The sequence below is a fragment of the Ixodes scapularis genome, unplaced genomic scaffold, assembly GCF_016920785.2.
Source record: "Ixodes scapularis isolate PalLabHiFi unplaced genomic scaffold, ASM1692078v2 PGA_scaffold4__175_contigs__length_147842914, whole genome shotgun sequence".
Classification (NCBI taxonomy): Eukaryota; Metazoa; Arthropoda; class Arachnida; order Ixodida; family Ixodidae; genus Ixodes; species Ixodes scapularis.
The window spans coordinates 67,773,527-67,845,615 of NW_024609879.1; the positions used below are offsets into that span (position 1 = coordinate 67,773,527).

At 42.6% G+C, this 72,089-nt stretch overlaps 1 protein-coding gene across 1 annotated transcript; it reads left to right on the forward strand.

Moving 5' to 3' along the window:
• Positions 1–34,473: 34,473 nt before the first annotated feature.
• LOC8040165 (cytochrome P450 3A9) lies at positions 34,474–59,181 on the forward strand. Its single transcript, XM_029972586.3, has 14 exons — positions 34,474–34,550; positions 35,724–35,820; positions 35,941–35,993; positions 37,484–37,580; positions 40,882–41,001; positions 42,454–42,542; positions 42,838–42,986; positions 44,632–44,747; positions 45,214–45,313; positions 53,107–53,264; positions 55,523–55,611; positions 56,002–56,139; positions 57,266–57,428; positions 58,696–59,181. The coding sequence occupies exons 1-14, from the start codon at positions 34,501–34,503 to the stop codon at positions 58,774–58,776; spliced, it is 1,500 nt and encodes a 499-aa protein (XP_029828446.2). The 5' UTR covers positions 34,474–34,500; the 3' UTR covers positions 58,777–59,181.
• Positions 59,182–72,089: the final 12,908 nt, after the last annotated feature.

A 72,089-nucleotide genomic window follows, 5' to 3' on the forward strand; every position in this document is an offset into this window, starting at 1 on the left:
GGCTATTGGGCCCGAGCCCGACCTTCGACGCGCTGATTGAACACGAGCCTAGGCCGAATACTGACGCAACTCTTGTTTCCAATCTCAGGCATCAATCGATCTGAATGGGATGATGGTGCGGAGGCCTTCTGGTTATCTATGCGGTGTCGGCTTCGCACGGTTGATGGCAAAGATGCATTTTCGTGCATTGATGAGGATTGTGAAAGATTTCAACTTTTTTGTTATGGTCTTGACTGGACCACCATTAGGTGGCGTTAATGAGGGATGTAAGGAGTCTTGTCGGACAAAGACATCCGTGCACGTTTCCAGTTCAGTGTGTATAAATACTTGCTTTGGAGCTTGACGTCGAGGCATTGTAGGCCGTAGAGCAGTGAAGACGTTTCGAAGGCCTTGAAGATACGTAGGGAGGTCTGGTGGTGGAGCCAGTAGGTGAGTGAGAAACTCGTCAGGAAGGCGAAGTGTCCCAAAGACGAAATCTGCAGCTGTGCATTTGATATCCTTCTTCAATGTGGATCGGATGCCTAGGATTACCAATGCCAGAGTTTTCACCCAGTTGCTCCTCTCATCTCTCGTGATGAGCGAGGCCTTTAATTGACAGTGTATCCTATCACCATGCTGTTGGCATATGGATGGCAGGCGATCGTGTATATGGTATGTTCGAATCATTTTCGCGAGTGATTTGAGTAATGTGCTTTCAAACTGCCTACCGTAGTCTGTAGTGACACTGGATAGGCAACCGTTGCGTCCAATTTAGGTGGTGAGGAACGCTTGCGTGACTGTTTCGGCGGTGATGTCCGGTACTGCGATGACTTCTGGCCGTTTGGTAAAACGATCCACGCATGTGAGTATACTATGACGATGGACAAATGATGAGGCGGCGAATAACTGAAGAATCTAAACGTTTAACTTGTGCCCAAAACAAAAGAAAGGAAGGCTAGCGTCCCAGGCGTCGATATCGGCGAAACAGCAGGATCGGACGCTGGGGCCAAACTGACTCCGGCTCGCCACGCTGAGCCCCTTTTGTACACACGTGGGTTTCTGGAACAATCGGCGTAGAAAAGTCGGCGCGTAGAACATTGTGACCTCGAACATGCAACAGAGTTCTCGAATTTACCAGAACACTAAAATGCAAGAATAAATGAAAGACGCGTCACCCCCAGGAATTGAACCCTGGCTATTCGCGTGGGAGGTAAGCACTATTACCGTTAGGCCACGGCCGCGCTGCCTACTTGACCAGCTGCGCGTGCGGCAATATATCGAAACACCTGAGATTGTGGGAAAGGTCCGACAATGTCAACATACACATAGTCGAAGCGGGCATCTGGTGGTCGGAAAGGATGCAGCGGGCTCTTGATATATCTTTGTACTCTGGATCGTTAACATGGAGCACTGATCTGCATCCAGAGGCGAATGTCCCTGTTCATTTGAGACCAGACATATCGTAAAAACATTAGTCGACGGGTCGCTGGTGTACTGGTTGGCTAATTTCATGAAGTGAGTGAAAGTTGGGACGTAGAAAAGAGGGAAGAGATGTACGGCCGTGGTGTTTTTCTCGTACACCACATCGCAGTTTGCAAGTGGCAGCGCAACATGTGAAAGTCGTATGGCGGTAGAAGTTTCTTGCAGTGTCTGCAACTTGGCGTAAACTTGCTGAGCCCTTGCAAGTCTGAAAAAGTCCAGACTAGGGAGCGCAATGAGTGCCTCGAAGCATCAGCCGCCTCGTTGTTCCCTCTATGCACGTGACGCAGATGGGGTGTGTACTCGGATATATATGCGAGATGACGAATCTCGCGGTCCGATTATAAGTTCTGATTAGCGTGTAAGGCGAAGGTTAGTGCTTTGTTGTCTGTTAATGCGTGAAAGACCCGTCTTTTCAAGATGCGCCAGTAGTCCCTCATTGCAGGGTAGACTCTTAGGAGCTCACTGATAAACGTGCGATAACGAGTTTCCGCTGGTTTTAACTTCTGTGAAAAAAAGCCAAACGGAAACCAGTTCGTTTGGTCGTACTCTTCTAGCACAGCTCCTACGGCAACGTCCAAGGCGTCAACTATGATCCTTGCGGGTGCATCCGGTCCTGGATATGCAAGGAGTGTTGTTTCAACGAGAGCTTGTTTTGCAAAAAAAAAATTGGGTTGTGTGTGTGTTTATACAGCCTAGAACTTGGTCTGCCTCACAGGGGCGACGAGTCTCCCAGCTGTAGATGAGAAATTTAGCCAGTGCGGTACAGCCGCTAGCCTGGGGTCTTTAACGTGCACCACGCAGTAGTGATACACGACCGCACGCCGGTACGATGCGCATCCAGATCGAAACGGGCAGGGGTGGGGCTCGAACCCAGGATCCCTGGGTTCTGCAGCGCGAGCTTTCGCTCCACGTGCTCCGAGCTGGTGTGCGATAGACCACTCGGCCACCGATCCCCCTGCTTGTTTTGCACTCGTGAATGCCTCCAGTGCACTTTGGTTCTAATTAACTTGTGCCCTGAGACTTTTGGAAGAGGGCAACAGGTCTTTGAGTGGTTTGAAAATTTGGGCGCAGTTGTTTATGAAACGCCGAAGGAAATTGACGAGGCTCAAAAATTCTTTTTGTTTGCGTAATGAAGTTTGCTGCGGTAATTTCCAGGTAATCTGGACATCAGAAAACAGCGGATGAAAATCTTAAGGGGTCACTTTATGTCCCAGGAAGTCTAGTTTGAATGTTTCGAAGATGCACTTCGCTGCGTTGACGACGAGGTCTTAGTTGCACAGCGGCTCGTAGAGTAACCAAAGATGTGTTCCGTGCTCTTCAGGTGAACTGCTGGCAATATTATCGTTGTCGTCAACACACGCAAACACTAAGGGGAGCCCGCGTGTAACTACGTGCATAAAACGTTGGAGTGTTTGGGCCAAGATTTGTGGCCCAAACACTCCTAAATAGACTTATTGCTAAATAAACAGGCCGAGTGGGCTGAAGCGCACACTCAGCACGACGCGCGTAGAGGGAAAGCTCGCGCTGCAGAACCCAGGCATCCTGGGTTCGAGCCCCACCCCTGCCCGTTTCGATCTGGATGAGCATCGTACCGGCGTGCGGTCGTGTATCACTACTGCTTGGTGCACGCTAAAGACCCCAGGCTAGCGGTTGTACTGCACTGGCTAAATTGCTCATCTACAGCGTGTGACTCGTCGCAACTTTAATGGCAGACCAACTACACGCTGTATAAATATCCCCACAACCCAATTTTTTTTTACTTGTCATTTTCTAACAATTTAGTTCAAATAGTAAACTCTCCTGCTAGAGTCAAATCTCTATTGAATCCTGTTTTTGTGAGTGATAGGTTAACTGCACGTGAGTATGGCCCTGAAATAAATGACCGTATATCTGACCATAAAATGGTGCTTGTGTCATTCTATTTGGAGAAAAATATAAATTGTCGACCCCTTGTTACATACTTAAACATAAGGAAGATACGTAAAAAAGGCGGACGGACAACGATGCTTATCTTGTATCTTCCTCATGTTTAGTTACTGTTACCAACACGCTCGTTTTGTTCTTAAGTTGTTACATGCGTTACCGATTTTAGCAATGCTGGTGGTGTTTCCGTTCTTGATTTCATATATTTGTCTTCCGACACATTTGAAAAATTCCCTCTTAATTGTGATATGGACATTGATGTTGTTTGGTATAGTTTTGAGAATATAGAAAACATGTGCGTATCAAACTTACTCCTCACAGGATAAACAAAAATGTTCGTAATCCATGAATAATTTGAGATATTTTGCACCTAAAGCATGGAACTGCCAGAGTGAAGAAAATTGATATTCAGTAGGACAGAATCATATCGTCAGCTTCTTTCAAAATGAAATAATCGTTTTAAAAACAAAAATTGGAAGCAAAGAAAAAAAAAACTTTATTACTACCACTTCGCTCTTTTATGATAAACACCCCCCTAAAGTTCGGGCATAATATTTCACCCAAATAAAAATTATCTGTAGCAAGTAACGTATCCAGAAATGTATTTAATTATTTTTTAGACCAGTTTTTACTGATGACGATGTTGTGATTCAAATATTTCGCCAGAGCAATGTGGATCGAATTGACAATTATTTTGTTACGCAGGTGGGCATTTTTAATTTACTGTTGAATAAATTAGCTGAAAAAACTGCGGAAAGAGATATGCTTTCTAACGCTTTCCTCAAGCGCTATGCAGAATGGGCCTCAAAGAATTTACAAGTCTTGCTTAAAGTATCTCTCGAATATGCACTTTGAAAATGTCTGGAAGACGTAAAAAATAATACCACTACACACGGACAGTGATTCAAATATTAGAGGAAGCTACAGACCCATTTTCTTATCAAGTACAGTATTTTAATTATGAAAGCCCACTATCCACAAGTGATCCCAACTTGATAGGCATAACCTGATTGCTAAAAATGAACAAGACTTCAGAATGTAATTATCCACCGCAACACAGCTCATTGAATTTATTCACGAATTAGCAGAAACCCTTAAAGGTGCAGGGATAACTGACGCAATATTGTCACAAATGACAAATGATTAGCGGCGAACAACTGTGGAAACTAAACGTTTAATGAGGTGAACTTGTACCCAGAGCAAAACAAAAGGAGGTGCGGCGCAGGCGTCGATGTCGGCGAAATAGCAGGGTGGAGCGCTGGGGCGAGACTCACTCCGGGTCGCGACTCGGACACCCCCATATGCAACCGTGGGCTTCTGGAACAATCGGCGTAGAAGGTTCTGCGCGCAGAACATTCTAACCTCAAATAAGAAACAGGATAATCGAATTTACCAGAACGCGACATTACAGAAACAACAGAAAGGTGCATCCACGCCCAGGAATCGAACCTCGGCTTTTCGCGTGGGAGGCAAGCACGATAACCCTTACGCCACGGCCGCGCTGCATGACCGGCAAGCTGCGTGCGGGTCAATATTTTTAGAATTCGCTAAGGAATTCGATGAAGTATCTCATCCGAAACTGTTAGCAAAACTTCATACCACGGAATAACACCACAATATTAAATTGAATAAATGTTTATTGAACAAATATACATCAGTATATTCATTATATGAGACTTAATTTGAACAAAGTTCCCGTCTCATCAAGACTAAGTGAAGGATCAGTGCTTGAACCTCTTTTTTGTGTACATAAACGACATAACGACAAACATTGATGTTTCTCACAGGCTGTATACAGACAACTGTGTCCTATGTTATAAAATAGGTGAAATCGAAGACAATTTAAATTACAGAAAGGACTGACTGCTATCCTTGGAACAAGCCGCCGCGCACATTCTTGGCCAGTGAAGTGACCTGACATCCTGCTTCCGGTTTTGACCTTCCGTCCGCCATTACTTTTCCAAGCTGTTGCTTCGCTACAGCTGACGGGCTGCTGAGCCTGTGGAAAAGTCGTTCGGAAGTTTTTCAGTTTTTCAGGGTACTCTCTGGAGAAGAAAATGAACCTCGAAGGAAGGTTTTGCCTCACCAAATCGGTCGAAAACATTTCAACCCGACGGGAGCCGTAAAGTCATGCGTGGTAGGTACTCTGTAAAAAGCTCACCAAAATGAAAAAAAAGCTGTTTAGAGCGAGTTTTACGCTCCATTCCCCCGTAATCGCGAGCAATGTAGTGGCGAGCACAACACTGCCGACGTTTTGGCATCGAGGAACACCCCTGCCGTGGAAGTGAACGTCGTTGAAAACGGCCTGCTCCTGCTCGTACTCTTAACATCGGCGTCGTTGCCACTTACGGGTGCCTGCGGAGTATGCTCGATCGTCAAGTGTGGCGTACGTTCTCGCCATACCATATTTATATTCACATAAATTTCATAGTGTGCAACGCTCAGATGGCTGCGGACGCGAGCATGTGGATGTATCTATACCCTGTTTCAACATAAGTGCTAGCAAAGCCAGTGCGACAAGCACGATTATGTTTTCTCTGACGACCCTCTTACTGCACGAGCGTGTGTGCTTAGCCCGCTCAGGGTGTGTTCGCTCTTGTAGCGTCAATAGGGTCTCATTCGCACGCAGTCTGCCTAAAACCAAGACGCAAGCAAATAAAACATTTAAGATCAACCCGAGGCTCGCACTAGCAGCGTTGAAAGCGCAGACTTCACGTGCGGGCCTTCATGGGGCTAACCCAGGATCTGCAAAAACGGACTTTTAAGGTGGTGTTACATATTTTTATCGATGCTAAATTTCGATATTTTCAATCTATTACAGGTTCACGACTGTGTCGACCAATTCAAATCAGTAATCATGCAAAAGAAAGGAGAGCAAGAAACTTAGGAAAGATGCTCTCCCAAACATTTATGTTTTCTTTACCTTCAACCAAGAGAGTAAACCACCACGGCAAGGGAACTGGAAATGTAAATTGTATGTGCGATATCTTACCTTACTATATTACTTTCTTCAGTAAGATAAGTTAAAACAGTTTAATAATATAAGTTTGATGCACAAACGGAGGATTCCTGATGCCCCCTTTACAGAATGCAGTTTCGTTCTTTTTGTTTTAGTTTGCTCTCCAAGGTTCATAAGACACCACACCCAAGCTTGAACAGTACAACACAGGGCAATACCCACAGTACTGAAATATTTCCAGAACACACTCCTGCAGCAATCGCAGCTCCTCGTTAGTTTGGCAGTCCAATACTGTTTCGTGGTCGACCGAAGCAAACCTACCACTAGTGCCATCTCTCTCTATCATTCTAGGATTACATGGTGTTCTCCTGAGGTCCGAGCGGAGCTTTTTCCTCGGTGTTGTCTGCCGCAGCGACCGCATATTTTGATGAGTTTGGTGATGAGAGGAGCAGTGGCGTACCAACTTGTTTTTGAGTGGGGGGGCAAACCAGGCACTCTGCTACCCCCCCCCCCCCCCCCGCCCCTCGGGGCCGGCGGACACGGAACTTTGTTTCTATTAGGGAGGTAGTTTCTATCTACCAACGTTTTTCTAAGCACTGAGGTGAAGACAAGCTTTTACACACTACATAGTAATGGTGCATCAGGCACGTAGCCAGGATTTTGTTTCGGGGGGGGGGGGGGGGGGGGGGGGGCGGCCATGGCAAAATGCTGTATGATGGGGAGGGAGAGAGGAGGCCCCATCAAAATGGAAAATTTCGGCGGGGGGGGGGGGGGGGGGGCGAAGGGCAGGCCCCATGCCCCCCCCCCCCCCTTCCCCCCGCCACCCCCTGGATACGTGCCTGGCGCCGATCATATCCAACGTTGCTATACCCCGTTTACCCGTACAGCGCAGCGGAGGCAAAAAGCGTGAACTGGGCGTACACGTCTCGAAGCTGCGATCTCGTGCTTAATAGTGAATGGAGTACAGGAGCGATCAAACATGTGTGTGCTCTGTTTGGTTCTTTCAATATGGCAAGAAATGTGTCCCTGAGTACGGGACCGACGAAAAAAAACAGCCTTCCCACTTTTCCTAGTTACTGTTACATTTTTCTCAGAAAGGACCTCCGCTATTTCAGGGGGGGGGGGGGGGGGGCAAAACACATACCTTGCCCCCCCACTCTGAGAAGTGGGGGGGCAAGCGCCCCCCTTGCCCCCCCGGTTGATACGCCCATGAGAGGAGGTTCAGGAATATGAACTTCCTGAAGGCCCCTCAGGAAGTTCTAAGTGGTGCTTTACAGAACCTAACTTCCCCAGCTTCGCCGAAGCAGTCTGCTTCGGCAACCCCAGCTGCTGGTGAGTTTGGCACAATGATGCTGTTTCCAGGTCAACCGAGGCATACCTAAAAGTAGTCTCGTCTCGTCTCTGTTAATTTGTTAATTTCAAGAGTGTGTGCCGTCCAACGGCTCCTAGACCAAGGTCTGAGCAGCGTCATACAGACCCTTGCTTCCTAAGCTTGACCTAGAGAGATTGCCTCAGCTACAGAAGCTCCTGATAAGTTTTCATTTTCGACTGCTGTCTATTCCTGGAGGAATGCAGAAAGGTACACACTATTACTTATATCCGAGCTGATTGCCTCACTGTTATTCACATAACAAAACTAAATGATATTTTTCGTTATTTTTCAGGCACACTGTTTACACTTGGAAACAGGCAGCATCCTCAGGACGTCAGTCTTTCTGGTCTACTGATGAATAACAAAGAGCTACTAAGGCAGCTAAATGCAATGCAGAAGAAACTGATATTGCCGCAACGACAGGAAAATGTGACATGGTAACGCTGGAGCCGGCAAAAAGAAGGGACGTAGGACAAACGCACAACTACAAACCCAGCTAAAATTTTTTTCACCGTCACGTTCTTAAATCGACCTTCTACCAAGTGACACAGACGCAAAAGGTCTGACAACAAAGAACCTACAAAGTCAAACATCTTGTGTCTGTGTCGCGAGGTCGTAGGTTTAATTAAGGACGTGACGGTGAAATAAAATTTTAGCTGTGTTAAAAGTTTTGTGTCTGCCCTACGTCCCTTCTTTTCCCCGGCTCCAGAGTTACCATGTGAGTATCGAACCAGTTCGCCTACACCCTTCCTTTAGGAGTATCTGAGGCAACATGAAGAGACCAATCTGAAATTTGTGCTTAAGCGCTTTCTCGAAGCAGATCCGCCTGTTTCTCAAAAAGTGTAGTGTGAAGGGGACTGCTTAGAGTAAAGGCGCCCTCGAGGACGTTTTTATGGTTCGTCTTTTTTTAGCTCCCACGGTTTCGATCTGCTACTAGGAAATCGGTGCAGCTGACGCCTGCAGAACGCCCACTTCAGCGGTATTTCCAGGACTTCAAGTAAGTGTCGACACATTGTATTCTTATGGATTCATCAGCATACGAAGCGAGTCCAACTTGCGGCATATAACACACTCGTGCATTCTTATCTTGAGCATGCATCTGAAACCGGGTCACTGCAGAACTGTCTCATCACACAACTCGATCTTGAGTTCCTCACGGTTTCCACAATTTATTCAGTCCTCAGCTGTACCGTATCAGTTACATCATTAAAAATCCTAAAAACTTTAGAAGTATTTAATAAAATAAAAAAAAACATTAATTGCACCTGTCAGTAAAGCTACTTGCACATTTATGAAGTCTTAGGAAAACATTTTGATGGTGTATTGTGTATGTTAATGCCCGTATCCTCCTTTTTTTATTCTGTGATCCACTCTGTTAGGTACTCAGCGTGTTTTCCACTCGTGCATATTCCTGCGGTGGATTGGCTGGCTGTTTCGAGAAATAAATAAAATGGTTACCTCCTTCTTGTTCTTTTCAATGTCCTCTGTGCTTGTGTATTTTCATGAAGAATTTTATCTCACATTCGCTTGTTTTGCATTCTCCTCCACGTGAGATTTGAATGTATTTTTTTGTGTTTTCCTCATTCACTTTTATGGAAATAACTGAATCTGCAATTGCTTGCCTCTTTTCATATTTTTGATGCAGACAATAGATGCCTTAACCACATCTACAAGAATTAATGTATTAATATTGACATGTTGAATAGAGAATATTCAGGTCTTTATTAAATTTATGTAAAAGTAAAAATTCGTAAGACTCGCTTAAGTGCTGAAACTGAGCTCTGATTCCCATGTCGGCACCAGGTTTTTAGCCGTACTGCACTGACCCAGGTGTCTAAAAACAACGTGAATCTTAGCTAAAGCTAAAATTTTCTTTCTTCTTTTTCAGTATAAACGAAATAAAAAGAACAAAAAACGAACAATTTGATGAAATTACGAAGTACGAAAACTAAAGAACAAAAGGAATATTAATTCCTAAAAACGGCTTCATCGCAAAAACGAATGAAAATATTATTTATTACAGTCTGAAAAGTGGCCACACCGAGTATCCCGTAACGAAAAGCCTGCTGTGTCGCAAGTTATTACAGCATGCACACAATACATACGCACAGAGATACGTAGCGATTTTTATCATTAATAGTGCTTCAGTCAGCTTAAAAATTCTAGCTTAGCGTCGACCACGTAAAGGCTTCCCCGATAAAAAAGAATATATCTTGCTTTTCATGCCTTCTAATGTTCTTAGGGCCTGCATGCCCAACACTCCTGAAAGCTCGCAAAGAACACACATAAAAAAATAATGAATGACCTGAAATCATAGAAAATATTATCGCAATTTGGCGGTTTGATATGATGATTCAAATCGACTAGCGATGCCCTCGAGCAGAAGGGCGGACGTATACCCATGAACCACTGAACGATAATGCAACTCGCTAGGGACGATTGGGAAGATTATGTAAAGCACCTTCGAGAGCCACGGTTGGACCAACAGATCTAGAGATGCTTCAGAACGATCGGATGAGAATGCGGGTTCTAAGTGGAATGATTATCAAACCGATATGACTCCGAAAGTCCGCACGACCTGCATCGGGTGGCTCAGCTGACCGAGACTTTGAGACGCTTGGCAACATCCAGAGGGCGCCTCCGTTGCAAACCGGATTTTCGAGGGAGGTAAGGAGGGTATTTCGGAGAAGGGAAGAGAAGGCGCCACTTTTCCCAGATACAGGGTCTCTACGGGAGGGGTGCTTGGGGAGGAAAGGGGGCTCACCATCTGCGCGTGTGTTCCACAACTGGATGAATCTAAGCTCGTTTACTGTGACTTTGAATCGGTCGCATGAGACCTGGGATCCGACCATACCGTTGTTTCGCTTTCTGAATTTCTGAACTAAACTACGTAAATAACTAAGAATAGCATGGCGCATACCAAGCCGTTACTATTTAGCAGAACTCGCGTCGTAGGGTGTACTATTGCGGCTGAGTCTATGTCAGTTTTGCGGAGAAGAATAATACGTAAGAGAAAATTCGCCGGAGAAGCTATAGGAAGACAAGTATAAGAGGAAGAGATACGACGGCTGGAGGTATGGGCGAGAGGCTCTTTTTAGGAGAAGACAGAAGACTTTGGCTCTGCTTCAAGGAAAGTAGGCTGGCTGTTGGTCACGTTGCCACGACCCAGTACCAAGCAAGCTTTCGTCATGTTCAAGGAGACCTCCGCGAACATCTTCCCCCGACTCGACTACGCCGGCGGATGTCTAAGAAGGATCCAGCGCCCGGCTAGCATCTGCACTGCCCCTGAAGATTATCCTGAACCAAGTCCTCTGGCTCAAGATTATTGACCGACAGCCAAGGGTCAAAGGGAATCAGCAGTCAATCACCGATTCCACCTCCGCAAAGACCTGAGTAACCGCTGAGTAACCGGGTGTCTGAAGCGGTGTTTAAAACTTAAAATAATTTTTTTTCTGAACCTTCTGCACATAAAGCAAGAAAACAATGGTGGAAAAACTTCTACGCAGAAATACAAGATATGTAAAATATAGATATATCAAAATCTAGTAAATCACAAAGTTATAACCAAGACCCTGAAAAAACAATGCCGCAAGACAGTCGAAAATGCGGAATTCAAGACACCCTCACTGGAGTACGCGATTCTTATCTCTGCGTGGTGACACCAAAATATCTAGCGTCCCAATGCTATTCTTCCCGTTTTTTTTTTTTTTGGTACGCGTGAAACCGCGTATTTTTTTAGCTTTGACCCATGTTTCGTCGGCGTTGGAATTTGTTTTGGGTATCTATTATGGGATTTCGCGGTCGGCATCAATGCAGGCACGCTTTCTGCATGAAGCGAGTCCTGACGTGTCCCGATTGCGACCCTCCGTGGGCAGCGCAGGTGGCCTATACAAAGCAGCAGAGGGAGATTAGTTGCTTTGTCCTCCCCCCTTTCACATCGTCTTCTGATAAGCTACCACACCTTCTTTTGTGTCTTCGTGTGGCTATGAACAAGTGCGAAGGCTGCTTCTAGCTAATCAGAGTGGTGGTGCGAAACGCGTGACCGCTCTCCATAGGGCAAAAACGCTTGGACGAAAATTTGTCACGTGATTCTCCCTGACGCGTTGATGGGGCTACTGGGGCCGTATTTTTTGCCATATGCCAAGTTATGGTGAGTTGTAGGGGCCACGTAGGTCCGGTTTGCGCCCGTCAGGCGTCAGTGTTCAACTCTTTTTCGTGCGTTGCCGTCGCATCGGTGATTTTTCGTCTTGAAGGGCCGGAATACGCCTCTACTATCTTTTTGGTAATGGTCGTTTATTTCGTCGGAGTCCATAGAATTATTGTGCTGTGTTTGTTGGACCTCCTTCGAAAAAGAGCTGCTCATCGGCGGGCGCGAGACTTCCGATGAATGTGATCGACCGCCTTCAACCTCTACAGTGTGTTTGCGTTGTTTTGTGCTGGCCGAATAGGATTGTGCATCTATCACGACCAAGAGCTGCTCATCGGCGACCGCGAAACTTCCGTTGGATGTGAGCGACCGTTTCATCACCGACGTTGCGTTTGTGAATTGTTCTGTGCTGCCCGAATCGGGATTATGCATCCATCATGGATTACATGAGATCGCTGTTTTATTTGTAAGTACTCTGCAAGCATGCTTCTGACAGTAGTCCTGCTTCCGTCTCAATAAACCATTTTACCGTTTACAAACATGAACTGCCGCTTACGTTCGAAGCAACTCTTGGTCGCACCGTCTTTGCCAGCCTGTTGAGTTTTGCTTAAGTCACCAGAGTTTGAAATCATTAAAGTAGCTTTAGGCGAAGAAAAGCCTTACTAAAAGTTTGAGTGCGTTTATTTTAAGTCTTTAAATGGCCCCTAAAAAGAAAAAAAAAGTTGTTTAAAAACAGTCTGGTTGGGACACGCGTGTCAAAAAATTAATTTTTCGCGAAAAAAAAAAAATTTTTTAGAGCAATATTGACCGCGCCAGACGCAATTTAGTCGGCAGTCACCTCCTTTCCACCTTTTTTCTCTCTTGGCATTTCGGGCGCGTGGAGGAGAGGTACACCCCGCCTCTTCGTAGTGGATCGGCTTGGCCACTTTCCCGGCTTGGCTGCGCCCCGCACGAGAGCCATTGCTACTTCCTGGCCGTGTTCCAAAATTTACTCGATCTTACCCCAGGGTAAGAGTTTTGTACCCTTGGCGTTCTAAAACCTACCCGCGTACAGCGTTTTTCAATCTGTGCTGTCACGTGATACGATCCGCCGGAATAACTCGGATCCATTTGGAGATTTGGAACACAGCCCCTGTGTCTGCCGGTCGCACGACGTACCGCGTCGTATCGTGCACGTACCGCGGTCGTAGACATAGTACATAGTCGTCGCGGTGGACCCCAACCTGAAGCGTTAGTTGCTTCAACGCTGCCAGCAGCTGGGCCTTCGCCCGTACGAGGACACGCCTCGCCAGCCGGAAGGCGTCCGCTCCGATCGCCGCGAGACAACCGCTCGCGAGGAGGCACCCACTTCGCCGCGGAAGGCGGCGAAGCGGGTGCCTCGACGAGTTCGTCCGAGCCGCACGACCCTTCAAGCCGCCGCGAGGACACGCAGTGGTGACTCATTTTTTTATTAAACGTTGAGTGCGGTGCCGCGTGCCTTCACTAAACCCTTCACGGGAACCGGCATCTAAAAAAAAAAAAAAATTGGCACTGACGCGCGCCCGGAAACATACAAAAGATGGGGTAAACGGGACACACGAATCACGCAAAGAGCAGGAAAACAAAAACCTGTCACACCGCGCCACTTCCTAAGTACTTACGATGACTAACTAACACAAGCGACAAGCCCTCTTCAGAAGGTTTTTACATATAAACGCGATAAAACTATAAAACCACCCGAGGTACGCGAGACGGGTTACAACGACGGCGACCATGACAGAAAACAAAATGGCGAAGCGTTTGCTTGTTGTTTTGTTGTAGTATCCGAACGGAAGTTACGATTTTGTAAAACGTTTGTAAGCAATTGCGACATTCATTCGATGGATTGTTTCTTAAAACTAAAAATATGTAATTCAAAAGGCGATCTCAAGAGATCACGAAGATTTTATAACCAACATCTAAGCTGTCACTCATTCTATTGGCCAATGAGAAGCCGATTTGAATGACCATGGTTACCAATGAGAAGCCGAGCTGAATGACCTGGAATTTGCGCGCAAAATTTCAAATAAATCTCTCGCCGTCAATATTGCTCTAAAAAAATTTTTTTCCGCGTAGAATTCATTTTTTGACACGCCTGTCCCAACCAGACTGTTTAAAAAAAAAACTTTTTTTTTCTTTTCAGGGGCCCTTTAAGAATTTTGTAGCTTTGTCACGAAAACTTAACATTAGGTCACAAATGCTCGCATTTGGGGTTTGATATTGGTTTGTCGCGAATCCGCAACAGAAAAGAATAAGATCCACGTACGTTTTTTTTTTCTTCAAATTCAAAAAAAAAAAAAAGAAGTGGTGCACATGTTTCAACTTGCTAGCAATCATTTCTCCGTAAATACCTTTTGATGAAGTGCTGCGGGGTCTGTGCCGTATTCCGTGGATGTGTGGTACACATTTTGTATTACCTCTTCAACTGAATGAAGTGAGAGTTACTGCGCAGGCGGGCTGGTGAAGGATCACACTGAAAAAAAACCCGAGACTAAATACAAAACATAGGGGCAACACAACACGTCTCAAAAATTTTTGGGACAGTGTTGTGTTGTCCCAAATTTTGTGACTAGTCTCGTTTTTTTTAATCATACTCTTCTGTACGGCTGCCAACACGCCCTAATAAAATGGTGCGGAGCAGAATCACACCTTTCTGTGAAGGGTGTAAGAAGTTACACCGTGTTTTGAGGGAGTGAAGGATAGCACCTTTTTTCTAGGGCGTTTTCGTACACCAATACGGGGGTGAGTTGTGACCCATGCCATTTAGACCAATAAGGGTGTGAAATTGTTCAGTGTGTAGCTTACGGGGATTATTTTTTTCTCCGGAGTGACACCCGAACAACTAGCATCCTGACGCTTTTTTCCCGGCTTTTCTTTAGAATGCGTGAAACCGCGTCTCTTTTCTCGTGTTCTTAGCGTCTTAGCTTTGACCCGTGCTTTGACAGCGTTCCAATATGTTTTTCGAAGTTATTTTGTGGACTCGCGTCCGCACCAGAGCAGGCACACTTCTACATGAGTGGCAGTTTTAGTCGCTCAAGTTTGTACTACGTAAAGCAAGTCCTCGCGAGGCCCTTTTTGGCGGGGCTCCCTGGGGAGCGCAGGTGGCCATAAAAAGCAGCAGAAGAAGATTAACCGCATCATCCACCCCCTTGGACCTCGTCTTCTGATAAGCCTCCCAAAGTTCTTTTGTGCCTTCTTGTTGCTGTGAGCGACTGCGAAAGCCGCCTCATCAAAGGGGTGGCACGAAACACGTTACCTCTCTCCGTAGGACAAAAACGCTTGGACGAAAACTTGTCACGTGACTTGCTTTGAGGCGCTGATTGGCTCACTGGGATCAGAGTCTTCGACGTTTGCCAAATTATGGTGATGTGAAGGGGGGCACGTGGGTCCGGTTTCCGAAGAAGTGCTCTTCAGTGTTCCCCTTCTCTTCGTGCGTTTTTCGTCTTGACCGGCCGGAATACATCCATGCCCACTTTTTGGTGATGACCATTCTCTTCGTCGGAGTCTATGGGAATATTGTGCTATGTTTGTTTGACGCGTTTCGACAAAATATTGATCATTGGCGACCGCGGGATTTCCGTTGAGTGTGAGCAGCCGCCTTCATTTTCGACATTGTGTTTGCGTTGTTCTGCGCCGGCTGAATGGCATTACACATCTATCCCAAATTACATTATATCGCCGTTTTATGTGTAAGTACTTTGCACGCATGATCTAATAGTACTCCAGCTTCGGTCTCAATGGACCATTTACCGTTTACAAATATAAACTGCAGCTTGCGTCCGAAAATACTTCCGGGCGTTCCGTCTTTGCAAGCCTGTCGAGTTTGTTTACATCACCAGAGCTAGTAAGAATAAATGCTGCACGGAAATCAGAGTTAGATGTTTAACTAGGGTCTTCAGTTTTACAACCTAAAGTGGTCGTAAAAAGATATCCGGTGAGAATGTTCATGACGTTACTGACGCGTACTGGTCCTAGTGTGGCTCAGGTATACTCGTACGACAACCACTGATTCAGAAGCAGCGTCTCGGTCGTAGTAAAATTGTGAGAATAAAAAGGAACTATATTTTTTTTTCAGTCTTACCTTCGCAAAGCTTGGCGACGTGCGCGTGAACGTATCTGCCCTTTGGCAAGCTTGTGGTTGCAAGCACTTCCCCGCACGACCAGAAACATGGCGGCGGCCAGATGACCTGTTTGCAATCGTCCATAAAGAATTTAGAAGAACCTGGTAGAACCTTGATCGAAAAATAAAAAGTGAACCAGGAATGTTTGGACTCATCTGTGCTCATTTTTTTCTTTTACTTTTTTTGGGGTATTACTTCCTATTTATGGGTGTTATTCATTGCGCCTTTTGTACAACCCTCTCTGGCGGTGGTACACCCAATTTAGAGGGAGTACTGCTGTCATGAAAGCCTAATAAAAAGGTGTACTCTATAATCACGCATTAATTTAAAGGTGCTCGCAAGAACGCCGTTTTGTTAGGGCGTTTTGCTACACCCATAAGTGGGTTATTTATAGGACAAGCCATTTACACCCATAAGGGTGTAATGATTTTGAGAGTGTAGGATATTTTCCATCTGCGCGCTTGTTCCCCAAGCGTTCTCGTGATTCATATGAGCCAGGATTAAAAGCTCGAGGAGCTGCATAGTCGGTCGATTCGTAAGACTCATTGTGCCTTTCTACTTGTCTGTGTTTTCACTCTAAGTGACTGTAGGTTCAAGGGCAGTGCTTCTTGGTGGAAGAGGCCAGTACCGAAGTTCAGCAAGGATGTCAGCTTAAATTTTCCATGCAGCTCCATGCCATCTCGTTCGAATCCCTAAAACTACGCCCCCGGAAATGTGGGTGGAAGCGTGGGTGGCTCTGATGGACTGACCGTGCTTTAGCCGCTTTAGCAAAGTCCCACAGTCCCTGGAAGGCCTATGCGAACTCTATAAGCTACTTTTGCTAGTGTTGTGTACGTGCGCAGAGCCCGTGCTGCATCCCGATTTTGGGATCCGGTGGCGGAAAATATGCTTGGGCGAAGGCTTTCGAATGGCTGAATACAGACACAATTGTGTCACATTAGACTGAGAGATGTTCCGGATTCTGACTTTAAGAAGATGTGTATACATAATTCAGAGTTATAATCGAACGCGAGCTGTCTTCGGGGGCTACCACGACCGGCTTGCTGCAATCGGCGTCCCAAGAAAGCACCGCCAAAGCTTGCGCACGAGCCGTGTGGCACGTGAAGTTGGGTCGCAATCACTTGGCAGGCTTTCTTCACACAGAAATGCTGACTGTAGCAAGCAGGCCGAGAAGCCAAGATAGCGCGCGGTGTGTGCAGAGAGTACGACCGGGTTGTTCAGTTGAATCATAAATTTGGAAAAATGTCCTTCATCTTGACGCGCGCAGCTTTCGTGAAGTGGAAATAGTTCATACCAGATATTCCTCCCAGGCTCTCTCATAGCTTTGTCCAGACGTCGTCCTCGTACTTGATGTATTTGCGTCGCGTTGCGATTGGCTACCGCATCGCGGTTGGTGAACGAGATTGGGAGAAATCGGTCCAGAAGTGGTTGGGAAAAACACACCCCAACCGCGCGATTCCAGCCACTTCGCGATTGAGAACGAGTGGATCCTACAAGCGGTTGCAGATGCGCTTCCAGTGTGAACGCGCCATCAAAAGGCTTCAGGTTCGACCGGCAAGTTTCATGCGTTTTTTTTTTTTTTTTTTTGGGGGGGGGGGGGGGGGGGGGGGGGGCTCTTCGGGAGAAGCCGCATCGAAGTTCTGGATGTCCGGCACTCAGCTCACAGATTCGCTCCGAATCTGGGGCACCGGTGCTTTTCTTGTCGACGCGCATGGTTTTTGTCTCGTTCGCAAACGACGGCCCACAAACTGACCTCTCGACCCTGGCAAGGTTTGCCTCTACTGAGGTATCGTCTGCCTAGGGCACTCCAGGCAGCGAACCGCGGTCGCCGTCGTGCTGGCGGACGTTGTCACCTCCCGAATTCGAAGGCACGCGGGGGCGGGTCTCTGTCACAAGCTAGCGGCCACCGCATTCCGGCGGATTCTCTGGACTCAGCCACCTCCATGAGGTGATCGAACACGCCCTTACTCCCCACGGGTCCTGCGACACTCGCGTAAGTTCGGACGCAGTTTCTCTCGTCGTGACCTAAGCGGGGGCGTAGCCATGTGGCAGTTGCCTCATGGCTACGTGCATGACGTCTCTGCATACAGGCTCAGTGCCACATCACAGGCTTCATTTTTACGTAAAATGTTCCTGTACTTCTCATCGCCTTCGTGAATCACAGTACTGGACCCTCGGAGATATTCTGCGAGGAAGTAGATGACAGGACATTTTGATAGTCAGCAGAAAACGCGCAACCTAGAAAACGGGCTACCTAGAAAACGGGCCAGCTAAAAAGCGGGCTCGCAAGATCCAACTTGTCACGGCAAATTTTGGGGCCGCTTAAAAAGGGATGGCAAATGGGCCGGCAATGTTAAGTGGCCCTAAAATTTGCCGTGACAAGTTGAATTAATTTGTCACGGCTATAGGTGGCTCCCTAGGTGGCCCAAGATTAAGAGTGCAGTAGCAGCCTCCGCATGACTGTTTAAATTACATAGATCAGTTAGCGTTTGCGTTTCTGATGTTATTCGAGTTTGCGATAGAATTGTATTATCACATTCGGATCTGAAGAATATCAAGTAATTCAGAAGAACTGCTGACAGGTGAGGTCAGGTCGATGTTGAAGTGACCTATGAAGACTAGGGAGAGGTTAAATAAAGTAGCATACTCCATTATTTCTTCGACAAATAAAAAAAAAATCTTCTTTAATGACCCGGCAGAGGGTCTGTAAGCGGCCACTACAATCAAAGAACGACATTTAGCCACTAGTGCTTCATAGTTAACAGTGACGTTTAATAGTTTAGAGGATACTTCATAATACAGGTAATCAAGAAAATAGATAGCGACCCCTCCGCCCCTCTTATCCCTTCGATGTACCCCATTACTGTTATAGCCTGGGAAACATACAACCTCATCTCTGCTCGCAAAACACGTTTCGGTGAATGTTAAAATATGAAAAGTGAAATTTAAATAGTTCAAAATATATCAATGACATCGTGTTTATTACCAAAGCTTCTAGCATTTAAGTGAAAAAAATGATTTTGAATTTTTGTTACAGACAAGTCATTCTCACCGAGACGACATAAAGACGCTGGATGGTGATAATAGTCCGCCATGAAACACGGGGATAAAACTAATATCTTCTGCAGCCAATGGAATATTCACACTATCTTACCAAAGTCGGCCTCGCATTCGATCTTCAAACACGGTCACCTGACTTCTTTTCCGCGAACAAGTTACCATTTTTCTGCCACATGCCTACTGATCTTGTTTTTCTACAGCTTTTTCCTTCAGCTACGTTAGAGGCTTCTGTTTCTTGGAAGACCGGTTGTCAAGAAACGAGATATTCTATCGGGTTTCTTTTAGATAGTGCCTTTGTTTTTCAAGCCATAAAAGCCTCGAGTTACTCGTGATACGAAGCGAACCAACACAGCTGGAACTTTTCCCGTTTTTGCTGGAAGTCTGTGGAGGTCCTTCACATCCTTCTGGGTTAGACCTGGAAGCTCTAGCTTTTCAGCGATTTCATTTAATTTACTAAGGCGGTTCTTTTTGCGCTTAGCGATATTACATAGATTTCCAGGTTTTGTGTTTCAAGACTGTTCTAGACTATTGACTAGTTTTTTTCAGCATGCGAATTCTCTCACTTCCTCTGTGTTTCTCAATTGTTTTCTATCCATTTCTTCAGGTTAGTGATTACTTGTGCCTGCTCTTTCATTTACTCTGGAACTTCGTCATACTGATTTGACAGCAGTTGTACCAATTTTTTGATCTGATCAACTGTCTTCGATCGACATTATAGATTCAGCATTAGCATGAGTCGTCATGATAGCAGCGAGCTTGTTATTGATAGCCTCTAGCTCCCGCATAAGATGGGACCCTTGTTCAGGCTTCTGTTTGTCAGAGTTTTGAACAACTCGGCTTTTCGTGGTGAGGCAGGTTTGGCATTTTTATGTATTATATTTTTTTTTGAATTCTTATGTTTGCTTTTTGAAATATTCTCGCCTGAACAAGTTCCAACATGGTAACCATAGCCGCAGTTCGAGGACGTAAAGTACTTCGTAACATAAGCTAATGGTTCACCGTAAACCAAGCAGAGCTCCGGAGACACTTCATCCGCGTTTGCCATTCAAACTACGATCCAATAGGGATAAGCACTTCCAGCAGCACTAGCGTCAAGAATGAAGGTAAAAGCCCAAACGTGGTTGTACTGATACGCCTCCAAAGCGAGCTGCTCGCGGACACGTTCCAGACGTGCAAGGGCGACCGAAAATACTCAAGGCGGTAGAGCCGAGCTTTCATGTCGGCATGCAAAAACACCGTGTGTAGAACATATTGTCTCAATGGAAGCGGCAAAAACAGTTTCGTAATAGTGTGGTGCAGCTTCAGTACTCCTGTGGCCGCGGCCAGGGTGGGTGGCCGGGCCGCCGAACCCCTCCAACGGAGCTCATGTTAAGAGCGTTCGAAGCGCTGGGCAGCCGGAAGTCGAAAAGCCAGAAGTCGAATCCCTGCGCTACTCTATCCGCTTGTGTCCGAGAATACAGTATTACTGTCCCTTGAAAAAGCGAATCGTCGCTATGCCACTTTTCAAAAGTACAAACGAAACAAAATAACACCTCGCGGCGTTTGAAGGTCGACCTACACGGCTGTCTTCTGCCCGGCAGAAAGCCAATTCCCAGTTTCGTTCTCTCCCTTCCCTGCCACATTCTTCTCTTTCCCTCTTCCCGCAGGGAGCAGTCTCTGAGCTGCTTTCGGCCGAAAGGAGGAGGTTCTTAATTTTTCTCGAATTAAAACGAAGACTTGAGGGAAATTTTCTTCCTTTCCGGCTGCTAGTCGGCCTTTAAGGGGGATTCTCCAGCTTTGTCACTCAATTGGCAAATTTGGCTACACAAACCTGAGTTTCAGGAATGCACGTGAGTATTCATTCTTGTGAAGACTAGTTATGAAGACGTAATGAAAGTTGTGCGGTCCTTAGATGTTTCCTTGAGAGCGCTGGAGATTTTTATTAAAATTCAGAAATATGTCAGTTTTGACCGTTTCGAGCAAGTTTTGAGTTACTTCTGAAAATAAAACTATTTAAAAGACAAACGTGACAAAACCTTTGTCTATACGTACTAAAGGTACCTCTAATTTTAATTCTAAGACCATGACGGGAAAGCCAAATATTTTAGTGTTGGCGTATTTTTGTAAATAAACTAGCCCTGTTAATTCAGTTTCAGCGTGTTAAACGAGATGGTGACACTAGTATAAATGCCTCAAACCTGAAATTTTCCTGTTCTTTTGGAGTGCAGTTCTTAGGCGCCCGTTTCTGGGTTGAGCGGCGTCCGCGTCGGCGTAACCGCGCTTTGCATTATGGGCCGTTTCCTATAATGGCGTCACACGTGACGTCACGCTTGACATTATGAGGGTAAGAGTTTTGCCGTAAACATGACGGGAAAATGTTTAGCTAGATTTGGTGGGAACTTTTTCCGCTAAATTTAACAAGACGTTTTTCATAATGGCGTCAAGCGTGACGTCACGTGCGATGTCACGTGGCGTCCCACGTGCATTTTCACGTCACATGTCACGTGACGTCACACGTGACGTCATGTGTCACGTCATAAGGGTTGGGCAGAAATGCTCAAAAATGTATTTAGGAATACAAATAATAAATCAATCACTCGATCAATCAACCAAGTTTATTGTAATGAGTTGCAGCATACAAATTATTGAGAACCACCTGGGCCTATAGCCTTTTGGCTAGTTTGGGCCCAATTTTATAATACCATATTAGGAAGGCAGCACTCTTAAGATATATTACTGGAAATACAATAAAAGGAAAAGAAAAGAAGAAAAAGAAAGAAAGACAATAGAAAATAAATGTAGAAAGTGACTTTTTTAACTACAGCAGGTAATGTATATATTCTATAATAACGACACGCATAAGAAGCACGAGTGTATTCAAAGTGAAATAAATTATCATGAATTCAATAAGAAAATATGCGATTGAGTTTCAGGATGGCTCTGTTAAGGATGGCTCTGTTAACATGCTCTGTTAAGAAAAATAAAGTATTTTAAAGCGCTGTTAAAGTTGCTTAAATTGGTGACTGGAGATGGTAAAGTGTTCCAGATTTTACTTCCGCACGATTGCATCAGTCGCTCGCCGTATACGTTACGAGACCGTGGTACGTTAAAGTGACGAGATGTGTTCGCCCTTGTTAATGGAGTACCCTTAATTAAGATGTTCGCTGGCAGTGGATTGTTTGATTTTAATATATGATTTATTAAGCAAGCAATCGTATATTGTTTAATTTCCAGAAATGTGAAAATGTGAAGTCGATGAAATATTATACGGGACGGTTCGGAATAGTGGGAGTATGTCAAGATTCTGGGGCTCTCTTCTGTAATTTGATCAATGGGAAAAGGTAAGTGTCATAAGTTACGCCCCAGGCCTCAATAAAATATGTTAAGTGACTATGAAATATAGCAAAATATATGTTTCATCGTGAGAGTGTCAAAGCATTGTCTCGCTTTCGGTAAGGCATAAGGAGCGTACGTTAACTTTTTACATATGTTTATAATGTGCTGTTACCAATGAACATGAGAATCTAATGTTACTCCCAGATATTTAAATGAACAAACTTCTTCCAGGATTGAATTACCGATGCAAATTTGGAAACTGTCAGTATTAACATCTTTTTTTATTTGAACGAAAAACTATATACTTAGCTTTATTTATATTTAAAGTCATATGTTAGAATTAAACCACTCCTGAAGAACTGTTAGTTCTTGATTGGGAGTGTTTTGTAAGTTACGCAATGAATGGTCCGTGTAAATTAAGACGGTATCATCAGCGTACATTATTATGTCAGAGTTTAAGGGCAAGTTAGGTAAGTCGTTAACGTACAATGAAAAAAGTATCGGTCCCAGTACAGAGCCCTGGGGAATTCCGGTGTTTATTCGTCTTATCGAGGATTTATAATCTAACAAAGAAAAAATTGCGAACAAAAATAACAAATAACTTGTAAGGAAATTTGAAGAGTGTCCTTTGAAACCATATCGTTGTAATTTATTAAGAATTTTATGGTCTACGGCATCAAATGCCTTTTTAATATCTAAGAATACACCGATGCTAATGTTATTGTCATTTAAGGACTCGTTAATTTTCTGAAAGAGAGAGATAACAGCACTAGTAGTTGACTTGTATGGACGGAATCCATGTTGATGCAGGGTGATAATATTGTATTTTTCTAAAAATGAGTTAATTCGTCGTACAATCAATCTTTCAAATAGTGTATTAATTGTGCTTAAAACTGATATAGACCTATAATTTACAGCAGGGCCGTACCCAGAAAAAAATTTCGGGGGGGGGGGGGGGGGGTTTCGGGGACAACGGCGGCCATTTTGAAACTGTCTATTGTCTTATTTTCGCCTATAAATCATGTGCATCGGTGGCATATATTGGAGAGTTATAGCAAACCGGAGAACCGGTCCCGGTTTGGTACCCGGTAGCCGACCGGTGCCACTGTCCGTGCGCAGAGGTGGAGATTAAAATCGGCTGGCTGCAAGTGCACAGACCAGGGCCGTACCCAGAAAAAAATTTCGGGGGGGGGGGGGGGGGGGTCAGAACCCCCTATCCCCCCCCCTGGTTACGGCCCTGATTTACAGGTTCATTAACGTTCCCACATTTATGGATTGGGCAGACTTTAGCGATTTTTAGTGAATCTGGATATACACCTTCTGTTATAGAATGATTAAAGATATGTTGTAATGGAGAGCTAAGTACATTAATGTTCCTTTTGAACACCTTAACTCAGATTCTATTAGAACCTGCAGGCTTTCTATTAGGCATTGGATTAACTAGATTTATAATTTCTATAGTCGAAATTTCCTCAAAAATAAAAGTGTTTGGAAGAAAGTGTGGTAGAGAAACGAAATGTGCACTGCCGCTGGCAATGTTGTTAGCTAGCTGGTCTCCGATATCAGTGAAGAAAGAGTTGAATGTGTCTGCAGTCTCATCCGTGGCTATAACAGGAGTTGTTTGCTTTTGCGATCTTGGCTTAATAACAGAGTTAATCACATTCCACGTTTTACTGGGATACATTAAAATTGTAGCTAAAATACTCATACTAAAATGTATCTGTAAAAATGTATCGCGATACGTATTGGAAATACATTTTAAATAGAGGCAAAAAAGTATTTGGAAGTACAAATACAGGAATACGTTTTAGCGAGGACAGAAATACAAATACATAAATACTAATACAGCAATACATTTTTCAAATTTGTTTGAGACGCCAATTGAGATAAAGCTTGAAGTTTGAAGTGAAAGTTTTTGATCTCGAAATTACTTTCCCGTAGGCTTGGCACTTTGCCTTGAAGGTAGTAGTTTCGGACGACGAGGAGTCCCCAATGGGCGCAAAAAAAAAAAAAACGTTCCATCAAGGACTGACCGCGGTCCCTTCCCTGACATCCAGTCTGTCTGACGAGGGATGCGAAAAGGCTTCGACCTCTAAATAAATTCCATGTCACCCTAAATCCTATAAAAACGTCACCACGCCCCTGTCCAATTATCTGTCGGTGTGGCCTTGAACATGAAACTTTACCCCGCTGCTGTATGATAGAACAATACGTCCTTTCGTTGCAGGTTACCTCGTTGAAGATCGTGCAAGCCGTTTCATTTGGACTTTTTGAGAATAGTGGACCGCCTGAAGCATCCTGGGAACACACGTCTTATCTTCTGGTATGGTTGAAAAAACGATACGGTGGCATCCCCGTTGTGAAGGTCCTTCCTGTCGACCCTCCGCCACCGACACATGGATTGCAGTCCTCAAGTTTCGCTTAGCATCATCGAAGCTGAGATCTCGTGAATTGCGACCTGATATTGCCGGTACAGGTGCGAGCTCTCCGAGAAACAGCGCGCTTAAGACGAGTCGTAGGTGTGTAAGTCTGGGTCGGCACAGCGAGGCCACGTATGCCTGCTTCCTGGGTTTCGGATCACGAGAGCAGCGGGTCACGTTCACGTCGACTGGTGACGTACCCTTGAGCCGTGCAATATTACGGGCCCAGCCGCCGACGCATTCGAAAATATGTTGAACTTCACTGCGTGAGTCATCCTACTATTTCAAGTCAACCCCCGCCAGGCTCGTGCTGCGACGGACTGTGATTCAGCTTTGCCGGCTGGGTGTACCGTGTACGCTAAGGCAAGGAGACGGTCAGCAGCGGGTATTGGATGGCAGCAAACAATGACTCAAGAAATTCCTGCCTAAAAACCTGCGGCAGAGGATGCTCTGACTCTACTCCTGGCACGCCCCCTGGTTCGAGTCCTCGACTACTCAAAACTTCTCAGAAAAGAGAAGACATATAGAAAAATAGTTTGGAGAATCGGAAGGAACCTTGGTCAGCATTGTAACAATGCCCCGGCATCTCCTTCACCGTCGTGCCCTCAAAAGTAAAAAAAAAAAAAAAAAAACACGTTTGGATTTTTTTTTTGAGGGGGAAGGGGGGGAGTATTTCTCAAGTCATATGATGAAATACATTTCATCTTCATTGTATCGCGATACAAAGAAAAATTCCAAATGTATTTTGTTACAGGAATAAAAATACTGGTGAAAAAAATCTATCGCGATACAGAAACACAGATGCGAAATGTATTTCTTAAATACTATCGCGATACTGCCCCACCTTGGACGTCATAATGGGAAACGTCTTGCTAAATTTGTTGGAAGCATTTTCGACGAAATTTAGCGATAAATTTTCCGTTAAATGTAGCGATAACATTTCCCCGCTAAACTTAGCGGGTAAAGTTTCAGGCTAAATTAAGTGGGGAAATTTTCGCTAAATTTAGCTGGATATTTAGCGCAAATTTTCCGCTGAATAGGAGGGGAACAGAGAAGGAGGATGGGAAGGCGAGCAGGGGCATACCCTCCCCTCCTCCTCCTCAAGAGCTGTGCTCCAAGTCGGCGTTACGGGGAATGGTAAGCGTCTTTAATACTTTTTTTTCCCTTGAGCTCGAATTCGACCGCGATGTCAGGTGGCCCATGAATCTGTAGCACGTGTAGCGAAAGCTAGCGCTGCAAAGCGCACTGATCATGGATTCTGCTGATTGTGGATTCAGCTCAAAGCTGTAGATGAGCAATATAGCCAGTACAGTGCAGCCGCCAGCCTGGGCTTTTTAACGTGCACCACGTAGTAGGGATCATAAAGTTATTATAATGTACGCTAGAGGTTCAAGTGGCGCTAGTGTGCTGACGCAAATTGAAGCAGACAGCAACCAGTCGAAAATTGACTTCCGGTAATGCATTTCTATGGGAAAAAGTGAGTGCATTTTCTCCCTGCACTTGATCATAAGAGCAAATATCCCAAATAATTCGTACGTACTAGGTAGTTTGGAACATTTCTCAGTCAGTCCTACGAAAGAATTGGTCAGTTACGGCGTTTTTCTCTCCAATTCATCGGATTAAAAACGGTGCTAAAACGGCTTCGTACGTGCATTTATGTGCACTGTCGGACACTGTTAGCGCGAACGCGGCGTCGGCGATTTCCAGCAGGGGGGATATACATGCCAAACGAACGAAGGACATCTGGAAAATCAAGAGCGGCGGCAAGAACTACGCTGCAACACCAGATCAGTAACTCGCAGTGCATGTACGATCAAAATAAATTGAAGGCCACGTAATCTATTCCGATTTTAAATAAGTGAGTACCGCTTTATTCTTTCTGTCCTGAGCGAAGCTGCGTGTTCTACGTTCAATATATCACCCCCGCGCTAGACATCTTTGAGAACAAGTGCGCGATAAAAGCTGCCCGGCAGAGAAAACAATACGAAGAGACACCTTTCATATCCCACGGACTTTATTCTCTACGTTGGAGGTTTTTATCCGCTCACGCACGATGGGATCATTTTCATATGGTGACAGGACTGGCATATTATCAATATACAAGCGTCACCGGAATGCTGGCGAGCCTTGAACACACTCTATGTTCGTTTCGATCGTAATTTTGCTTTGAATCGTCGCTTGTTTTTACACACCTGCTGCGGAACACACGTTTGGGACTGAAATGCAGCGAAGTTAAACATCGCTCACTGATGAAGAAAAATGCGTCAGCTAAAGCAATTACACTTTCACAATGCTAATTAAGACACATACTATTTGATACGACCGAAATAACCGAAGTGTTCCGTGTTATTTTCCGGCGAAGAGACAAACTTCACGCGCGTTTTCCCATAGGAATGCACAGGAGCACCACAAAAGTAGACTGGTTGCTGTCTGCTTCAATTTGCCTCCCGGAAGTCGCATAGACACTAGCGCCAGTTGAACCTCTAGCGTACATTATAATAACTCTATGGTAGGGATACTCGACCCTATGCCGGCACGATGCTCACCCAGATGGAAACGGTGGGGACGGGGATTGATTGCTTCATTTTCTTGAGGCTTATCGGTGTTGATACTGGGGCATAATAAACAACAACCATTTGTGTCCCTTTTTCTTCTTCCAATGGGAGGAATCTTTGTGCTTATCCTTACATGTCCATATCATCTTATTTGGTAGCGAAATTGGACGTCCGGAAGAAATATTCCCTCTGGGTACGGAAGTGCCAAACAAAAAACAGGAAACGCATGTAACGCTGAAGCTATGAACAATGACTCTTGCAAGCTTAATAATCCCTTTCGAAAGTTTGTCATCTGTTGCAAGCTATGGAGTCCCTGCACAATTACGGATACACGCGTGAGCTCTTTGTGTTAGATTCCACTTCAGCTGCAAGAGTACTCGTGCAGCGGGAGCACAAGCCAAAGGTAAAAATTTGCGCTTGCAGCATTTATGATTACCACCCACTGTTTCATATTCCCACGTTCCGCAATGTCGGTTGTTTCGCCATTGTGTAGTGGATCAGCAGACGTCCACCTCAGTCTAATATTGCCAAAACAAGAACTAACGTTGGGGACTCATGTGACATCTATATAATTCGAATACACTTTGGCAGCAAGAAAAAAAAAACTATTGTTTTATTTCTTGCTGAACAGTTTTTTTTTTTAAGTGAAATTAATCCTTAAGATGTAGGGCATAATCCTAAAGATTGTGCCCGAAAAATTTAGCGGGAAATCTTCCCCGCTAGATCTAGCGGGACATTTTCTCGCTAGATTTAGCGGGGAAGATTTACGGCGAACTTTAGCGGAGAAATTTGCGCATCATGCACCACGCGGTTACGCCGACGCCGACGCCGCTCAAGCCGGAAACGGGCGCCTAAGAGCTGCGCTCTAAAAAACTGAACAAAAAACATGTAACATTGTTGGGGGAGGGGGAGTGCGATATTTCTTTTATTGAAATACCACTTTTATGCTCTATCCACGCATCTTCCGCGCCCAGCAGAGTTACATGAACGGATAGTAAAACATAAAATAGCGCAAAAAAGACAAGGACAACAAGTATACAGGACAGGCGCTAACTTTCAACTTGCTTTATTTAGGAAAAGTAAACATATATATACACAAGACAGGCAAAGCAGCACCACGTAATAGTTGATTAATGTTTTACCCGATCACTCAAAGACTGAAATTCAATACAATGAAGTACAATAGAAGTGTCGCTGACACATGCCGGCCCACTTCTTTTGATAAAGAATGCTTCTAATAGCTCTCGAGCGACCGTCTCTCGGTTTCTTCCTGGTATCCTTATCTGCTGAAGTCGCGGAACGCAGCCACACGTGTTGCAATGTATTGGCAAATGCGAGCCATATTTATTTTTTACTGATAATGCGTGCTCCCGTGCTCGGTCAACGGATAGCAGACGACAAATAAAAACAAACGTTCGTTAGCTTTAGAATTTTTTTATCGCATAGAAAAGTTTGTTTCTAAATGCGAACTGAAACTGCATCATTGTTTATATATTTCAATAAAAGCATCATTTAACCCTATTCTCCTGCCCGTCGCCAGGCTCTCCTATGGCGTTCTGGGCGTTTTTCGCGTTCTCCACACCTCCTAGGAGCGAGTTTGCAAACCAGTATGCAGACGAGGAGCACGCCGATGAAGGACATAGAAAATGCAAAACTGACGGTTTATTTCTTTGTTATTTTTGTTTTAAATTGCAGTGGTTTCGGTTCGAGCTCTAGAATAATAGACATACATCTTTTTTTAGCAAAACGACGTTCGCTTGGTTAGTTTCAGGTACATACATTTGGATTCGAATTTTGTGAGGCGTGCTGAATAAGCTGCTCGTTACGGCCGCACCGCCGCACCCTGTACTTTCCATAATTTCGAACGTGGTTGAACTTCGAATGCAGTCGAAAATTAGAACTCGTTCTAAGTTATGTAAGCCTAATAATCTACGTCTTGATGTGCTTCGTATCTCACGCCGCCTGTTGTCCGCTTCCGGCAGTGGCGGGCGCAGGACGAAGAAGATATAGCTCGAGATCGGCGGCGGACAGCCCGTGGCCCGAGCACACTCTGAGCGCCAGACCCGCATGCGCAGCTGTGAGCATGCAACTTGTTTGTTCTGGAAAAATTCTGCGCCATCTGTGAAGAAAGAGCTAAATAAGGAATCGCGGCCGAGTATAAAACAAAGTTTTGCCCCTGGGATTCAAACCCGGCACTGGACGCTTGGGATCTTTGCGCGTTAGACATCGCGCTACTCTGGCCGCTTGTATCGGAGAATGTGGCAATATGAAAAGTGCTTGGAGCACGTGGGAAGCACGATGGAGCACGAAAGTTAACACTCGCGCGGCAGGAGCAAGGTTGCGGCGCGATAAGCAGTCCGCCCGGGTTTTCCCTCTCTTATCGTCCGCGTTTCGTCACCCCAGCTTTGTATCTGTCTCACGAGAGATAAATTCAGCTCATTACTGCTCTTCCCACACACACAGTCTTCGAGAAAAGTATTGATTTAGTTGTTTTCGACGACGCTCACCAAGGTTTGAATTAAAACCATATGGGTGATCTCCTCTCAACTCAGGCACAAATTTTGGGTCGAATTTTTAATATTTTGAAAAACAAAGACATGTTATTGGGCGATTCCTGTAATAAAAGAAGACGCAAACGGCAAGTTTGTCCGATTTTTGGTTCTCAAGTTATGGACTGTTGGTGCGGCCAAGGTCGAAACTGTCGTTTTTCGAGTTTATCGGGGGTGCCGTATTTCACTTCATTCCTTTTTCTTACTTTTTACGCTACATCAATATACATTTTTGGGAACACTGTCGACATATGCTTCTTTTATGTTAATTAGGCGTCTAGATCATAACATTTTAAAGTATTTTTTTGTATTTGACAAAACGCCTCTCTGCGACAATATTTGACGAAGTTCAGCAAGCTGTGCTGTCTGACCTAATCCACATATTTTAATCATCTTTACATCACAGTAAAGCTCCAATTAAGTTATTTCTTTCGAGTATTATTTCAGTATTGTGCAATAAATAAATAATGCGCTACATGTGCCTGGAGCCAAGATATTTCGAAAAAATAGCAAGTTTGGAGTCGATTTTCTTCAAAAACACACCTTTTATTTCTTTTATTTTTTTCCCACAGTTAGGTAATATAGTAGTCTATCAGGAACTACCAACAGAAATTGTAATATATTGTTTGTATGGTCGCTATTAAGACTCGAATCTCGTGCTATGAGTGTTTTTAACCGCACAGGCGCTCTGCTGAGCAGAAGCTTGGCCTATGTAAGGTTTTCTACTTCTCGTTAGCAGTTACCTCAATATCCAACCATAAACACTAATAACTTTTGGATTAGTGTACTTAAACAAAAAAAATTCTTAGAAGTCCGTATTCACAAGTGCGGGCACCAGCGATTACTTCCTATAAATACGGGGGAATGCTGTTCGTTAGAGATCTCCTCTGGAGCCTTTTGCCTTCGGCTTTAAGTTTGAAATACCAAACTTGATATGTAATTGTCATATTTTCTTGTGTCAAACAGATATGCAGTTTATATACATATGTATGATTTTGTATCTGGCGCTTAGGAAGTACGGTTTATTTTGTGCACGTACGGCCTCTTTCGTAAAATAACGAGCATTTCGTTGCGTGTAAGGCTTCAAATGTAATGGACATGTGTTTAAGTTTCATTTCTATTTTCAGTTATTCATGCCGGGTCACTACCAGACGTTTTCCTCTTCACTTATGTCTGTCAGGCAGTTTAGATGGTATACGTATCTTCTCCGTGAATACATAGGGCGAAGCTCACACACCTTGCAAATAACGCCAGTGCCAAGTACATAAATATTGTTCGGATAAATATTGCTGCTTCATTGTCTTTTACGCTCAGATATTGAGGTAAGTACTAACATTAAATAGAAAACATTACGTAGGTCGAAGTTCTGCTCAGCTGAGCGTATATGTGAAGTTCAGTTCAAAACTCTCATAGCACGAGATTCGAGTCATAATAGCAGCCATACAAACAATATATTACTGATTCTGTTGGTAGTTCCTGATAGACTACTATGTTACCTATCTGTAAATAAAGAAGGAAAGAAATGAGGGGTGTTCTTTTAAAAAAATTGACTTAGAACTTGCAAGTCTTTTTAAATATTCGTTTTTCAAGCAAATGTTCCGCGTTATATGTTTAGCGTGAATTTTCAAGTTATATTTAAAAGAAATAACTCAATTGGAGATTTACGGTGAATTAAATATCATAAAATATATTTATGAGGTCACACAGCACGGCTTGCGGAACTTCGTCAAATATTGTTGCAGAGAGGCGGCTTGACAATTAAAAAAAAAACATTATGACCTAGGGGCTTTATTAGCATAACTGGCCGTTTGTATTTTCTTTTATGTATTTTATGTATTTTTAAGAAAAACAATTAAATGCTTGACAATAAAATTCGTGCCTGCGTTGAGATGAAATCACCTATATATTTCTATATATATAAATATCGCTAGTTACGTAGGTATTTAACAGATATTGGTTAATTGTTTGACTCGTTCTGTCGATTACCACCTTATATTATATCCGGCTTGCCTGCACGAACTAACTGAATTAGCGTAGCTTTCGAGGTGGTTAATCTTAAGAGATTCGTTCTTAAAAACTAATTTGTTACGCTTAAGAAGCAACCCACGTAACCCGCTTCAACGTCGCTTTGTGGTCAATATAAATGTTGTGAAGTTTCGTTACGATATAATTTATGCAATTATATGTACAAGGTTCGTCAAAATTACCAACGCCACTCGGTTACTCAACCATTGTTTTACTGCCTGTTTCTGAAAGCTAAATTGATTTCAGGCACAGCTGGTAGTATCTTACCAGGCAGGGTTGTGATCGGGGACACAACGCCTCACCACATAATTAGGCCGATAAGTCCAAAAAGACCATTAATTTTGCCAAAAATGGTCTATCTAATGACGGCGTTAAAAGGGTACTGAAATGACTTTTAATGTTACAGAAATAAGTTAAACATAATCAACTCAAACTGTTAATCACAATCGCACGCTTGCATTTTGAACGAATGGCTATATTTTGTATTTTAAAGGACAGATTCCAACCAGTGCTCCAAGGTCAGCCGTCGAAGACCGCGATGAATCACTGGAGCTGAACCAGGTCACGTCACAAACGGAATGCCAATTGGTACAGCACAAAAAAGCTCCTTGGGGGCTGCTGTACAAGGTTGCGGGCTCCGCCAATTCACGTCGTCAACGCGTTACAACCTGGTCATTTTCGGTTTCCCCTCCCCGCTCCCAGCAAGAGTTCCATTCGCCGAGAGAGAAGAGAAATCCAGTTCGGCGGCATCCGCGCGCACGCATCTTGTCGCCGTACTTCCGCGCAGCGGCGCTTATTAGAAACGCTCAGTGGCGTAACGACATTTGGTTTATTCTTTTTAATTATTGTTCCGTTGTCTTTTCGAGACATAATATAATAATATAAATAAGACACAATAAAATAAAAAAGCGTAGCTCCTTTTCTGTAAAAAAATAAGGACAATACATTTTCTAGGGTCAACGGCGGGCGGCGACACACGCGACAATGTCGAGTTGCGGGGCGCGTTTGGCGCGCGTATTGAAAAGTGTCGCCGCGAGCAGCGTTGGAAGGTACAACCGACCAGCGACAGAAAGCGAACGACACGGAGACAAAATCCGTTGGCAAAAAAAGCGCCGTGGTTAAGCAGACGCGTTTTTCTTTTCTTTTACGTTCTGCTTTTATTGTCGGCATTTATTTTTAACCAAAGGTACATTACAAAAATATTGTGTTCATTTTAATAGACCATGGCGGACACGAGCCGTCTCGATAAGGAGGTAGTGCCCACTATCAATACGCGTGCCAAGCGCGCCCCACAACTCGACGTTGTCGTGTGCGCCGCCGCCCGCCGTTGACCCTGGAAAGTTTATTGGCCTTATTTTTTACAGAAAGGGAGCTACACCTTTTATTTTTGCAAAAAAACAATAAAACCCAAACTGTGAAATACACCTTTCACGAAAAGTTTAGATTGCTACTTGCCGGCGTTGATTTTTATGGTCCGTTTTAGATCGAGCCGGGTGATTTCGGACACCCTATATATTGACGCTGAAAGAGTGAGCATGTTATCGAGAGAACTGTGCTTAAATATTACAGCTTAGAACACGTTTTTAAAGCGGAAACAAACCTTAACTCGCATCATATTGATATACGAAGTTTAAAAATATACTGTCATGTAAATCTCGAGTCAATTCAGGTTGTTGAAAAGGAGCTCTGGCGACACTTGGATAATCTCTGATGTGCCTCAAAATTCGCTCAACATGTTAATTACATATTTGAAGTAGTAAACCAAATTAAAAGTTACAATAAGTGTTTTCTCGAACATATTACATTTTCCAGCGTGGACCGAGAGGCTGAGGCTCGATTTGCAAAACTGAAAACGTGACGTCAGATTAATACGGGGGCAACATGTCTTGTTACTGATGGGTTAAAATTAATTGGATAACATATGATAAGTCTAGAAACACTCACGCCAGAAAAAAAAAGCACGAAATACTTTCTCGATTGTCTGCCTGCTTGACTTTGTTTTGGCATAACTTTCCTTTGCCGTTTTATGGGGAACTGTTTTGAATATACACATATTAAACACCACGCTGAGAGAAGCCGAGAAAGTTCGAAAATATGTTTAGCTTGGGTAGCTCAAGGGAACACCTTTGGCGCAAAATGCGAGGTACAATCTCACGAAGTAGCTGGTGCAAATGCTCCTTCGCTTTCCAAAGATAATTTGCGTTACAACTGCGGAGACGGACAATTTCTGCTCGAAATAAAGCTTCTACGCTTTGCGCAAAAAAGGCAAAAAAGATACAATGATAATGATAAATTCGGTTGGCACCCAAGTCGATGCCAACCGAATAATAATGCAATAGATTGGAGATTAGAGTAACTCATAGTTGAATGGAAGCTTTCCATCTCGCTTTATTGAAACGTCATCGTTTTTCGGGAAATGACAGGTTGCGCGCAAACGCATTTCACAATTCCGACACGTTAGTCGCTATCAGCAATATTATCGCGCGACTGATAGCGACTGGAGCGTCGGATTTGCTATTTAATGTGCGTCTCGAATCTCTCTCAGATCAGTGTACGTTAGGAACAAACCTAAGCCATGTCAGTCACAGTCATCTTGCTCGTTACCCTTGTGACACTTCTGTTCTGGTGAGAACATCTTCCGAATTTGGCGCTCTTTGATTAGTTTTACCAGTAATGATTCATTATACACTGGCAGATATGTTTTCATTTAGTGAGACTGGGTATAGCTTTTTGGGGCTTGAATACATGAAAGTACAAAACATCGAGGATGGGGATGTAAACAGGACTTCTTTCATCTTTCAAGAGTCTTGCTGTCACCGTCCTTTTTGTTTTATCCTTCTATGTGTTCGTATTTATTCACACACACGCTCGTTCTTATTTATTTTTAAGCTATGGGGTGTATACAACATTTCCAGTAACACAAACATAATTCATATTTCGAAACAAGATGACATTTGCTGCCCCAGAGATGATACGTTAACATCGAAACAACGCAGTCTTTCAATTGTTGCATACGTGCTGTACGAGAATATTAAAATAAACTCACAATTCATGATAGCTTGTTTAGCCAACCCGTTTACAGCACGATGTTCTCTTAAAACATCAACCCTTCGCGAAATTATAAAACGACAGGATTTATTACATATATGAGTTAAAGGCCCAAAGGTACGCATTTATTAAAAGTGACTGTACGATCGCGCAAATGAAATTTGGTGAATACATTGGTCCGTACCTTCCTTGAACTTCATTTCTTCTCGTGGATTTCCTAAATTAACAAGTTTTTTAGTGTGACAACTTTCGACCTGCAGTTTGCGACGCAGTTAGTGTGGACGCAAGATCACCTTTTTTTAATGCAACTCATACGGTATGTTGACACCGTATGAGTTGTGTTGCGTTGTGATATTGTGTTGTGTTGCGTTGTGTATATCTTGTATGGCTTGTTTGTACTATTTTTTTTTATTTCACAATAGACACATATAGATTCAGGTGGAGTCTATATCGTGAACCACAATCCCAACGCACGTCAATTCATCGAAGTGTTTTAGCGAATTTATGTAAAATTAACTTGATCTAAATCAATTGAAATGCGTTATAATTCTAGATTTTCAAACATACTTTTTGTGCGTCAATTTGACCAGAAAAACTTAGCGTTTTGATTGTAAAATAAGTTATACATTGATTAATTGTTATAGTTTATAATATCAGTAGTTATTATTTTGGCTTTAAAGTAAATTTGTCCTACTTGCTACCTGGCAGAGATGGCGATTTTGAACAACTATGTGTTTTAAATATTTCCAGGAAAGTGCATAGAACTTTTAGTTTCTGGAACGACAAAGGCATACCCCATGTTGGCGTGTTTGACTACCTGCTCTACGCGTACGACATTTTCACAAAGGTGGGATCACTTTGTAATTATTGCTACGTCGTCTATGACGCCTGCTTTTTATACAAAAACATTCCCTTTCCGGGTGTTTCTTTACATTATTTACTATCAACATTTCGTTATTATTTTCAGCCCATGTACGAGGCTGTGCGCAAACACTACAAGCGTCATGGACGATTCTACGGGTAAGAGTTCATGTCTATTCCTGCACTCCACGAGTTGTGAAATATGTCGTAATGCGCTACTTTTACGTTGACGTGAGCGCACCGATGCGGACAGTGTCCAAACCAAAATACCGTAACTGCAGCCTTTAATAAAAAAAAAATTCAATAAATGTATGCTCAGTTTCTTTTTTGAGGAAACTTCCCAGTAAATGTATTAAAAGCGCATTTTTGGTCTGATAATACTAGAATAAAATACGCTTTATTTATGTACACCTTACCAGCCCGACAGGTGTACTTGCGAAGTAAAAGGGTTCTAAAAATAAAAGGTGCCCTCTAACAAAAAATTTAGAATTTTTTCTTACTTTTTTTTTATTTGCTGCAATCACAAATATAAACTACGCACCGCCGAAAGATCAGTATTTTACCACAATGTAGCGCCAGCGATTCGAATCAAATGGCAGTGTTTTAGACCTTAACGTTATGTCGTTAAAGCATACTATAAGCGGTTTAAAAAAATGTTTAATGGGAGAATGGGGTACGGGGTACTTCACGAATACATAGAGATAAAAGTGTGTAGAGAAGGGTTATAGTTTACTACAAAAAGTTTGAAGAACGTTTTTTTTTTGCAATTTTCTAAGATATAACGATCAGTTGCGAAAATTTGGCATCTCGCCCGGACTGCTAGCGTTACAATTGGGCGGAAATTGGGCGTTCAGCAATGTGTAATATATTTAGAGAAAATAAAAATGAGGTAAGTTTTTTGTTCTTGACGCGTTGTATATTAAAAGCACTTAAAAAGTACACACAAATACCCCTTGAAGTATAATTTGTTCTTTCATGAAAGTACGAAATTTGTATCATTTGAATAGAATTTTGCTAATGCAGAACAGTTCCGACCTCGGATTCTAAGCCAAACACGCAACTACTCGGCGTAGTCGGAACGTATTTTTTTTTTTTCAAATTTCGATGTGACTCCTTATATTGTTATTTAGGTCCCCCTTTTTGTGATCGGCGTTAGCGGAAGCAAGGCTTTGCATGATTTGGTTCCACTTTGGCTTCATCGAAATTAAGCGGAGGGTTGCTTAAAATGAACTAAAATATTAACGTGCGCTAGCCCTTCGGCCAATTTGTGTTCAATCGACTTTTAGTGCTACAGTGAACTCTCGTAGATTTTTGGTTAGCTTGCAGCAAGCTAGAGATTATTTCGAGGGGGTTACTATCAAGGGAGCCGTTTCACTGCTGGTGAAAAAAAAGAATAACAACTTCGACGGCGTTGCTTTTCTTCTTCAAACATAGTTTTTTTACGTGTACTTTATAACTTTAGAAACCGTCATTTTGGATAGTTCAGAATGTTTTTGCAATAACAAGGACTACATTTCGCTGGAGCGGAATGATTCGTTTAAGTGCTTATCATTCTTGTTATGTGAAAAAATTAGTTTGCAAGCCTCAGAAAGGGTCTTGTAGAAACAAAAAAAAAATCTTATTACCGCTCGATATTATAATTTCCACAGATCCTACCAAGGCCTCGCTCCCAGCCTATATGTTGCAGAACCTGAAGTCCTCGCCGACGTATTTGTCAAAAAATTCAAGTCATTTGCGGACAGAACGGTATGGTAACACACCTACGCAGTCGTATTTATTTATCTCTGAATTAATAAAACATGCTACAGCTTAAAGCAATCACCATAAGTATGTTTGGGCATACCTTTACCTTAGCCATATGTTGTAGTGCAAGAAACGTGGTCTAAATGGCGAGCTAAGGATATACTTCTGGTGTAAGTCTCGTGAAAAATGTTTCATAAATAAAATAGAAAGAAATCAATAATATTTTAAACTGAAATGATCAAGAAAACGCTATGAAATACCTTGTAATTAAACTTAAAACTTAAACCGGTTTAAAGTTAGACGATAAATTTAGTGTCTATTTTAAGAATGTATTTTCCCCTGTTTAGTTAAAGAGTTCATGGGGATTTTTCTCTTGGTCTGCGCGACGCAGAAAACTGCTTCCTTTTCCTTACTGTTTACTGGGATGTTCGTTCGGGGTTTTTAAACCTTAAAACAGTAAACGCGCTAATTTTAATGCATACATGTGCAGCCGGTAAACTATGGGATTGACATTATAATGATCTGCCTCACGTACATTTTTAAATTTGTCGCTCTTGACTGGCGTTTTTCCAAAGAGTATGCTGTTGGCGAAGGTGTCTGTTTAATATAAGCCTGGAGATAAAATAATATGCCCAATTACTAACAAATTTCAGTATTTCTTGTTTTTTCTAAGGACTTAGAGAAGAGTATACATGTTAGACTGAACAACTTAAATACTGATTCTTAATTTGGCTTTCGAAAAGGTCGTACCACAGAACTACCTACAGCCCTTATACAGCAAAAATATATAATTATAAACAATATTGAAAACAGGCTGTTAACGATGGGAATTTTTATAGATTACTGCAATGCTTTCGACGGACTGACTGATAAAAGTCTATTAAAAAGAACACTCAACGTTCATGGAATTCGAGGGCATTCTCTTATACTAGTTGAGAGCTACTTAGGCTGTCGGATGCAGACAGTTCATATCAACGGATTTCCTTCAATTCTTAAAAAAGTCCGAACAGAGGTACTTTAAGGTAGTGTCAGGACCATTGCTTTTTTAATTTGTTTGTAAATGATATAGTCGCTATTGCTAGTAACACCTCATTTGTAATTAATTCCGAAGATAATAGTATATTTTTTCAGGGAACAACATTGATAATTAGTCGCGTATGCAAACATATATCTGAAAAAAACTTAGTTCCTGGACTGCCTGAAATTCCTTAGAAATAAACAAAAATAAGACCAAAGCCATTATCTTTAAATCAAAATGTACGGTTTGCGTTCCTACGGAAAACTGAATGTTGAACCTTTCGGAAATTGAATTTGTAAGCACTGTTAAAACTTTAGGTGTAATTTTAAATGAGTTAGGGCTATGAGACTTCTATGTTCAAAATCTTACACTTAAACTCTCGAATATTGTAGATATTTTAGATAAATATCGCCATATGTTACTATCTAGATTTAAACTCCTTATTTATAGTGCGTTGTTCAATTCTCGTATATCCTATGGTCACCTAGTGTGGGGAACCACGACCAGTACAAATCTCTATAAACTTTTTTTATTGCTGAAGGAAGCAATCCGTGTCTTGGTCAATGCGTCGTGTTACGCATACACTGACCCCTTTTTTGTAAGCATAAAGTATTAAAATTACCAGAATAATACAAATATAAGCTTGCTACAGTATGCGCGGCATCCCTGAAATGTTTTAACTACAGATTGCAGTGGTTTTCTTGACAAATCGTTAAAAATATGGTATTGGAGTACGTAGCGCCTGATCCCTGAGAATGCCTCGTCCTAGAGCAAACTATGGGTACAAATGGTACGCTATACACTGTCAACCCCACTAAAATGTTTAAAAGACCAACATGTTTGTATTGATGCATTTAGTAAGAAAACAATTGCAAAATTGTATTTATTTTGTTTATTTGAATAATAATGCCGGCCTACTTTTGTGGGCCAAGGCATGTGAGTACATATGTGACATATCAACACCATAGCTCTGGTTATACATGGCTTCAAAAAACATAGTTGAGAAAAAGTAAAAGGCATATAGTACAAACACTTGGCAAATGATTTGTCAAATAGATTTAAAACTCCATCTAAGGCAGAGAATACCTCGTCCTAGAACAAACTATGGGTTCATGTCTAAGTTAAAATGTTCTCATGCATGTCACTGCCGGTTTCTTTGTGCCTTTAAGGGATGGAAAACCAAGATTTGGATTTAAAAAAAAAAAAAAAAACATTGTGGAGATGTAGGCGGGATGCCACAATCCCTACAACACAAGTAGTAAGGCGATATCTAAAATGGACGGCCGTATTTTTGGAAAAAGAAGTCGAGATTGAACCGGGCCGACGAGGCGCGTGACCGTCAATGTACCTAGTTTCCTCCTCTCTTCACTTCGCTCCCTCAGGGCCTTGAGGCGGAGAAGACGCGAGGCCGTTCCCTCTCCTTCTCGGAGAAACATGACGTCAACATTCCTGCCAAATGCGCCCCTTTTTTGAAAAATACGGTCATCCATTCGAGATATCGCTGTATAAGTGATGTTTTGGTGTTTGTAGCCTCCCGTTGCACTCTTTTGACGAGTGTTTTGGGGAATCCAGATTTCGGTTCAGCATCCCTTTAAGATAATGTGATGGCTTTTACCAGCCTTCCAAGCTGCCGTTAGGTTGCAGGGGCTCCGTCAAGCTGCGCCTTCTGCAGCTTTTTGTTTCTCTGTCTCCGTCACCCATATGTATGAGAGAAGTAAATAAATGAATTGAAAGAAAAATTTGAGGCGCTGGATAAAATCGGTCGTCTGAGTTAAGCCCTTGTTTTGATCTGCCTTTTTTCGTGTTTTGTCCCTCAAACATCATGGCAAAAGAGCCCAAGTACGCACCTGATCTGGAAATCTGGCACTAACTAACGCCTTGGAGAAAAAAACGGTATTAGGATTGAGAGATAAAAGAAAAGAAAAAAAGAAGCGGGCGAAAAAATAATCTGGCGAATTAGAGAAAAAAAGAAAAACACAGACACAGCGTTGATTGGAAACGTAAGCGAAACTTGTCGCTTCGGTGGTGTGCTGCACGTATATACACTAGCAGTGGCTACAACGCCACGCCGCTCTTGTGGCGCTGCTGCCGGCGCATGCGCAGAAGCGAGTGTGGTCTCTACTCAAGCAGAGCGCTCACACCTGGTGTAAAGAAACGCAGACTTGTTTGTAAAAATAATTAAAAACGCGTTGACCTATACACAATTAAAAATAACAATTGAACTTCAAATTGCGGTGTGATCGGGGGTACACTATTTATATGCCTGGCTGGTTTCTATTTTTACAGATTGGACAAAAGCTGGGGAACAGTCTGAGACAGAAATCCATCTTTAATCTCTCCGGAGACGAGTGGAAGCACGCCCGCTACATCCTTTCGCCCGCCTTCACGGGAAACAAACTCAAGGCAGTACGTGAGACAATGGTCACTAACAGCTCCATAAGAGCAGAGCACGGCGTATTGTGTTTCCGCTTTTTGCATTGTGATTGGGTTTTCGACGTTTTTTTCGGCAAATCCCAAAATCTGATTGGCTGTGAAGGAGTAATATGCGATGTTCGGGTCTTGCCGAGCTGGGCGTTGCTAAAGAGAAGATGAAACCCTCGAAAAATAAATCTGAGTTAAGAGAGCACTTCGCGGACTGCAGCAAATCCTCTAAAGGTCGTTGTTTGGCTCATCGGAAGAGGAGCATCCCAGTCAGAGGTCGACATCGACAACGCGCAGATCAAGCGCCATGACGTGGCAACGAGGCTCGCGCGACCATTGGTCGAGGACGGGTATAAACAGACACACGAGGTTCGCATTTTGTGGATAAACAGACGTGCGGAGTGCGCAAGGAGCAGACGGATTGCACGCCGTATACGCAGAGCGCAAGTTCGTCTGCTTCTTGGGCAGGGCTTGCACAGACGTCAGAACGCCATGCTCTGATTGGCTCTGATGGATGGATAGTCAGTGGACCTCAATGCTACACTCTAAAAAAAGCCCGTGCGTTTACTTTCCCGCACAACAGTCAGAGAGCCAATCAGCGCAAATTACGGAGGCTGCTCAGCGAATGACGATGCCGAAACATATGTTTAGACCAAAAAACGCAGTCTGAGTTGTGACCTTAAGCAGTGCAAGCGTGACGTTTTGCATTGCTTAATGTCAAAACTCAGACTGCGTTTTTTGGTCTAAACATATGTTTCGGCATCGTCATTCGCTGAGCTGCCTCCGTAAGTTGCGCTGATTATCTCTCCGAGGTTTGTGTGGGAAAGTAGACGCACAGATGTATTTAGAGTGTAGCCCCCTTAAGGTCTACTCACTATCCTTCCAACCGGAGCCAATCAGAGCTCGGGGTTTTTGCGTCACCGCGACCCCTGCTCAAGAGGCAGACGAACTTTCCATCCGGATAGCTTTCTGTCACATGAATTTAGTTATCGCACTTACCTTGGACGCAAGTATTTCTTTTGCATCAAATACGTGCAGCGATTGCCGCGGGCTTGCTGCGATCCTATCTGCCGCCTGTTATCTGTCCAGAGGGTGGTGACGGCGTCGACGGCACCCCCGAGTCTGCTTAGTGTTGCCAGCGAAGGTTATCGGACACTAATGATGACGTAACTTTATCTAGTTTTTCTATCCGCTCTCACGCTTTCCCGTCCTCGGCGCACCGCAGCAGGCGAGTTTTCGCCGAACTTCTAATTAGCTATTATGACCCTTCTATTAATATGTCAAAACAAATCTGAAGGCATACTTTTAGGGGGGCTACGTTAACAATTCTACCATTTCTTTAAAATAAATGACCTCTTCAGATTCATTTTAAGCTCTCCGGGAGTCTGGAAGGGAGTTTAACAAACCAGGACTACATTCTTTCAAAAACTTTTTCAGTCAGTCCCCAGGATTGTTAAGGTCACCGAGAGGTTGACGGCACGGTTAATAGAACATGCCAAGAACGGAACTCCGGCTGCTGCAAACGAGTGAGTACACGAACGTGCATAGAACTTTTCGAATTCGGTTAAAAGCATGAGTTGTCCAAAATCCCTGATCGTTAAGGTCCTCCGTCATTCGCGAAATTGCGGGATAGACCGCTTGAACCTTTTATTTTTGTGTAATCTACCTTGCGCGTCTACCAGTACAACAATTTTTTTAAAGGCCACAGTCTTATGGAGAATCATAAATATTTGGGCTGTGGCTCATTCTTGCTGATTGCGTTGCTGTCCACACCATATACGTGTTCCTGAAAAATGCTTTTCGTCTCGGCGAAATACCCAGGCTCCTCCATAGCTGCGCGAGAGACACCACAGCCGCCGTTGTGTTCAGCTTCGACATGGACAGTCACGTGGACAAGAAGCATCCCCTGATGGTCTGCTTCGAGAAGCTGTTCGCTGAAGTGGTTCCCAGCTGGAAAGTGCTGCTTCTGTGTAAGTGCACCTGGGCACGAGAGGTGCCTCTTACCTACCTGTCATCTCCTCAATCTACAAGAAGAGAGTCGTAGAGAAACTATGCGTGCAAACAGCACTGACACAAACCCAAATACTTGATAGACTTACTGAACTCGCTACAGGACAGTAGTGTGATATGACATGACGCAATGACGACCTGCACCCCAATGTCAGATGAAAACAACCAAATAATAAAAATAAGTGAGAATGAAGACAACATCCATGAATCGCCATTAAAACCACGCATAACGAAGAATATGATGACAAGTATTTTTAGGTTCTATACTTGGAGGTTAAGACGTATTACACCAAATCGACGATATGACAAGGACTACAAAGCGTCGCTCTCGTAATCTCTGGCACGGGCTCGCCGTCTTCCATCGTGCTTCGGTGATTTGGCCTGCGTGCCCGTTTAAAGCCAAGTAGACGCCGAAGGGTATCGAAGGTAGCCAGATCGCGCCCTAATAAAAACAACTAAAAAACATCCCAGTCGATCTTATTCTTTTTCTGGCAATAGCAGGAATCACGAAAGATAACGCAATGTTGAGACGTTTTGAGTTTGCCCCCTTCATCCGGTCGTCTTCGTTTTTCTCATGTACAGTGCTTATTTATTTATTTATTTATTTACTTTGCTTAATGTGCCCACGAACTGCTCGAGGCTTTATTAGTGCGCATATATTACAAACAATAAAAGAACAGATACAGACCAACAAACAAGCAAGACGTGATTTAGAAAAGATAAAAGTAAATAAATTAAACTACGGAGAACAATGGAGAGCCATAGAGCACAAATGTTTGTCAAGTGGCCCACAATGCTCTTCTAAAATTTAAAAGGGGTAAACAAAATGCGAAATCTTTCCTATAGCGATTATAAAGGAGCTGAAGGCGTGTCATCGGGCACTCGACACAAACCTTCTGCGGAAAAGAAAGATGTGGAACATAACTTAAGCATGGCTTCAATCGTCAGTTTAGTTCTGGGTTAATAGCACACAAATCAATAAAATTCAGTCTCTAGATTTTTTATCATTTATGAATTTATTTTATTATTCCGCAAACACATCGTGCCAACATATAAACAACATTTTATCAGACGTCTTTGACTTCATTTCTGTGGGTACTTTTTACAGGTATGATGCCGTGAATGGTCATTACACGAATATTATAAATTAGGGAATATGAGAACCACAACAATCGCATAACTGCTCTACCTTCGGATTTTACATAATTTTTGTAGTACTAAAGGCATGTCATAATTTGTCTTTGAATCTGTATTGTAGTTTAAATCGAAGAAAAGTATCCCTAAAGACAACTCCAGCCGTTAGGTGTGATTAGTGCACTACCTTATCATATTTCAATTTCACCAAAATCGGAACTTCGACAAGGAATGCTAAATTGAATGCAGTCATTAAAATATTAAACATACAAACAATATATTGTATGGAAGAAAAACATATTTATTATATTTAAGCATGCTAGCTTGCGATGTAGCATCTTCACGCCAGAACATTCTCAGGAACAAAACTTTAGACAAAGAGTAAATCTTTTTGCATATAACACGCAAACATATATTATTTTTATGATAATATAGATATAATAACAAAAAATTAATGATTTTTGTATGCAGTCACGATGCCCACCATCTTCAGACATCTCCGGCCGAAGATCGAAGCAAAAGGGGACACGGATGACTTGATTCATTTTGTGGGGCTGATGGCCGATGACCGAAGGAGCAAACAAAAAGTATGCATCTCGTGCTTTTTTAATTTAATCTAAAATAAAACTCCAGTGTGTTGAACAAAAAGAATGATGAACCTTAGTTAAGCTACTTTCTATTGCACAGCACCCATGTGATATCACACACCTAGGGGTCTGGTGTTTTCGTTTTTGTTTTCCTTCAAAGAAGCGTGTATGTTTTCATTTTTTTATGAGAAGGGGGGGGAGGGGTTTATCGATTCGGTGTCGTGTTGAGGTGTTGGTAAAAAATGTGTCCTTCTCTGGGCTTGTGTAGAAAATAGGACAGATGCACGAGAAACGTGCAGGGGGCCATCATATAAAGAAGAAAGATGCCTGCGACAGTCTGTGTATTAAGTATTTTAGTTGTTCCACTTTCAGTGGGACAGTCGCCTTGAGAATGTTGTAAACTAGTGTCATGCATGTGTGTCGCATTTTAACCTTGAAACATCGATCTCGTTTAAACGTTGTGCAGAGAGAAGACGACATCCTGCAGATGTTCCTCGACAGCGGGTATGTGGATAGTAACGGGAACGTAGTCCCAGCCGTGAAACCTCCTCCCGATGGCGAAAAACGTAAGCGAGTTCAAACACATTTTAGATTTCATCATGTTCATGACCCTTTATATATGGGCGGTTTCATTTGGATTCAGGCAAGAAGAGGGCAGTCGTATTTTTTATTTTGCTTCAAATTTTTATATTTCCTGGCGCATGTTCCAAGAATAACAATCCTTTTTTTATTTTAATCTCCTGACATGTTGAGTTTCTGAGAAAAAAAACATCTCAAAGAAGCGGGAAAGAACTACGAGGTTTTGACGATTGTCGTGTGTGGCGTTTTTGAATTACTCTCAATCTCAAAATATTTAAAAGAGGGCGTCTATATTTTTTAGGGTGATATATATGCAAGTAAGTAGGTAAGACGACATTATAACTAGTGTTTATTATTCGTCACTCCAATTTTTGTAAAAATCGCCAAACATGCCTCCGCGAACATCTGTGACCTAATTTGCGGATTTTGTTTTGGATCGACTATGTTTAGTATCGCTTTTAAAATAATACCACGTGTAGAACCTTTCACTGCCTTCCAAATTAAGCAAAATATGTGCTTTTATTATGTGCGAGTACTGAGAAATAAATAATGAAACAAAGAGGGTTTTCAATATTCGTTTAATTTCAGCACGCTGTATAAAAAAAAAAAAAAAACATTTTTTTTTATTTTTTTTGCGTTACGTTTTTTTCACACCCTTCTTTTAGCCAGAATACATTGCGGTGGGGGTATCTGCCGCTGTTTTGAGTTTTAAGCATCTAAATATGCTAAAAACGAGCAAATGCCGATGGTGGGTTTTGACGATTTTCCTGTGTGGCGTTTTTGAACCACTCTCAATCTCAAAGTATTCAAAAGGGAGCTTCTATATTTTATATTGCGATATATATGCCAGTCGGTAAAACGACATTCCAACTACTATTTATTATTCGTAGATCCAATCTTTATAAAAATCCCCAAACATGCTACTGCGAACAACTGTGACCTAAACAGCAGATTTTTTTTTTGTTAATAGACTATGTTTAGTTTTGTTTTTAAAAAAATACCACATGTAGAACCTTTCATTACCTTCCACATTGTGTAAAGTTTGTGTCGGAATCACGTACGAGTGCTGAGAAATAAATTATGAAACAGAGAAGGTTTTCACCTTTCCTTCAATTTCAGCACGCTGTATAAAAAAAGTATTCTTTTTATTTTTTTATTTTTTTTTTGTTTTGCGTTTTCTTTACACCTTTCTTTTACCCAGAATACATTCCGTTAGGGGTGTATGCACTGGTTTAGAGTTTTAACCCTTTGAATATGCTAAAAATGATTCGGTTCGGTTATCAACATGAATTTCGCATTAGAAATATAAAATTTCGCATTTAAAAATCTAAGTTTCCAATAGGAAGTGTATTTTACTCTAATGTTTTGCAGTATTACACTTTGATATTTCTAACGTAGTATAGATTATGTAGCGCATAGGGTTTAGGCTTGAGGCCCCTCCAATCATGCACCGGCGGAAATTGTGTTAAAACCCGCTTTCGGAAGTTGCGATTTTATAGTGTTTGGACGTTTAAAATTGCAAACTTGTTAATATACGCCTAACGACATTCATGTCGTTTATGTGAGTATTTATTCAACATCCCTTAGATCATTATAATAAAGAGTAAAATATACAGCTATAACCCATTAAACCCACCATCAGAATTTGCTTTTTTTTATCATATTTAGAGGCTTAAAACTCAAAACTAGTGCATATACCTCTAACATAATGTATGCTGTCTAAAAAAAGTGTGAAAAAATGCGACGCCAAAAAATTTAAACAGAAAGTTTTTTTTATTGTTTTTGCAGCGAGCTGAAATTGAACAAAAAGTGAAAACCTTCTCTGTTTTATAATTTATTTATCAGTACTCGTACGTGATTAAGACACGCACTTTAAATATGTGGAAGGCAATGAAAGGTTCTACACGTAGTATTATTTTAAAAATATAAATAAACATAGTCGACTAACAAAAAAATCCGCAGTTTAGGTCACAGTTGTTCGCGGAGGCATGTTTGGGGATTTTTACACAGATTGGATCGACGAATAATAAATATTAGTTGAAATGTCGTTTTACCGACTTGCATACATATCACATTAAAAAAAAATATCGAAGCTTTCTTTTCAATACCTTGAGAGTGGGAGTGGTTCAAAAACGCCACACAACAACAACAACAAAAAAAATCATCAAATCCCGCCATCGGCATTTGCTCTTTTTTAGCATATTTAGAGGCTTCAAACTCAAAACCAAGGCAAATACCTCTAACGGAATGTATTCTGGTTAAAAGAAGGGTGTGTAGAGAACGCGACGCGAGAAAAAAAAGATTAAAAATGTTTTCTTTTTATACAGCGTGCTGAAATTGAACGAAAAGTGAAAACCCTCTTTGTTTCATAATTTATTTCTCAGTACTCGTACAGAATAAAAACACAAACTTTGCTTAATTTGGAAGGCAATGAAATGTCTACACGTCGTATTGTTTAAAAAGCGATACTAAACATAGTCGACTGAAAAGAAAATCTCCAATTAAGGTCACAGTTGTTCGCGGAGGCATGTTTGGTGATTTTTACAAAGGTTGGAGCGACAAATAATAAATAGTAGTTGTAATGGTGTCTTACCTACTTTCAGATATATCCCACTAAAATGTAGACGCTCTCTTTTGAACGCTTTGAGATTAAGTGATTCAAAAACGCCACACACGACAATCGTCAATACCTCGTCGTTCTTTTTCACTTCTTTGAGATTTGCTTTCTCAGAAACCAAACATGTCAGGACATTAAAATAAAAAAGATTGCTATTCTTGGAACATGCGCCACGAAATATAAACATTTGAAGCAACATAAAAAATATGACTGCCACTCGTTGCCTGAATCCACATGAAACCGCCCATATATAAGAGACATGTTAGGTGTCTAGATACTCAACTACAAGTTGATCGTTTTACCTATCGTTGTACAAAACTCCAATGTAGGCAGTATAATAAAATTGGAAATGAATGCTGCAAGTCGCCGTCAATTTTATACATTCTATATAGTTTAATTCTCTCGTGTATTGACGTGTATATAACGGATGGGACTAAAGTGTTTGATTCGAGGGAGGGATATTCTTCCCACAAGTGAACAGAAAAAACTATGGACTTACGCAACCAATAAGGTGAAACAGAGCGACATCTTAAGTAAGACGTCGGGGCTTATAAGGTATCATTTAGATGCACATGAACTGAGCGATGGTAACGGTTCATGAGTGCACCATACTGTCCGCATAGGCGTTTCGTATTAAACAAAGTAACAGCCCGCACAAAGTACTATGACCTTTTCGAACCATTGAGGGTGTATTAATTCAAGGGTATTTTAGCTGTGTGCGTAAAAGGGAGCGTGTGTTTGCACGTCCCTTTTGTGCAAATAGTCGCACGCGCTAAACTGAAAGCACCGAATAAATAGGAAGAACGAAGTACACAAGACGAAGTACACTCTCAAATAAAGGTTTATTAAAACAAGCATACAGCATTCATGCCATCTTTCTGGGTATTCATTTAGAGAATACAACTCTGTATCTGGTTATATGTAAAGGGACAAGGCGCCAACGCACTTGCATTCCCCTTGCTTTCTGATACGGAATGCATCGAAAACTGATAAGACACTGTCACCTGCGCATCTCCAGAGAAATATTGATTGTGCACATTCTGTCTCACATGGGCGCATATCCCAGTGCTCTGCCAGGTTTCCCGGCGGAGCTGGTTTTACTGACCATGCATGTTATATTGCTACCGTGCACGACCATGGATGTTATATATTTATCAGCGGCCCGTGAAATGTTGTGGCGGAGTGCCGAATATCACCCGGGTCGATATTTGGAGCGCGATCGACGGCGCGAAGTGTTTCACTAACATCTACCGCTGCAATATCGCTGTACACAGTCATCTGGAAAATAATGGTATTGGTACTGGTTTTGGTATATATATATATATATATATATATATATATATATATATATATATATATACATATATGTATAGAGAGAGAGAGAGAAAGGAAGAGAGATTCGGCTGCGTATAGTTTAAATTGACTTGGGTTTTGACTGGTTGAAATTTGGGGCTGTGAATCATACCTAAGAAAAATTCGAGCGGCATACAATATTAATTTACGCTACAATATTTTTATCACAGATACTGTTTACTTAGAGGTCGGTAGATCCGTCCGCCTTCTTAACATATTTCTTCGGAAGACTCATTCGCTTGCGCCAGTATTTTCACGCTCTGCAAAAACAACGTTTTGGTAGAGCACCGTGCCGGCGGAGGGACGGTCTGTCCAGACGGGTGCGTGCTGCGGCGCCATACACTTAACGGCGTTGTTCACGGAAAAACGTTACTTATTTTATTAACCTAAAAACATGCTCGTGGCTCTTTAATATCACACGGTTAACGTACTTACGTTACGTAGTTCGAGAAACGGTAACGTAGTTACGCTACTCGTAACAACTTCTTCCCAAGGCGACAAAAAGCTACACTTAGAAAATTTCTAGAGTTTCTTGCGCGAGGTGATAGAATCTCTCGAACTCGCCCTTAATGCTTTAAAAGTTTTGCCTCACTTTTGCCAGGTGAAACCGTTATCATATAAGGCATTTAAGTTAAGTTACTTCAACGACCCAATGTCTCTTGATGTATGGCGCATATGAAAACCAGTCCCATCAAAACACAGTGACGCGATTGAAAAGATAAACGAAAGATAACGCAAAAGTAACGTGCGATACTTTTTACCGGTAAGGGTAAAGCGTTTTTTTCTTTGGTATGAGGAAACGAATCTTTGTAACGTGTTCCTCATATTTGCGAGCAAGGAGTAACGTATTTCATTACTTTTTTTTCGGTACCGCCTTAAACAATACTATCAAATCGGCAATGACCCCGATATTGCGCCGTACCGTGGTTTTTATCTGGTCGTATCGAAAGGGTGATAATAGCTGGGGTCGAATGAATATCGCACAGCCCAACATCCGACGAATCGCGGGACGCCTCTGAAATGTGTCTTGGCGCGACCGGGCACGGCTAATCACAACCTCACGTGAACACACGTGACTCAGTAATAGCCCAAGCACGGTCTCGTTAGGCCTTCTTTCCAACGCGTCGTGCGACCCGTGAAATGTTTGGTCGTGCGTGCGCACTATCCCACCTGACTTCCAAGAATCATTACCCGTTCGAGGCCTACAGAGAAGATGAAGGGAAACCTGCGACGACGCTGTTTCGTATGGCTGAGCTCGAGGCAACTGGCCAGCCGCGTTTGCTGCCCCCTTCGGATACGTGGTTCCTCAGAGCATGAAAACGCTGTCGTACCGGTGGCACCGACCCATTTGGCTCACGCAGGAATATGTTAAGAAGGTACACACAACTAGAGTCAGCGAAAACCTGAAGGAGGCAAGGCATATTTTCACATCTTTCAGTAAAAACTGAAGCGTTTGACATATGACCGAATGTGCTCCGAATGTGTTTTTATAAATACATCGCACTTTGATGTGCGCAGAAAGTATACTAAAAATGCATTCGCTCTTTTTGTCGTCTAAACTGAAAAAATACAATTTAATGTATTAGAAATACATTCCAATGTTATATTTTCGCAAGTATGAATTACATCTGCCTAAAATATGTTCGAATGATATTGAAATCATGAAGAAAAGAAAGTGACTGAAATGCCTAAATCTAGTTAGTACATTCGAATTAGTTGTTTGGAAATATAAATTAAATTACACTTTTAATACACTTTTTAATGAACTATCGTATTTCTCTTTTTCTACTTTTAACGAATTCACAATATATTCAATTTATCAAAGAGAATTAAGAACACGGGAAAAAATACACAATACGTTTACATGCACAAATAATGTATATAAAGTGTTTTTTAAATTTTTTTTGCTATTGTCATTTTTGTTGTTTTTATTTGTTTAACGATGTTCTTGTCGGCTTATCTCGTCATCTCACTGACCAAATGAAAAAACAAATATGTTAGTGATTCGGCACACCCTGTGTTTCTTAGGCTGGCACTTGAAAGCCAATACCGGCCTTTAAAGGCCGGTATTGGTAGCTAGAAAATTAGTGTTAATCGACATGATGCGCGCGTTTCGACCATTCTATTTCCCACATTTCGTTATGGCTATACGAAAGAAGCTATAGCGGTAGGTCAGCCAGTTTTGCAAGGCTAGAATTTGGCCAATGTGACAAGCTCCGCACGCCGGATAGATGAGAGGAAAGAGAGAGGAGGTGCAACGTTAGAAGCTGCATGAAAGGGGGAAAAGACGGTACGCTATCTCTCGTCGCTGTTCCTAGATGGCGCTACCAGTTAAAGGAGCGCGAACACGCGGCTTCTACACTTCCCGCCTCCTGCCCTCGACCCTCCAACTCTGCCAGCTCCCCCATCATGTTTTCCTATTTTGTAAGCTTTAAAAGTCTTCGTACAATATGGCAGGAGGGATAGATCATCCCATGGTCTTCTTTCTCATTTAACATTTTCACTAAAACAAAGTGTATCGTAATACTCCTACTTATTTGCATAACCCGCATTGAAACGCATGAACAACAAAGTAGAGTAAACTAGATATATATTTTACTATTACAGCACAAGTACTGTAAGTGCGAACAAGTGTAGTACTATGAATTACGACATATTCATCTAAGATACTGTTATAAGTTCATAAGAATAACCATAATTAACACCGGACTCGAACGGCCAAAACGCGGAAAATACATATCTCGAGTCGTATGTGTGTTTGTCCCCTTCTTATCTTCCGATCGTCTACGGTTTCATTTTAAAGCAACCTAAACCCGCACGCCTATTAACTTTTGCTTCAAAATATCTATCGAGCCTATTCTTCTGTTGCATGCAAGCTAATATATACAGTGCCTCAGGCAGTGAATCGCTTTGCTACATTTCTCAATTTTGCAAGATAAGTTTTAATCACGTAGCTTAAATGAATATTCAAATAGAATTGTCCTGATAACTGAAAGCTGCGTTCACCAAGCTTAGAAAAAAAACTAAAAAACAAACCTCCGTTGCTTTTCGGAGACAGCTTTGACAAACAGCGGAAAAAAAACGTCGGCCTTTTACCTCAAAAAGCCTGCTTCACATAATATAATATTATAACAAGGTGGAGAACTGGGCCAGTTGGTTGACGTTTTACATGATGGGGAAAACAGCTCAGAAAACACGGACTACGAAGAGGAACAAACACGAAAACAGCATTGTCCTGTCGTGTTTGTTCCTCTTCGTAGTTCGTGTTTTCTGAGCTGTTTCCCCATCATGAATATAATATTACTTTTTATTTCGCATTGTGACGTTGTGGACCTAGACTTCCACTAAGCCTATTTAGCAGCGCGAGCGACGTCGCCATTTCAAAATAACAAGTAAAAACCCACGATGTGCCACTGGCATAACCGCACCATTACAGGGCGCGTAATTGCCCAGGGCAATGCTACGCGTGAGTTAAACCGCTTAAGTGTATTGTAATCACAAACGCTCGACGCGCGACATCGACGCCGTATGTCACGACTCACGAAAACACGCGAACAGAAACAAACATACCAATTGCACCGATCTACCGCCGACGCGACGATCGACAGTTTTTGGCTTCCTTAGGCACAACCCTGGCCTTACGGTACAAAATGCGAAGACGGAAAAAAGTGCACAAGGTGTAGCGTTCACTGCACGAACCCGGTGATTCTGGGCTGCTTCTAAGCATGTTTCTCTAATGGCCGTTGCTGCGTTAGCCATGACTAAGCGACATTTTGTAGATTTTGAAATACATTCAAAAACGTTTTTCAGCCTTGACGATCGTGGACATCACCGCCCAGTGCCGACTCTTCTTCGTTGCTGGCACCGATACCGTGATGGCGGCTATGATGGCGCTGGCGTACCTGCTCGCTCTGAACCCGGAATGTCAAGAGAAGGCCATCAGGGAAATCGACGCTGCCGTGGAAAAAGTAAGACCGGGGATATGTTTCCGTCACATTGGGATCATTATGAAGAGTGAGGCGATGATTATAAGCCTGGAATAACTTGCATAATAGTTCTTGATCATCAATCTTGCGTTATTGTTAGGAATATAATTTAGAAGAAGCATGTGACAACATTTACTGGGGTATCAACTATAAGTGCAGTGGTGTTCTCAATGCTGGGTTATTATAGACTGGAAATAAAACAACAATAAGGGCTATTATCCCCTTCGACGGCAATATATCGGGGCGGTAAATATTATCTGATATTATATCATTACTCGAATACATAATCAAATGTATTAATTCCATATTTGCTCTTTATTAGGCACCATATTTGCGATTTTGAGAAGGTGGTCCGTTACCGGCTACGATATTTATTTTTATTTTACAAAACGGCACTGAAATTGATGTGTTAAATATTGTTCAGCTTAGCTCTCAGGACGATTGATTTTGAATCTGGATGCTTGGCGAATACTTAGTATATCACCCAGCGTGATTAGTATCAGGTCGGGCGTCTGTCATATACGTGGGATTCCGTGTTTTCGGAGCTTGTTTTGTGTTTGCGAAATTCGAAGGGTGTTTTTTAAGTTTATTTATCGTTAAAAATTCAGAGTCTATTGAAACTTGCTTCATATTAGATTCCCGATTCTACGAAATTTAAAGGTTATTTACATTGTTTTCTTTATTTTCTTAAAGTAAAATTGAATAATGAAGGACGCTAACGTAAACTAAATTTCTTAAAAAAATCACCGGTATCGAAATGTTTTTATGGTACTGCATTTGGTACTAACGCCCTTCCTATTGGCAGTGCTAAGTGTCCAGCGACAAGTTTTGAAAACAAGTGTTACTTCAGTAGACGTCTATACTTTTAAAGAGCCAAACTCCTGGACGAGCAAAGCCTTCATCTGCTCTCAGATTCCAATGAAATATACATGCTCACATCTTTCAATTTCATAAGATCACAACCCCTCTTCTCTCGAGGAAACCTAAATAATGTAGTTTAAAATGCAAACAATTCATTGGGGATCTTTTCACGGTCCAGAAGTACATTGGCCCGTTGTATTGCACGAACCTTGAGGAGATAAAGGGAAAGCAATATTGTCATTAGTCCAAAACCAAGAGAAAAATTAACTGACATTTTCTAAGAATTACTAACCCTGTGCTTTGAAAACCTTTATGCTTAAAGTACCGTCTTTTGTTTTGCGTTTTATTTTTTCAATGTGACCCCGAAATTCAGATTTTTTTTGTACAGATTCGAATTGTCAAAAAATTTACCGACTGCTGTTCTTCGGATTTCATCGAATTTGTAATCGAAAACACGTAACTCTAGATATACGCTAGTGTCATGAGCATAAACACAGACAGTGCACTATCAACAGCTAACACGTATCTGTTTTCTTGCGCCAATATTCCACATAGTTTTATGTGTTGCCGTAAACGTTCATGTAAAGTACTTCAGGATGAAGCACATATTAAATAATAATAAAAATGTGCGAACTCCGTAGCGTTGCCTAGTAGGTGGTTCCTCCTTCGTCGTATTCGTTCATAGCCTCAGTTCCATATTATTACGAAATTATCACCCTTTTTAAATCATAGGACATAAAGACGTGATGTTGCTTATTAATTCCTTTATTCCTAATATTACGATTCGTTTGAGAAACTTGAACTGGTGTCGTTTCTTATCTTCATCAATACTGGCTCTTAGAACTTGACTGAAAAAAGAAAATTTGCTGACACTTTATTTACAATATTTTAACTTCCCGTCATATACTTGTCGCGTTCATTTTATCACCGGATATTGACCCGGACCGAAACCTTAAGAAATATGCTGCATTGACGGGTCACTCCGGAGGTTTCCAAGGATTTCAAAGAAGCTAGCATAAATAGATTTTATCTGTTTTTGTCTTCATTTAAAGCTTCTTAAAAATATCAGCTAAAGTATAGAAAATAATGAGTATCTAGGGATGCGCAGCGATTAATGTAAAAAAACACAAAAAAATTTAACATCCGAAACGTCAAGTGTGCAATGTACGCTGAGGAAATCGGAGAATTAGAAAAGCTGAATCCGAATCGTTTAACAAACGACCATGCACTTCAAAAAGTATAAAGATGTGTTATCTCACGTATTGTCCACGATACGTGATTGAAAGAATTTTTCAAAGTAGCAGGCATTCTCTACGTAAATCTTCAGCGTGCATTGAAGCATAGTCCCTTACATTGCAACTCCTTTTTTCCTCCTCCAGGATGGGGTAACATACGAGAGCATTCAGTCCATGGTGTACCTCGAAGCCTGTGCAAAGGAGGCGATGCGCATGTACCCAGCTGCCATGTTGTGAGTGCCAAACATGCTACGATTATTACGGGTAGAATAGACACAAGCATATTGACCCGAGGTCTGAAAGCCTGGCTAAATATATCCAGCACAATGATTATAAATTAAGCGCAGTACCATTTTTATGTAATCACTTTTGAACATTTTTTTTGCACACTTGCATGAGAGATGTCATTGCATTTTATACAGATGCCAATTATAATTAAAAATAGATAAAACATATAAACTAAAAACTATTATAAGAAATATTATTTTCTTCTTTGGGTTGGGACTGGTGTTGTTCGCTGCTTTTGCGCCATGTGTTCCATATTTATTTGTAGTAAAAAATGCATTATTACGACCGATTTTGAGTGACTATATACTCTTAACTCTTCCGTCGTTATTTCATAGCCTGATGAGGACTTGTACTCAAGAAACCACGCTTGCTGGAATCAACTTCAAACCTGGTATGAATGTGGATATACCAATTGCCGGCATCCACTATGACCCGGAGTTCTACCCTGACCCCGAGTCGTTCAAACCGGAAAGGTAAGCATACATGTCTTCAGTTTACACTATGAGCAAGGTCAGTTAGATCTATTGAAGGCGACCGTGTTGGCTGGGCATTGGAGCAGTAGAAAGCACCAAAAAACGGCGAGAAATGACCGGGGGAGCACAGCAGGCCACGTTGAGTATTGAACAGTGCGTGTGACGCCGTTTGACGGGAGCCATAATGAATGCATGCTTCGATGCATCGAAGTGGGCTTGTTTTGTTAATGGTTCCTTTTACCTAGTACACGTTTTGACTGTTTGTGAGGCTTGGTTTTGCGTAGTATTCTGCATCGTAAATGTATGTTTTGTAATACGGGGCTGAAACAGCGTAGTCTAAACTCTACTCTGTGCTGTACGCCTTACACTCAATATTTGCTCCCGAGGCTGCCATCATTATAATCTACACTCGCATACAAAATTTGCTGAAAAGTTTAGGCTTATTTAGGCTGCTTTATGAAAATGGCAAAACAGCGCTTTCGTTTGGTCAAGACCCACATCGGGTGTGAGATGCTTCATCCGCGTTATGCCTGATGCACACAGTGCGTGTTTGCTGATGGCTTTGATGTTGGAAGGTGACGCGCAGCAGCTTTTGTTGCCATCTTTGCACCACCAGCCAATTCGCAACTGCGGCAACATGGCACCATGTGAGTTGGCCTTAAGGCATAAACGCATGCGAAAAAACAAAGGGAAGATTGCGATAATTTTAGAATTAAAAAAAAAAAAAACAAAAAAAACAACTAAGGTTTACGCTATTTGTTTTTATGCCAGACCAAGCGTGACAACGTAAGCAGGGTACTACAGCCTTCGCCCCTCAGCTACATTGCGGGGCAACCTCTGTGGATGTGTAATGCATTAGCGGTGCTCTGCTGCAATGACGGCCTGGAGAAATTGGACAACCAGGTCTCTACAGTAAACTTGTTCACTGTTCCGTCGGACTGTGAATTCAAGCCTTAAGCAGAATATTACTCTGCTAGGAGTTTGTAGCTATTTACCTTGATTAACTGGTCGTCGCAATCAAGTGTTAGTCCGTTAAAGTAACTACCACGCTAATATTTCTTTTGAGAGCGTACCCCTAAAAGTACCACCAGAGGGTCTGAACTGCGTCTGCTTGAAATCCCTGCAGATTCCTGCCTGAAAACAAGGACTCCCACACACCGTACACGTTCCTTCCGTTTGGCAGTGGCCCAAGAAATTGCGTGGGAATTCGGATGGGGTATCTGATAGTGAAGGTGGTTTTCGCCTGCCTGCTACAACACGTCAAGTTTGGTACCTGTCCTGAAACGATGGTAAGAAGCCTGTTTTTATTTTTTCTAGTTTTCCAAAGCTTTTTTTTTTTTTTTTTTGTGCGGAAGAGTACGAGGCGCAGGTTTGAACAGTGACTTTAAAAATTCGTTTTCTACACGTCCTGCGAATTGTGCATTTATAGTCTGAATTGATATTTCGCTTGAATTTATTTGAAAATCAATTCGGACTTCTAACATGCTGCGTGTACAACATTTGAACACTAGACCGGACAAATAATTAGCCTAGAAATTATTTTAGTACAAGAGCTTGCAGTTGTGGCTGGCACTCGTGAGTCTAATAAAGGAGGCTCTAACGTAATTTTGCGTCACGAGCAGTAAAAAGATATTAGGAAGCATTTCAGTATTTCCCTAACATAAGTTGTCTTGATTCAGGGGTTTGGTACTTTGTGCACCGACTTTCTCGCGGACTTTTTTGTACAGATAATAATCCAAAAATAAAGAAAACAACACAAATATTCAGCTGGAATTCTGAAAATTTGCAAGGCCTATGCTTATCAGGTACCAGCGCAATTTGATAATCGTAAACAAATCTAGGTGCTGGCTAAAAGCTAGCGCGTGAATCACCCAGTCGTGTTTACCTAAGCCTCGACTCGCCCTCTTCTTTTCCTCCCCGTAAACAGGGGGCTGTAATATCTGAAAAAAAACACGTGAATCAAAATGCTAAATTAGGCTTTTCGACTACTGCACAAGCTTTTCCGAACAGCCTCCTATGCTTACGTCGAAACCCATCTGCTTGTTACCATACCGACAAAGTGTAAAATCTTGATTTCTACTAAAGATTCTAGCGTCATACCAACTAAAGCCAACGAAACATAATCAAGCGACACTGGATGAAAACACTTTTAGATCATTAATGTGAAGCTACCGGTAGCGCAAGGGTTCATATCAACAGTATAGAACATGTTAATAGCGATTCACATTTGTTGTTGGAGTGGGTTTAAGTTAGAAAGCGGGTTCTTTATCCACTACACGGGAAGGTGGCAACACGCTGAAATATATCTTGATAAAAAGTGCTCTGTGGCGCAAGCGCGCCCGTAAAATTGCCACTAAATTGAAAAGACCGATTGGGGTTTTCCTTAAATAGTTATAGCGTAAGCAGCACCTTTATTTAAGCCAAGATAGTAATGGTGAATTTTTAACACAAGCTTATCACAAGCAACAAACGGGACACTTAAGGCTCTACGGGATACATAATGCTATGACGTGATTGACAAGATTGAGTGAGTGGTGATTTTTCAATTTGTTCCAGATTCCTTTGAAGTTGAAACCAAGGTGCCTCCTACCACTGCCCAGACGGCGTGTGATGCTTCAGGTTTATTCGCGATCTTAGTGGTCGGCGTCAATGCTGATGTCTACATTTGTGGAGCCGTTTTTTTATCACAATCCATATGACTTGAAACACCCGATTTGGTCTTATTCGGTGCCTGCGGTTTCTTCAAGCTCTTTTATCTTTCAATGTGTCAAAGAGACCGAAGTTTGGGACTTCAACTTCTCATTACGTTCATCGTACTGACCATAACCATCTCGGAAACTTGCAGGTGCGCCGAAAATGCAAGGACTGTTTCAGGTCATATTGAACGCAATATTGCGTATGCTTGAGGTGAGAAATAACAACATAGTTTGCATAGCATAGAGCTGTAGGAACTAGTTGTGGTTAAAACAACCGGAATGTTGTCATTGTGTAAAAATGTAAAGATCAATGATTTTGTGTAAATAAAGAAAGTAACACTTGGAATTTTCGCATGCTTCTCGCTTACGTTCTGTTTTGTTGAAACTCTCCTAGCGAAAACTGTCATTTTTATAAGGCATTTTTTGTCCAATAAGCGCTTATGACCAGATATTATATCAATAGATATATACGAACCGTATGCTAACAGAAAAGAGCAAGGTAAAGCTTAATGAAAAGTTATTGGAAACTTTTTGTATTTTTGTATATCTTATATGATATTACAATGTTCGTATATATTCTTATATAATCATTTGATTATAGGCACTTTTTGGATTAAGCAAATGTCATTATCGAAATCACATTTTTCACTAGGGTCTTGAGCAACAGGACGTTTCGGCTGGCTTCCCTGAAATTAAATTAGTCGGCAGTGTTTAAGACAGGCTTAAATAGAAATACTGCTAAGGATGGAACGCGTGTGCGCACCAGGCGCGATTACTTTACGCGGCCTTATTGATCCTATACTTCAGTAAAAAGGCTTACTTCCACATCCGCTTGAATAGGACTCGATTGCTATAGTTCCAGCAAGCCGGCCAAGAACACCTTCAAGCCTTGGGTGTCGCGACTCCTTTAGCTAGTTTCTAAAAAAAAGATTTGTAGCTTGGTTTACCGGGCTTCCGCAACGTAGGAACCTACACGCGATGCAAGTGGAAAGCCCATAGAGACAAAATGTTTGCAGGATTGAGCTCTTTCTCATGTCTTTCCGAAAATCTTGGATGCGGCGAGGTCGGCCCTGTAAGTCTCTGTACAAAATAACTGAGTTCAAGTAGGATGCCCTTGTTTGTAATGGAGGCAGAGGAGCTTGTCGTCTTTCGTCGATGACACTCCATTAAAAGGCCGAAAAATGGCTCCTCTCCTTTACGGGCCATCAAACACAAAAAGTCGCGTCCTTTAATAATATCTGCCACCCTACAAAAGATATGTCTCACTTTTCTGCATGTTCGTAGACTTTTCACTGGCACAATACGCTTTTTATATTTATGGTGTTCGATTAAACAAGCTTCCCTGAGAGAGGCGTTCTGTGTTTGAAGGAGACAACAATAAAAGCTAAACATGGCTCACATGCGCATTCTCAGCAGTGGATTTACAGGTGTTGAGGGGCACTCTTTTCGCAAACTTTGAACTCTCGTAAATACTTGCTATAGCAGTGACCTATTTGTCTGACTTAAAATTGCCTGCACAAGAAAGGAATCTGGTAGCCAAGAACGATAGCACAGTACACAAGTATTTCTACATGCTTTACGGTGCACTTCTCTACAGCAGATTGTCTACTGTTGCATGTACACCTTTCCAGGCCAGAATAAATCCGGCTGAGAATATTACAGGCTGAAAGCATAACGTCTGTACCACAGCTCAATGCGATAGCTTTAACCCGCAGAAAAGGCAGTGAACATTATCATTCAAGATGCGGTTCCAAATAATTAATTTCTCCAGTCGGAGGATGAACAATTGTGCATCCGCCTAGACTGTGAAAGTAAAAGTCGAATATACAGACCCGGTAATTCCGTCAGCAAGCGATAAACTATACTCTGTTTCACAATAACTTGAAGAACTGTAAAAACTGACCGCCCCCCCCCCCCCCCCCCCCCCCTTTCCAAGAGCGTCGGCATGAAACACCACATGGTCGAGGCCACAGGTACCTCGATGCCGCCAAAGCAAAAGCGCCGTCCGCGACAAAACGTAGTGCTAGGCTTCCTTTTCATTCATTAGTGTTACGGTGAGACTCCTCTGACCGCAACATGACACGACACTGAAGAAAGACGAAGACATGTTACTTTTCAACGATACATATTACGCACCAGCACTTTTCCGAGAACAACGTAGCTTTTGAACGATGTTTGAACGATCGCGGACGTGTAATCGACCGCTTCGGTCAAAACATCGTCCTGGCATTCGAACGGGCCACATATTCAAGGACAAATTGAGCGTGTGGTAGTGTCATGAACTGTTCCCGAAAATCATGCTACTCCAGTGAACAGCACTGCTGAGGCGGTGGACGTAATCAATTCGAAGTTGGTTCGTTTCGCAGCAGACGACTTTTCGCCAGCAGACGACAGCCGGTTCCGCCGGATCTCGCATTTGGTCTTTTGACAGGAACGCTCGCGTGGAGTAGTGCCGTGCGCCTAGTTTCGACGCTCTTATTGGCTCCCGGGGGATCTGCGGTTCTCCAAGTTAACGTGAAATGGAGTATAGTTAAGAATCTAAAGGTGAACCCCGGGAGACTGTGGCAGAAAAAGGTACGGAAAAACGCAATGGATTTGGTGTCATTAATTTAGTTTTGCGCGTTCCTCCCGTGCAAATGCGTACCGGCAAGAATATGCAAATCAGGCACCAGGAGTAGACATTAAGACACGCCAAAAGATCTGTGTCTTGCGTAGTCAAGGTAGATTCCGAGATTAACTTCTTGTGTCAGACGTGTTCATACGGCAGACGAGGGTGGTATCATTTATGCCTCGCTCACATTTGCGAACCGGCGGTCGGATCCGAGAGAATTCTGACGCCCGGCGACGAAGGCAGGTAGAGTTTCCGGCGGAGTGCAAGATCGCTCTGGAACCAATTTTGAACGCCGGAAGGAAGTTTTCTCTCGCCGCACGCCAATCAGAACGCACGGGGGAAGTGGAGCTTGGTGACGTCAGATCCCCGCTAACGAGCTGGCGATGATGGCGACGTTGCCGCGTATCTTCAGCACCGATTTGAAGTGCAGGGTGCGTGACCAGCGACGTCACGGACGTAAAAAAAAAACGCTTTTATTTTTAAATTTTAGTCATTTTGACGTCAACAACACGTTTTTTTTTTGGATGCCACTGACTGTGTTTTGAAATGTCGGTCGCTCCCCGTGTGTGTGGTCGGGTGCTCGGTGGCTCGGCGGTGTCTGCGCTGGTGAGTGTGGTCGACGTTGCCGCGTGTACTCGTCGCGTTCTCAGGAACATCAAAATAAGCGCTCTCCATTTTCAAACTTCGCCCAGCTCCGTCCGTCACTCCTGTTGCAAATAAAGATTACGTCTACCGGAGGCGACAGAGCCAAGCCGCATTAATTTCGTACCATTTTTCTCGAGTTGTACCTGTGTGCAACACGACGGATTGTCACCCTTGCGTAGAATAGCTGCGAAGGCCGTGCAAGCGGCGAGCGAGTAGCCTTGACTGGCATGACTGCACCCGCTGCAGGAGCGCTCGTGCCCCGTGATCCAAAGCAACTAGCTCGCGTTTTTAGCACTGTCGTCCGTAACATTTTTTTTCAGTGTTAATCGTAAAAAAGAAATGTCGTAAATATCACCCAATGCCCCAAATATCGCCAAATGCCCCAACCAAACAAAATGTTCGAAAAAAAAAAATAACTACGTCGTCACCGCGGATTAAAACCCTGACTGCTTGCGTGTGAAGCCGACGCCTTAACCACTAGACTACACTACAGGTTCGAAAATATCGTTTCGACAATTCGTTTTATACGGGACATTTAACGCGAAGTATGTATCGTCGGTGGAGTATCGACGGACGGCACTTGGACGCTCTGCAAAAGTGGCAAAAGTGCCGTCAGACGGTCACGGTACTGCAGTCACTTCGAATCTTCTTTTGCAACAGGAGTGACCGACGGCACGGGGCGAACGAAATTGGAAAGCACTGTTTCTGGATGTCGGCGAGCACAGGCGGCACGTCGACACACACCAGCGAGTACACCACCGAGCCGCCCAGCAGCCGACCACGCGCGAACACTCGCCGACCAACCGACGTTTCAAAATGCAGTCGGCGGCATCCAAAATAAAACGTGTTTACGTCAAAGAACACCAAATATATATTGGGCGTCCGTGACGTCACTGGCCGCCCCGCTTGCACTTGAAATCGGTGCCGAAAATGCGCAGCCGCGCGGCCAAGGAGGAGGTTTGGGAGCTCTCGTCAGCCGTCGTCTGTTCGGGAAACTGCGAGACGCTCGCGCCGCGTACTCCGCAGGCGGCGACAAATATGAACGGCCCGATCTTGCCTGGTTGCGAGAATATCAAGGCTCGATGCACTTGGTGGCACCTAGCAATGCGCTTCTGCGAATGTCCATGGGAACTATGTTCTGGCGATGTTGATACACAGAAGCCACCTGCAAAGAAATATAGCTAAAGCATACAACACATCAAAGCGGCTGATATTGATACACATCTGCCAACTCTCTATAACTCTGGGGAAAGTGAGAAATACTTTTTGTATTTGAGATATACGCTGTACGAAGTTGAGTGGGCGCTTGGTGGTAGCATCAAAGATTGGAGTGTGGAAGGTAGCAAAACAGAGCAAAAGTGATGTAGTATTATGTTTCAGTTTATAGTAAGTGTGTAGTCTTGTCAGCTTTCGTCCTTGGTCCACTACTTTCTGCAGTGAATACACACCAAGCATTAAGCAGACTACGCACACCATCAACGCACCACGCGACGAGTATCTGTGAGGCAGCAGCGCATTCAGAATGCCAGAAGGAGCCAGGTCTATTTTGGTATCAGAAATTTCAAGAAGACTTGTGGCAACTCCCCGGCGGCTTTTATTAACTCAGCCTGCAGCTGCCCCCTCTTCGTGAAAAATGGCTCGCAGAAAAGCAAGTCTCTAGGATCCTGAGCAAGCATAATTAATGATATAGCTACACAAAATATTTATATAGTTGAGCCAACAGAAGTTAGTGCAATCCTAACTGGTGTTTTGTTTAACGGAATTGATCCACCATTTCATAGAATTTCCGCTCATTTAAAATTAGGACGAAACTGAGCCTGGGTGTCACATAACCAATTTAAATATTCAAGGAGATCATACTAGAGAGCAAATATAACAATAATTGGCGTTTATTAGAATAATTTCACTTGTTATAGCCTTTCTTAGATTATGAAAACCAGTAAAAGAAAGCTATCGAAATGGTGAAAGAGAAAAAACAGTGAGATCATGTAAGCTGCATCACAAATAACGCATTCAATGGCTGCAGCCAGTCCAAAGCGTAAGGGATGTCTGCGAACACGGAAGGGCCGCAGCCGTTTTAATAACACCACTGACGCCGAAACATATTCTGCATCACAGCATTTCCTTCCACGGTTCTTTCTAGAGTACCTCATCATTCAGAAACTGTAGGTGCGGTAGTGTTTCTGGGTGCCACGAGGCAGTCGCCGCAAAGTTCAACACGGTGGTCGTACCCAATTTGAGTTTGCCAAGCTCAGCTACGCGAAATAGAATAGCGGGATAACGAAGTACAATCTGCCTATCTGCACACAACTGCAGGTCGGCATAATAGCTGACAGCGTAACTTCTGTCAAAGCTGCGCGCGTGGCAAGGGTCCTGGTCGGCAGAAATATTTTCGGTTACCTCATCATCAGAAGGATCCTTGTGTTCAGCCAAGGAAGTCCCCTTGCCGCCACAGTTGCGGCACTTGAGGGAATTCAACAACTTCTCGGTCGGTTTGAGGAAGACATCAAGCTCTGTTAAAAAAAAAATGCATCCCATAAGGAACATTTCAACGAAATAACAGGATGCATAGCAGAGTAGAGAAAAACGAGGTAATGGGCATTTTCTCGTGCATTTTTAGGCGATTTACCACTTATAGATTAGACGCAGCCTTAGTAAGTAATGTTTTTGATCCTAATGGCTTTTCCACCAGCATTTCACATGTTTCTATGCGAAATTTCTTGTTTCAGCAGTCATACCTATACTCCGTGACAACTTTTCTTGGCAATGCAGTGGAAGGTAAAGGCCCGCGTCCTCTCTCTCATTTTGAGTGTGCGCGGGCTCGCCTCCTCTCCCCGGAAATGGGGGAGGAGGAGAGCCTGCGTACGCTCAAAATGGGAGAGGGGACGCGGGCCTTTACCTTCCACTGCATTGCCAAGAAAAGTTGTCGCGGAGTATAGGCAGTTATCAATATTCCTGAGTAAGTTGCAGGTTTTGATCATATACCACGTAGATCTGCCGATACTGGAAAGTCCTACGAAAACACATGGGAGCGGCGGCGAACGCGGCAGTTGCGCCTTTAGCGGACTCGGAGTTAATGTAAGCAGACAACACAATGGAAAATATGCGCTCCGCAACGTCCTCGAGCTTTGCGAGCCCCGTTTCATCACACCAACAGCTGAAACAATTCATTGCGGTCAGTCTGCTAGCGAAGCTGAATGCACTGATTGCTACTCCAACGACGATCAAATAACAACGCGCGCAGAAACAAAGATAGAGTATAGTTTATTGAGCGGTTTCAAACGCCACTCAGGGGGTCACGCGCGTTTGAAGCGCATCTGAGAAGCGGAAAAAATGTGTTTCGCGTCTAGAACTACGTCGTAAGAGATTACTGTTGGTCTGTTACAAACTGCGTTTTCACAAGTTCTTACCTGAATAGGTGATCATTAAAACGTCCGCAAACAACATGTTGAGATTACCAGAGCAAGCACACCAGCCTCTGCAGCATTAAAAAAACAAAAAGTAACGAGAAAAATTACCATGCAAACACTTTCCAAACTTTGCAGAAAAGATGTGGTCCCCATTTCAGACGAAAATAAAAAAAATTGGGGAACAGTCGACAATCGCCGAATGAAACAAGGTTTGCAGACAATACAAAGGTACAAATCACCCAGGGGTCATTCCATGTGCAACGTCCCAGACGTTGCGCTCGACCACCTCCGATTTCTATCTAAAAATTCTTGGCCTTTGGCCGCAATGTCCGTAGCCATGCGCTAAAATATTTCCGACGAAAAAAGTTTTTGATGACGTGAGCGCGGTTTTAACTAATAAAAACGGCGTGAACTAGACATTACTCAATAATTGATGAAAAATCATCGTTTCAGTGAAACACCCAATAATATTTTTTATAAGATTTGCACGGCTTTCGACTTCCGTTGTTGGGCTTGTAAAGTTTTGTTTAATTAAAATATTTCTTATAAAACAAAAAAAGTTTGAAAATTTTAACATTTTTGTTATTTTAGCAAAAAATATTTAATTTCTTCCGGGACGTAATAGAACATTTTGTCGGCTGCCCCCTGCAGGTATATAATCTATAAAAAAAATGTTTTAAACCGCCCAATTAAATATCTCGCAGTAAACAAAAATCCTGAAGTTGAAAAAAAGTACGTTTTGACGCATAAATAACCGTTTATTTCACCCTGAAGTGGTCCAAGTAAAAATACAAAATATGGTGGGTTTGGAAGAAAAATCGATAGTATTTTGAATCTGAAAGTTTAATCGAAGTAAAAATTGTTTAAAGCGAGAAAACAATTTTCGAAGTTGAACTCTCGCACCACAACCCGGCGTCGCTCCTCAAAGGAGCTGTGCAACGATTTTAACGTTAAAAGAATTTGCATCTTCTGCTTTCGATATTGTTCACCTTGTCACAAATGACAGAAAACACCTCCTTCCTTCAAAATGTTGCGATTCCGCCGCGTAATAGCGAGGCAAAACTTAGAATATTTTCCGACCTGCAGCCGCGAGCGGTGGCCACGAGAAACAAGCGGTGTGACGTCAGTGGGGAATCTTGTAGAAATATAGCAAGTTGTGCGAATATCTGCTCGATAAAAGGTAACTTTTCTATAAATCTTGTCGTTCCAACATATAGATAAATGCGTCAAAACCCTGGTATCATCGACAGAACTTTTATTACAGAAAGTTTTAGTGGCGCCATCTATCCTAGGACCACAAAATCGCGAACAGCCGCCAGAAGGCGGAGCGGGAGGGCGACAGCGCCGGACGGGCAAGGACGGGTATGGCCGGACCCGGATGAGACTTTCCTCCTTTCCCCGTATTACAGTGGTTACAAGGAGAAGTGTGGCGAGCGCGCCGGCTCAGGCGTGCCACTTCGCCAGGGAAAAAGTAGATGGCGCTGAGGCACGTATACACGTTAGCGACGCGCAGAGGCAGCATTGGTAAGGCTGCGTTTTTATTTGATTACGCCTCCGCCGCCTCCGTATGTCTCACCATATAACAGAAAGTGTGTGTTTTTACGTAGTTAACTAAAACTGAACGTCGGAACTATCATTTTTTAATTTTGAAGAAAAGAAATTTGTGAAATATCACGATTTGCGGGCACATGTGGACGGCTCGGAACATGTGGAATTGTGTTCAACTACGTAAAATTTGCAAATATTTTGCCACCCAGTGCTATTTTGAAAAACTAGAGTCACTGACCACTATTCTTTGCCTTACCTTATGAGTAGAGCGTGAGCACGTGAAAAAATATGCCCTTGTAGTGATACTGCCCGATGAATTTTCACACGGCGTTGCGTCTGCCCCTGTTTTTTTTAACTTTAACCTGGGGCTGCATTAATTATATTTATTTATTTATTTATTATTATTATTCTGTGCCTCAGAACGACTGAAGTCAGTCTTGGTATCAGGCACATGCGTGCAGTGAACAAAACACATGCGGGAATGCTACATGACTATGAATCGTAGAGTGAAATTTCCAGTTCACGTTTAAAAGAGATGTAATCTGTAAAAGCATCTAAAGAAGATTTCGATGAAATGTCATTAAAACAGAGCTGCATACGGGTGGTCGGACAGAGCTTCTCCTGTGAATCAGGATAAAAGAACCATGCGTGTCGGCTGAAACGTACCGGAACATGAAAATTAAAAGAACATACCAAGCTGCTATCTATGTGGCCATGAATTATCTTGTGCATCAGTAGTAAATCTCTCGCAGTTCTTCGACTTGATAAATTTTGTAAGCCGAGATTCCCGAGTATCTAGGCATAGTCGTAGTAGCACCTACGTTGAAAGTGTCGGTCGTAAACAATTCTAATAAACCTTTTCTGAACATTTTCAATCTGTATAGCATCTGCCATTGTAATAGAATTCCACACAACATTTGCAAACTCAAGCCGCGAACGAATAAGGCTAGAAAATAATCGAATAATACATATTGGGTTTGAAAACTCTCGTGTTAGTCGCGATGATCATGCCCAGCAACCTTATAGTTGAACCCAGAATCTGAGAGACATGATGAGAAAAAGAGAGATGAGTGTCGAAATAAGCACCGAGGTCACGAACCACTGAGACACGTAATATAACAATGGAACCCATAGAATAGTCGTTAGAAATTGCCTCCCGTCTTCTACAGATTGATAACAATTTCGTTTTATCGGGATTAATCAACAAAAAGTTTGACGAACACCATTCCTGCACTCGTGACACATCGTCCTGGAGAAGTTCACAGTCAGCGACTGATCGGACATTTAAAGATAACTTCAGATCATCTGCAAATAGCAAAAACTGCGAGTTCTTTACGCACAATACAACATCATTAATGAATATAAGAAACAAAAGTGGCCCCAGGTTAGCCCCCTGTGGGGCACCGGACGAAGGAACAAGCGTGTCAGAAAAGCTGTCGCCGATTCGCACACTCCCTGATGGAAAATTTTGATGATGGAAAGATGACGGAAAAGGCTCATACAAGCGTAACCGTAATATGGGACATTCTATACAAGCGAATCGGCGGATGGAGTACAGTGGATTAAGGCGGAATGATACAGGTAGGCGGAACCATACAAGCGTGTCGTATTATGGGACATCATATAACAGCGTAGTGGAATATGGCGGAACCATGTGGAACCATACATGCATAACGTAATATGGGACAACCTATACCAGCGAAAAGGCGATACCAGCACGGTGGAGCCATATGGCTCCAACATGCTGGTTTCGCCTTTTCACTGTTGTACAGGGCGATTTAGTTTTAAGCTTTACATGTATGTTTAGAAAGGTCGTGAAAGCTAAATTAATGCGGTTTGTGCAGGCGAGTTATACGGCCAGGCGTACGTAGTATAGGGACCTAATCGTAACAATCAGTCAGATAATTAAATAAAATTTGTTAATTGTTAATTTCTATGTTTACAATTGTGAATTAACTTTTTAATTAGTGAAAATGAAAATATGGTTTCAATTAGAAACTTGCCGAGTCATTGAAAACCACAAAATCAACTCTTTTTAGAAGGATATAATGCAGGGGTAGCCTTTTACGCGTTTTGTAAAAACGCTTTATTTGGACGAGTTTCTAGGTTTCAGTTTCTTATCAGAGCTCATCTCTGCGCCCAAGGTCCTGTTCCCCCTTAGACACGCAACGCACGTGTGCCTTGCTTCCCTCCATCCTACGAGGGAGGCGAGGGGGCGGCTTCGCACTGCGGCCACCGGGCAGCAGGACCGCGGGTGCAAAGATGCGCTCTGGTAAGAAACCAAAGTCTGGAAACGCGTCCAAATTGAACATTTTTTTAGGACGACATAAAATGCTGCTCTTGTTTTAAATCTTTACAAAGAAAGTTGATTTAGTGTGTTTTGATGATGCTTAGCAAGTTTCTAATTGGAACCATGGGTCTATTTTCACTGATTAAAAATTTCAGGAACATACTATACTTAGAGGCTGAAGCGGTTTTGTATTTGAGAAAACACTTTTATCTTCTTCATATGACCTCCAGAATCTCAAATATCAAAATTATTTGGTAATTTTATGAATCGAGGCTGCATAGAGTCATTTTTAAAGCGCCGTGAAAGCACTTCCCCGGAGAGCGACGTCACAAAAGTGGCTTTCGAAATCTTTGCTCATGCATCTTCAGCACCTATCAAAGCTATGCACGCACGTGCTATTTTTTAAAAGGGCAGAAAAATGTGTCACAACTGGTGCCAATGCGGGAGAATATACCTAGAAAACTTGAGATTGGACGAGCGGCCCTTAAGCGACGCGCTTGGCGGCCGAAAGGTCTTCTTACGATGTCACTATCGGTAGGATGTTTTTTTTGTTTTCTCACGTTTAGTTATATCTTTGCGGAAAACGAACGGGATATTCAGATTCGCGAGATAAAACTATGCTAGAATGAACCTCCATCTAGTTTTCTGAAAGAAGACTGGCACATCTCTGTAATAAGCTGACTGATCATTACAAATTAGCCTTTTATACTATGCCGCCCTGGCCATATAACTCACGTGCACAGACCGCGTAAATGTAGCTTTTACGGCTTTTTTAAAACAAATCTGTAAAACATACAAAAAAAACACTCTCTAGAATGTCCCCCAATACAATACGATTGTATGGTTCCTTTCCCGCTTGCATTGTTCAAGAAAGACCTGTGGACATCCAGCGTTTCATTGGAATGCTGGATGTCAGCGAGTGTACATCAGTGAGTGGTTTCAAACAAGCTTGATGTTTGCACACCAGTAAGCTCTTATCCGAGGCTCACCAGGAGCACTAAGAGCAGAGGCAAAATGTTGTGACGTGGTAAATTTGGTTGTAGGTATTTATTTTTAGAAGACCTGGAAGTAACAAAGCTTAACTTTGCTCAAAAGAAGATAATTAAAAATTCAATACTGAACAATGGTGTCCCTTGAGCTGTCAGACCAAACTCCCACTCTTGCCACTCAGGAGTTCCTAACTTGTGCGTAGAGGATCAGCACAACCCAGATTTGTGCTGCAAGCGCACCTGCAATACAAAAGTTGAATAAACATGAGATGAAATATGAGACATTTACAATTCTCTGTAACGTGAAATTAGAGCACAGATCTTGAAGAGGAGGATGGGAGTGTATGCCCCTCCTCCTCTTCTGCTTCCTCCCATTTAGCGGGACATTTCCCTGAATTTAGGGGGAAATTTCCCCATTAAATTTAGCGGGTTAAGTTTCCCACTAAATTTAGCGCGGAAATTGATGTCACATGACCTCAACACAAATGCAGTTTTCCCGCTAAAAGTAGCGGGGAAAATGACGTTGCATGACCGTGTCATGTCATCCATAAAAAATTCAGTTTCTCAGCTAGACTTAGCGGAAATATTAACGTCACATGACCGCAACATTAATTCAATTTCCTGCCAAGTTTAGTTGGGCGGTTACGCCGAGGGCGACGCCGCGAAACGCGGAAACGGGCGCTAAGAGCTGCGCTAAAAAAACTAAATGCATCAGGTGAAATAAGGTGAAAATTAGAGATAAGAAAAAGAGAAGAGAATCTAAGATACCGTTCTCAGATCCTTCCTTTTGTCCGTTCTCAAATGTTTTGATTTCAAGAAATGTTTATATCTTTATTCATACCCAGAGAACCCCTCCCAGTTTCAGCATGAATGCAATAAATCAATGCAGACTAGACCTTGTAAACTATAATGCACATGAAAATGAATGTTCGCCACATAGTCATGTATGAGTCAGTGGCTCAGATCTCTAAATACATTTGTATTGAGGAACATTCTTGAATAAAACTTCTGGGCTTTGAATTCGACAGTTTGTACTTCCATAAGGAACACTGTATGGCACTGATTTTTTTTGTGACACATCAGAAACAGCAGTGTCATCCTTGCATACCGAACAAGAATTTGTATTTTTTTTTTAGCATGGCATGTGCTATTTTAATGCTTATACAGCCTCCTTTAACAAAATTTCCTTTGTAGAGCTTTTTATTGGTTCTTATTTAACTCGCACGACAGATTCGGGACCTTGAATTCTCACTCGGCATCAACAGTTTTATATATTAATGTAATAGTGAAAGACAAGATTAATGGTCTTGAGTACGGCTCGACAAGCACAGATGTTGAGAAAAGTACTGAAGAAAACTCAAATGTCAAAATAAAAATAAGCTGGAATGTGGATACAATTAAGGACATGGTCATGAATACAGTAGCAGATTCAATATGAAGAATACGTGTTAGACGCACACTCAAAGAAACCTGTTGCATCTATATTCATGCAAATTACTTCGCAGAACCCAGCGCTGCAGTCTCGGGTGCGAGTTCGCTGAATGAGTCCACTGAAAATGAGTGCAGACGGAAAAAGCAGTTTGATCTGCGACAATGAGCATTACATAGGCAAGTGACATGTCATTGTTACTGTTACAGTGCCGAATGTTTCAAACTGCCAGTTGTTGTAAGTTTAAACTCTGACTCGGAGCTCGGGAGGGCAAGAAACAGAAAAACCGACAACGAGATGGCGATAAATCTCGCGCGGTACGGCGCAGCGTA

Bases quoted from the DNA above. Each gene is read 5' to 3' on its own strand.
- LOC8040165 (XM_029972586.3), top strand. From the start codon at position 34,501: ATGTCAGTCACAGTCATCTTGCTCGTTACCCTTGTGACACTTCTGTTC. The intron at 41,002-42,453 runs GTACGTGAGACA...AAACTTTTTCAG, and splicing joins CGGGAAACAAACTCAAGGCA to TCAGTCCCCAGGATTGTTAA. The intron at 42,987-44,631 runs GTAAGTGCACCT...TTTTGTATGCAG, and splicing joins CTGGAAAGTGCTGCTTCTGT to TCACGATGCCCACCATCTTC.